The 72,089-nt window shown below is 42.6% G+C and overlaps 1 protein-coding gene across 1 annotated transcript; it reads left to right on the top strand.

Moving 5' to 3' along the window:
* Window positions 1-29,084: 29,084 nt before the first annotated feature.
* LOC139322852 (vomeronasal type-2 receptor 26-like) lies at window positions 29,085-53,404 on the top strand. Its single transcript, XM_070952101.1, has 3 exons — window positions 29,085-29,390; window positions 46,277-46,403; window positions 52,500-53,404. Exons 1-3 carry the CDS (start codon window positions 29,085-29,087, stop codon window positions 53,402-53,404), a joined length of 1,338 nt encoding a protein of 445 aa, XP_070808202.1.
* Window positions 53,405-72,089: the final 18,685 nt, after the last annotated feature.

Here is a 72,089-nt window from a genome sequence, read left to right as displayed (position 1 = left end):
CCTTGGAAACCCCTGGAAAATGACCTTGTTCGTCCTTGGGGTCTATGTATTCGTTGGCCTCTGCGTTTTTCTCCATCCGTGCAGGTAAGTTGCTCCTTGTCAAGGGAGTGGTGTCACCACAACCTGGAGAGCCCTGGGGCACTGAAGGCCCCCAAAATGTTGGTGGGACTAACAGATGAAAGGATAGAATCCCTCAGGGCTGGAAGGGACCTTGAAGGTCTTCTAGTCCAACCCCCAAGCTTTTCTTGGAAATCTCCAGTAATGGAGCCCCCATTAAGAATAAGCTTTGTTATCATTGTTAAGAAAAGAATGCACCAGTCAGTTATATTCTTTTTTTCTTCTTCAATCCCCAGAAAAAGGTGTCTGCAAGTGTCACCAGAGCAACCAAGCAAAGATGTTGAGGCTGCCATCATCATGGTGGAACCCTACATACCCAAATCCATCAACCCCAACATCACCATCATTGATGAACGAAGAAGGATGTCAGATGTTCTACCTTGCACGACAATGTGATGGTTGGTAAGTGTGTGAACTAATCTGGTTCTTTATTTTTCTATTTTAAAGATATAATGTTATTATTGTTGTTCTTTAATTCTTAGATGGATTCCAGAGACGGGGCAGAAATCCACGGGTGGCTGCAGTCAGGGAACCCTAATGAGCTGCTGCAGCCATCCAGTGACAGACCCCACAACTTCCTTGGAAACCCCTGGAAAATGACCTTGTTCGTCCTTGGGGTCTATGTATTTGTTGGCCTCTGCATTTTTCTCCACCAGTGCAGGTAAGTTGCTCCTGATCAAGGGAGTGGTGTCACCACAACCTGGGGAGCCCTGGGGCACTGAAAACGCCCCAAAATGTTGGTGGGATTAACAGAAGAACTTTGGTGGTTTCTCTCTGGATGGCCGGAGCAGTTCTGTATCCATTTATGTAAAGATCAATGTATTATACATATATATATAAAACAATGTAATACATCTTTTATTCTGTTTCTGTATTTGGGGCTCTAATAAATTAATTTTAAATTCAAGATTGCTCTCTAAAAGGATAGAATCCCTCAGGGCTGGAAGGGACCTTGGAGGTCTTCCAGTCCAACTCCCTGCCTAGCTGGGGTTGCCTGAGACCTCTCAGGATCTCTCTTTTAGTGCGTAACCCTCCATACTGAAAGATCCACAGTTGCTGGAGGAGGCAGCCCTGGCATCTCCCCATAGCTGGATCAAAGATTATGACATCACAGCACATGTCATAAAACCTTGACTCGGCTGTCCTGGCTCATTCGACATGGCTTTAAGGCAAAGATGGCAGGAAATTTCATCCAAAGAATGCCAAGGCAGCTAAAGCCAACAAATAGAGGGAGGAGACAATTAAAAATAAGAGACTTATTACCTACTTAACTTTAGCAGCAAGTGAGAAGAGTTTAGAGTTTAGCAGAAATATCAGATGGCACCAAATATTTGAGACTAAAGAACCCAGATAAAGCTATTGCTGTAAAAATGAAAGTCTGTGGAATAAAAAGAGGAAATTGGGGGGTGGGGGGGTTTAAAGTGTCCGTTTCCAAACCTTTCTTGAAAAGCTCCAGTAATGGAGCCTCCATTAAGAATAAGTACCACTCAAGTTATATTTTATTCTTTTTTTCTCCTTCAATCCCCAGAAAAAGGTGTCTGCAAGTCACCAGAGCAACCAAGTGAAGATGTTGAGGTGGCCACCATCACTGTGGAACCCTACATACCCGAACCCATCAACCCCAACATCACCATCATTGATGAACGAAGAAGGATGTCAGAGGTTTATTTATTTTATTTTATTTTATTGAATTTCTATACCGCCCTACTCCCGAAGGACTCAGCCATGAAATAAAACACATAATAAATAAAATCGAAAAAAATGAATTAAATAAGTTTGGCTGAATTGATATCCATAATTTAAAATACCCATACATACAAGGTTCTACCTTGCACGACAGTGTGATGGTTGGCAAGTGTGTGAACGAATTTGGTTGTCAGTTTTTCTTTATTTTTCTATTTTAAAGGTATTCTGTTATTATTATCGTTATTTAATTCTTAATTCCTTTTGTTGTTTTGCATTTCTTGCTTTGGGGTTTTGGGTGGGGGTGGTTGGACAATGGAAGCCAACAGGAAAGAAAACTAGGAGCCTTTAATCTTAATTTGGTTGCTCAGTTTTTTTAATTGTTTTGTTTCTTGCTTACTATTTCATTATTATTAAAATATTTAATCTGTCCTTCTTTTGCCCCAGGACAAACAGCGGCCACCTCCTCATCTTGAGCTGGTGGTTCTGGTGACGCCTGCAACACCTTGAACGCAGAGGCCAAACTAAACATAGACCCCAAAGAGGAACAATGTCACAAAACAACCTCACCATCAGTCAATTGCAAAAGGCCACTTTCCTTGGAACAGCTGACATCCAGTCTGAACATCTGGCTGACTGTGTGAAGAACCACAATCCCCCCGTGAGGCAGGACCTTGACGTGGTTATAGGCTTGTGTGCTCTGAGGAAGATGAGGGCTACACCTGAGGTTCAAGCATACTGGACAGGACTTATGAGAGGAATTGGATAACATACATTACAGAAACCCAGATTGGCTCTCTAGTTGCCCAGGTCAGAAAGGACCATGCCAGGGGTTCAAATTCCTGGACATCTGGTGGAAAATGACCTGCAGGACTCAGGACTGCTGGCTGAGCATCCAGCCAGCAGCTGCTGAACAACTGGAAGGAAAGTGTTTTTCCGATTCTCCCCAAGATGGCAGCCAGACTCAGCAGGGGGTTTTATTCCCTGCTCCTGGTTTCCTCACCAGAACTGGTTCTTTTCTTTTCTTTTCTTTTTCCTTTCTATGCACTTTTTAATGTAGTTTTATTTAGCTTTGGGGGCTTGCTTGTATTTTTTTTTTTTCATTTTTTGGAGGTTTTGAAAATAAAATAAAATTAAAAATTGATTTAAAAAAAGAAATATGAGAAAAAGTACAAATGAAATCTTAACATTGCACATTGCACTGCCATCCATTTGTTATTATATGAGAATAGTTTGTTAAGTCCTGCTAGAAATATATATATTTTTCTACTGGCTTTTACTTATGCACTCTTATTGGGAAATCATATTGTTCTAAAAGCTGAGTGGTATTTCTAAAACATCAAAGTAGCTTTGTCTAAGAGTTGATATAAATGTTGCATCACAAAATCCTATTTCTTCAACTCTCCTGCCTCTATTGATGACAATATAGAATAGATGAGCAAGAACCAATTGCTATTCATACCTCCTCAGATTTATGAGGCATTAATTGTCTTAATTAATTAATTATCAGGAAGTAATTTACTCTGCAGAATCAAGGTATATCACCAGCATTCCCACAAACTATTAAGGAAGTGTAATGATATGTGCAAATAAAGTATGGCACCAGGCTAGAAAAGTGGGAGATCCTGAGTTCAAGTTCTTCCTTAGTCATCAAAGCTAGCTGGGTGACTTTGGGTCAGTCACTATACCTACCTACCTCACAGGGTTGTTGTTGTGAAGGGAACTAGCTGGAGGAAGGTGTGTTTGATATGCTCACGGCCTTGAGTTATTTATAAAAATAATTAAGGCAGGAGAGAAACAAATAAATAAAAATCACTAAATGACCTTGGGGGAGAGAAGGCGAAGATGCTGTATAGGGAATAGTCAGATAAGGTGGGGGAGCCCCCAGCTGCATAATTGGCAGAGGAAGAACCTCAGAAAGGACCCTCCCTCGCTTTTCAGGCTTTCAAAAGCATTGGTGGGAGATTTGCACTTTCAGACATGCAAGATTCTCTTATGTACCCTTCCAATAAAGTAGAGTTTCCCATCTGGTGTACCTGGGCGAAGATGGGGGGGGGACTTGCTACCTTGTGTGCCAGGTGAGTCTGGCCACAGCCAGATCTGGGAGCTCAGATGTGGCTGCTGCAGACTTTTGAGGTGCTTCTTCTTGTTTCCCCTCATAGTCTGAAAAGGGTGACTTTCTCAGTTGGCTGGAGTGGCTTTTCTCGACATGGTAACTGTAGTCCATCTCAGCCAGTTCATGCTGCAGACTCTGAAGGTGCTTCTTAAGTTCTGGCAGAAGGTTCCTCACCTCTTCCAGGTCTTTCTCAAAGTCGGCCTTCTCTTGTTTAAGACGGACACTTGGCTCAGATAGTTCTTTGTGGAGTTCTTCACTGCATTTCACCAAAGATGTGTTCTCTACCTCTAACTGATGGCATGATCTTCTGCAGGTCTTCCGTTGTGGTCTTAAGTTGATGCACTTTCTCCTGGAGACAGCTGTGCTAATCTTTCACCCATTGATTGTCTTTCTGGAATTTCTGGGTCTGAAAGTCAAAGGAGTCTCTTGGTTCATCAACCTGGAGATTGGGACCATCAGTGGTTGCTGAGAGATCACCCAAGGATATTGACCGTATGACCATTTCTTCCTTCTTGCTGACCTGTTTGAAAAATGGAGAGACACAGTCACATCCTCTCTCAGTTCAGGGCTAATTTCGCTAATCTGCCTTCTCCACTCTGGCTTTATCCTAATGTTTTGGAGTCCATCATCTTCTGCTAGCATGAGATGCAGGAGTGGTGAAAAACCAACAATCTGCAGAGGAGTCTCCTGCCAAAGACTCCTTTAGATATAATCTACCTAGATCTGTTCTTAACTAAAAACCACCAGGCTCAAAATATGATATTTGAGGGCACATCAAGTGAAAACCAACTCTCTGGAGACATTCCTAATGCTGGGAAAGGTGGAAGGAAAGAGAAGGAGATGACAATTTGGGGTAAGGTTAGTAGATTTGATTACTGTGTGGATGGGTGAACTTTTGGGAGACCTGAAAATCCAGACTGGGGACCGGTCATCCATCTACCTCTGTAGTCACTCAGAGTCCACACAGTTTCAGTGCTGTCAATCAATGCAGACCAAACTCCCTGGAGAAGTCAATAATGCTGGCATGGGTGAAGGAAAGAGAAGAAGAGAACAAGCACCATAAGCAAATATAGTGGAGATGGGGGCAGGTTGGGATACCTGAAGGACCACGCTGGGGACAGATCTCCATGGAGGAGATCGATCTATGGGCTGCTAGGCGTCAACATTCAACTTGATGACATAGAATCAATCCATCAATCAGTCAATCAATCAGGCAGGCAGGCAGACAGTTGACTTACAAGGTCCCTTTCAGCTGTAGGCTCCTATTGTCTACTTCCTTTTCATTATCGCCTTAACCTACAAATAGGGAACAGATTAGAGTTAATACAATCAAATGGCAGTAGCCTAAAGCAGGGGTGTCAAACTCGATTTCATTGAGGGCTGCATCAGGGTTGTATTTGACCTCTGGGGGGGACGCTGGATGGGTGTGGCCAGAGTGGTGTGGCCAGCTCAACATCACTCATGTTCAAGGCACCCCTCCCAGGCTCCGTTTTCGGCAGTGACAGCCTCCTGCAGTGCTCTGCCAGTGAAAACAGAGCTCGGAAGAGCTGGTGTGCGGCCTCCTGAGCTTCATTTTCTCTGGCAGAGACACAACAGGCCAGTCCTTCGCTGTTTCCAAGGTGGCCCTGTGAGCCAGATCTAAGCACCCTGAAGGCCGGATCTGGCCTGTGGGTCTGAATTTGACATCCCTGGCCTAAAGCAGTCATTAAATTACAGTATAACAATTTTGTGTAAAAACCACAAACTTGGGCCCTTTAAGACATGGATGGTCTTCAACTCCCAGAATTCTGCATGCTGGCTGGCTGGAGAATTCTGGGAGTTGAAGTCCCCCCATACCTTAAAGGGGCCTAGTTTGATAAACACCAACATTTTTTTTTTAATTTGATTTATATGCCGCCCTTCTCCGGAGACTCAGGGCGGCTTACAATGTGTTAAGCAATAGCCTTCATACTTTTGTATATTTTATACAAAGTCAGCTTATTGCCCCCACAAACTGGGTCCTCATTTCACCTACCTTAGAAAGGATGGAAGGCTGAGTCAACCTTTAGCCTGGTGAGATTCGAACTTACAGTAATTGCAGACAGCTGGTGTTAATAACAGGGTGCTTAGACCACTGTGCTATCAAGCTCTTAATACTGATCCCTTAATACTGATCTCTCCTCAAACTATCCTGACTTCCCATTGCTTAATGCATTGTAAGCCATTGTAAGCCCTGAGTGTCCGGAAAAGGGCGGCATATAAATCGAACCAATAAATAAATAAATAAATAAATTTAATTCTGAGTCCAACTCAAGGTATATCATCACTCAGAACCTCCAAAGGAGTCAGTATTGTCTCTCCATCTATTTGGCCATCTTTGCACTGCTTTGGTGCTTCTGATAATAGGAAAAGGTGGTAACCAATTTGAATTAAGATAGACCCCCCCAAGTACTTACGAGTCCCATCTCAGCCACGAAAGCCAGGTGGGTGACCTCGAGCCCCTCCCTCTCTCAGCCTTCACAAGGTTGTTCTTGGGGGGATGAAGGAATCTTAGATATGTTCACTGCCTTGAGCTATTTAGAGAAATAATAAAGGTGGTGTGAAAATCCAAGTAATAAAAAATGAAAATAAATGAATACTCCAGTCACCAGGCCAAGTATGTTACTGGGAAATAATTATATCTGGCCAACGGAATTAGGTTCATTTCCCCAAATCATTAAGCAGGTCAATCTCTGGCTTTGTGGTTGCAGTGCCCATGCAACTGGGACATCCTGAAGCCAATTTTTGGGCCCCTAAACCTTGCAGGTTTTTCTAGTGCATTTTACCAGCCAGCCAGCCAGCCCCAGCCCCTTTCCGGAGACAAGAACCTTTGACATGGTGGATGAGGAGTTTGGTGACAGGTATGGAGGCTGCGGACATGGCAGGTATCAGCATGTCTGTCGTGGTTGGTTGAACCCCATTTTTCTAATCTCCCCCCCTTAATTCTGCCTTAAAAGGAAGGGTCTCTCCCTCCTGAGGAGCCCAGGTGAGGGAGACCCTGCGATGCCCCCAGTGCTGCCATCCAATCCAGCCACTTTCCAGGGATTTTGAGCAGAGCCTCCATTATGTGGTCCAGACTCCCCAAGGATGCTGGAGGTTGCCATGGAGAGCTCCAGCCAATGAGCTTAGGAGGAGCCTCTGACGTCACAAGCGAAGGCTCTGATTGGCCTGGACCTGAGATTTGAAAAATAACCACCAACGGCTGCCTTCACTTGGGGGCGTGGCTTGTCCATGGATGAACCGCCTCTGAAGGGGCTTCGAGCCCCTAATTCCCTTCAGCCAGAGCGGCTCCCTCTGAAGGGGGAACTGGAGAGGCTGGGGAGCCCCAGATTCTGTCCCTTCTATAGGGGTGAAATTAGAATTTTGTCCCTTGGATCTGGAGTCTGGTATTAGGGATCCAGAGAGTCCAGGTTTCCCTCTCCAGGGGAGATGAAAGGGAAACAGGCATAAAAGATCAGATATGGTTCATATTCAAAAGGCCTCGTGAGAGTAATTTGCCTAAAGAAACACATGGGCAGGTATGACTTCAAGGCCAGACCATAGACTGCCCACTACAGGCAACGAGAGGGACACCTAAAGCATGGAAAGGCCCAGTGAAGGAAGGACCCTGAGTGCTGGCTGTGGAATTCTGGGAGTTGAAGTCCACCCATCTTCAGGTTGCTAAGGTTGAGAAACATGCTCTAGTAGACCCTGCACTGGGCAGTTGGACAGATGACCTCTAAGGTCTCTTTCGACTCCATTTGTCCATTATTCTAACTGCTCACCTCTTTACGAAGGGAAAAAGAATCATCTCCAAAAAGGGACTTGGGCAACAAAATGGAGGACGCTGCGGGATCTTTGCCAGCTTTAGCTGTCCTTCTCACTGCCTGCGGAAGGCAGATATGACTTAAAGGCCAGACCATAGACTGCCCCCTACAGGCAGTGAGGGGGACAGCTAAAGCTGGCACAGGCCCCGCAGTGGCCTCCATTTTGTGGCGGGAATCTCTAGTAGAAAGAGGGAAAGCTGGCAAAAGAGGAAACTGGATGTAGTTTTTTTTTTCCATCCTTTTTTAACTGTGTTCTGTGTGTGGAAGCTGATCTCTTCTTTTGGCACTTTTAATGAAGTCCATCTTGGTTTAAGCCCCGGAGTTCCCTCAGGGCCTTCCTGCCCCTCCTCAGGACCGGCTGAGCCCCTGACTGCCAAAGCCAGGCTTGGATGGAGGAAGGTCTCCCCTCAGATCCTCTCCTGGGTCCCCACGGGGCTGGGGGTTTTTTTTTGGGGGGGGGAGAAAATGGGGGGGGGGGTGTCAGGAAGGAGAAAAAATGGACCAGTGGCTCTTTCCCCCCCCCACAGACGGGGGTCTCAGAAGTGAAGGGGCTCTGAGGAGTAAATTTTGGTTCTATTTCAGATCTGTGGCATGCTCTGGCATTAACTGGGCCCTGGAGTTTTGTCTTTCATCACTATGCAAACAAATATCCTATTTGTTTGTGTCTTCAGCCACAGGTGTCGTCTATTCCCTCCGGGGCCAGTTTCAAGCATGGAGCTCCCAAACCTCTCAATTCTAGATGAATGATTTAATTCGATCTCTGCCCCTGTTATTATGAATCACATGAGGATTAGTTCCATTTCATTTCCCTCCAGAGAATTTCTTGACAATCTCCAAGTCCAAGAACTAGTTGAATTATCCAGGGATCCCTCCTGACAGGTAGAATTATAATAAAAGTTTCAGCTCTGCTCTTTGGCTGAATCCTCCAGGGGAGACTTTGGGCAGAGAACTATGGAGTTTTGGGACAGGCAGGGTCTGTGCTCTTGAAAGTATGTCTCTGTTTCTCTGTGTTGAGAAAACAACTGGATGTTCCACCTTGTGAGAGTTCTTTGATTCTTCTAATTCTTTTTTAGAAACAGGAAGGGGATTGATTGATTCACACCATGAATTATGGACCTCCTGCTTTTGGTTCTGATGCTGCTTTTGTCTCATCCAGTCTCTGGGAAGTGAGAATGAAATGCCCAATTAATTCCAAGCACTAGGAGGGAAAACAACCTCAGAGCTTTTAAAAGGCCAGGAGACCATCTCATTGGTATAGTCATCACTATACCATCACTGGAAAGGAAATGTCGCATATAAAGTTGCTTTTCAACATGGCTCCTTCTCTTCAATTTGTATTCCATGATTTGTAAGTCATTCAGGGTGATGGAGTTGCACACCATCCAGTCTAATATTCTCCTCCTTTTCTGTTTTTTTCTCCATTTATTTCTATATTGGGGGATATGTCTAATTTAATGAATGATTTTGATTTCCATGGCTTCTCCCTTTTGTCTGATTTTGTGAAAGAGACTCAAAAAGGGGTCTGAAAAAAAGCTGAAAGGACTGCACTTTATTTTCTCTCAGTTCAATCCTTAATTTATCCCTTGAATAATGAATTTTATTTAAAGTAGTGGTTGAACCAGTTGTAGTTGCTGTATGAACCCGTTTCCATATTTGTGTAACAGATCATTGGTTTTGGATCAATGTTGGCTTAAGGCTCAGTAGGCTTGTGAAGGATTATATATTTTTAAAAAGTATTTGTTGTTGCTGTTGATTATAATAATTTTTTTTACAATAGGAATGTTTATGGTTTTTTACATGGTGCATGATTCATTTTCACCATTCAAATGGTAAACAAGAATTCCCAGCTCCTGCACAACCTCACACTGGGCTACAACATCCAATAACAACCATTTGAGCACTTTCCACACTTCTGATGCCTTGCTGGACATGCTCTCCACTGGAGAAGCCAATGTCCCCAACTACAGCTGTGGAAGGAAGGACAACCTTCTGGCTCTTCTTGATGGAGCTAGAAGGGGCATCTCCATCCAGATGTCAATGTTAGTAGGCACCTACAAAGTCCCACAGGTTTGTGTGTTTTTCTCTCTCCGGTAAAGCGAGTGGTGGGTGAGCAACATATGTCTTCTCCATGGAATTCAAGAGCTGCTTTTCTCCATAGTAACAAAAATGTCAATATTTTATCCCATTATGTTCATGTTGAAATTAATCATAAAAGGCATGAAATGCAAGCTATACATTCCCTGGAGAAGACATTCTACCAACTATTTAACTGATGAAAAAATATCCCTGGTTGTTGGGCCTCTTTTGACATTTTCATTTTCACAGATAAATAATGCCTGCCCTATCCACTCAGATTTAAGTTGGCAAGAGTAGTATTTTATCTATCTAAAAAGTGGAATAAAAAGGACTCTATGAATTATAGACCAAATAGACTACTAGATATTGTGACTAAAATATATGCCATTATCATCCTAGTTAAACTTGAGAAAAATGCATTCCTTGCAGAAGAACCAAAAAGTTTTAGATAAAGGCTATATAGATTTTATAATAAATAATGCATAAATTAATAATCTAATATTGGCAAAAAAAATGTCTTGAAATATCCAATCACAAAATATGTCAGTCAGTTAAACCACTGTTTGCTGGCTTTGTTGGTTTTAATGTGTCATTTGACCCAAGTAAATGGAGAAATATGATGGAGGAAATCGATTGCCCCCAAATGGAATTCAGCCTGTTGGCCCTGATCCAAGCCCTTGTTTGAGAGGGAGGTTTGGGCTCAATGGAGCCACGAGAAGAAGGAGTGATAGTTACCAAGGCGGAAGGGAAGGGGGCATATTTGAACCTTTGTTATTCAGTATAGATATGAATGACTTACTGGGACTAATGAAGGATTCAAAAAGAGATTATAAATAAATGTTATTGCATTCTTTGACAAAAATTACTAAATTAGTGGACCAGTGACATGCAATGCACATAGTCTACTTGGATTTCAGAAAGGCTTTGACAAAGTAAACCACAATCTACTTCTTGATAAGCTAAAATTTTAAGGGATAGACAGCATCACCCCCGATGGATTCAGAGTGTGGTCATCAATGGAACTACATATTCTTCTTCCTAGCATATTCCCACAGATGCAGGCTCCGCTTTTCAGATCATTGCCAGCTGCCTCTCTGGGGCACAGGCCCCTGGCTTGCGTTGTTACTTTGAGGAAACTCCAGGCCTCGGAGTTTTGATTGCATTGGGCTTGTTAATTGGAACCCTGACATGCATGTCTTTGTTGATGGTGCCTCGCCTATTCCGTCTCCAGAGGGAAATCTTCATTCCTCTTATATAATTATTTCTTGATTTCCTCTTTGCAGAAAGTGTTGAGCAGAACAGCTGTCTGGGGTTTCAGTTTGGGATTGTTTTTATTTTGGTATGTGCTTCACATCAGTGGTGAAATTCAAAATTTTTTACTACCAGTTCTGTGGGCGTGGCTTGGTGGGCGTAGCAGGGGAAGGATATTGCAAAATCTCCATTCCCACCCCACTTTGGGACCAGCCAGAGGTGGTATTTGCTGGTTCTCTGAACTGCTCAAAATTTCTGCTACCTGTTCTCCAGAACCTGTCAGAACTGGTTGGATTTCACCCCTGCTTCACACCAAAATTAAAAAGAATAAAGTGTGTCAAGAAATTTAGGAGATAAGAAAAGCTCTGGTGGATCAGACCAAGATCAGTCTAAGATTCACAGTGACCACACAAATATCTCTGGTTCTCCCACAGGCAGAAGGCAGAGACTTATGCCAACATGGAACCTGTGTTTCCCCACAATTTCACTTTCTTCCATCACAACACACAATATTGGACACTCGGCCATCTCACTTTCTAGGAATCCCCAATTCCGGTATCCCCCACATTAATCTGAGAAAATGTTTCCAAGTTTCACACCCCCAATCAAAGAGTACAAAGGCGGGACCGGAACTCAGGAGCCTCCTGGTGATTGGCCCAAAGTCCCCCAGGAAGTTTTCATGCCTATGGGAAGATTAGAACTCATCTCCTGATGATCATCTCAAAGTGGCCCATTTGGCTTTTATTTTAAAGCTGGTTTTAAAACTTTAGTGAACGGAGCAAAGTCCCCCAGCTGGTTTTGATCCCTGCACCAGGCACTCCTTGCCCCCCCCCCCCAGCACAAAAGGCTCCTGCTGCTGCTGCCCCTCCCTTCTCCTCTCCTCCCTCGCACGAACAGACAGCTGTCACTCAAACTCCTCGCCTGCCCCACTCCATCGTGCCTAGGTTGGGCAGTGCCATCGCCGGCAGGTGAACTGCCTGAGCGGTCTCCCGTCCAGGTGCCTCGTCCCCGCAGATGCCTCCTTGGGGCTGCACGGGAGCCTCGCCAGGGAGCCGGTCGGAACGGGGCGGCTGAGCGAGTGGATGGGCTGCGGGGATGGCTGGTGGGGGCTCCGGCTCCAGAGGCTGCGGGGGCCTGCTGAGCAGAGCGGCCGGAGGACCCACGGGGGCCCCGGATCCGAGAGGGGAGAAGCCCGAACTCTGCCAGGTGGCTGAGGTGGGTGGGAGCTGCTGAGGGGCCGGTGGGGAAGCCAGTCTTGGGAGGAGCGGATTGGCCGCTTCTGGGCTCCGGCGAGAGTTTCCTCTCTGCCCAAGGTTGCAGCCGTCGGGCGGGGGAGGAAAGGCGCCCGGATCCACGGAGAGCGCAGGAGAGGCGAGGAGCAGCATCAGCTGCAAAGTTGGAGGGGAGGGTGAAAGTCCTGGGGGATGGGAAAGTATTAAAATCCCCCTCCCCTTTTTTTTTTACCTGCGTCCAGTTAAGGGGGCGTCCTTTGTTCCTCCCGCCCTGCTTAGTTGCTTCTCCGCTCTTCATCCGACCCCGCTCTCCAACCGCGGCGGTTCTCCTGCCTGGCAGCTGCCTGCCGAAAAGCCCTGGAGGGGCAGCCGAGGGGCGCTTCTCCCCCCCCCAGGACTGAAAAGCCCCCTTTCTGCCTCTGTCAAGGGCTGCACTGAGCCCCCCCCAATACCCTCATCTTCTGTCCCTGGGGAGGCTGCGGGGGAGGGTGATGGGGAAACTCAGCCCGTCTTCGCTCCCCGAACAACAGGCGGCAACACCTGAGCCAGGTGAGGCTTCGTCCGCCTTGCGGGAGAGAGGGCAGCCCACCAGATACAGAGACCGGAGCCCTGATCGGAGGAGTTTGTGGTTGGATGAGGCGGTTAAAAGGAAGCCTGGCATTCTAGACCTCAAGGGAGGGGGGGCGTGGTGGGTCCTCTGCGTGCTCCGGCTCCTCTCCAAAGAGCGAGGAGGGTTTGGGCAACGCGGAGCAAATCCTTCCAAGTCAGCGGAGGTGTTGTGCGGCTGGTGTGTTTCTTGTTCCGACCTTCCTCGGGTGCAAAGGGAGCGGGACAGGCAAGGGGCGGGCATGATCCGTGTGTGTGTCTGAGACTAGGCTGAGTGTCCACTACTCTCCGCTAAATAAGTAAATAAAGAGCAGGTGGCGTTTCTCTTTAATCTCCTGTCCAACGGCCTCATCAAGGCAACCCTGGAGAATTAGGAATTTGCATGAAGTCTGTGTGAGTTGACTGAAAAGGGACCTGAAAGAGGGATTGAAAGAGGAGGGGGGAAGGGGATGGGAAGGGGAAGACACCCTGTCACCTTTCCTTGTCTTTGGATGATTTTGTAAGTACAAAGTAAAGAGCCCTGGTGGCGCAGCAGACTAAAGCACTGTGATTAACATCAGCTGCCTGCAATTACTTGCAAGTTCAAATCTCAACAGGCTCAAGGTTGACTCAGCCTTCCATCCTTTCTAAGGTGGGTAAAATGACCCGGATTGTGGGGGCAATAAGCTGACTTTGTATAAATATACAAAAGCATGAAGGCTACTGCTTAACGCACTGTAAGCCACCCTGAGTCTCTGGAGAAGGGCGGCATATAAATGAAATTTAAAAAAAAAAAAAAACTGAAGGAGAATCAGCCTGACCTGCTCAAAACTTCAGAGATCAAAGCAATCCGAAGGCTGCCCTCTTTAGAAGGGCCCCCGTGCAGTTCCATTGGCTTCTGGGCATTTGTTGATTTCCCTCCCTCTTCCCTTCTCCCCCTCCTCCCTCCTGTCTTTTCAGTCCATGGATTTTTCCTCCCTCATCACCTGCCACCAGGTGTCCTCAGCATATTTGTGATGTTCTCTTACACAGCAGAGCAAACCCCACCCAGCCAGTCTACCTCAAAACCAGCCCAAAATACCAAGCAGCTGTCAATCATCCCTGGCCAGATTGAAGTCTGAAGGTGCCGCAGTTGAAGAGGAAGGGATCCAGCGGGATGGCCAGTCTGAGACTTTGACTGATGAAGGGAGTGTCTCCTGGTACTGAAGGGCCCTCATGAAGAGGCGTTTGCAGATCCCCAGAGCTGGAAGGTCTGGAGGGGAGGAACCGGGTCCACCTCAATTCGAACAAAAGGAGGATTTCGCCTCCCCCCACCCTCGAATCTGGGCAGCTGCATCTTTTCTCTCCTCCCCCAAGGCAGAGGAAATTCTTCCTTGTCCAGATGTTGCTGTCTACAGCTGTGGGAGTGAAGAAGGGCCGAGTTGTCCCAATCACCCCTCCCCCCACCTGCAACTTCCCAATGAACCTGACCCCGAGATCGGGCTAGGAGGAGAGGTTCAGGAGCCACCAGGACTCAGCCCAGCCGCCGTTAACAAAGGCAGAGGGGGAAATCGGGGTTCTGGCCTTGGGCACAGCTCCCCTTGCCCCTCCCTCCATTCGCTTCTCAGCCAGCAGCTGTGTAAGTATGATAATATCACAGTGATAATATCACAGTGTAAATCAGCATGTTCCAATAGGTATTTAGCATGTGAAAGATATGTACCTAAAATAGAACTTATAACAAAATAAAAGGGCTGGAAAGGACCTTGGAGGTCATCTAGTCCAACCCCCTGCTCAAGCAGGAGAACCTATACTATTCCAGACAAGTGGCTGCCCAGTCTCTTCTTCAAAGCCTCCAGTGATGCAGCACCCACAATTTTTGAAGGGTAGACATTCCATTCCTCACCATTAGGACATTTCTTCTTATTTCTAGGTTGTTTCTCTCCTTCATTAGTTTCCATCCATTGTTTCTTGTCTTGCTTTCTAGTACTTTGGAAAATAGGTTGACCTCCTCTTCTTTGTGGCAGCCCCTCAAATATTGGTACACTGCTATGATGTCATCTACAAATTTGATGATTTCCCCATTTCTCCCCTCCTACAAATCATTGAAGATGTTGAAGAGTACTGGGCCTAAAATGGAGCCTTGGTGTCCCTCACTGCTTATTTCCCTCCATGCAGATTAGAGTTCCATTGAGGACCACAGGCTGACTCCATCTGGGGGTGATGCTGTCTCTCCCACATATTTTCAGCTTCCCGAGAAATAGGTTGTGGTTTACTTTGTCAAAGCCTTTCTGAAATCCAAGTACTATATACTACATGCACTGCATTTCACTGGTCCACTGATTTAGTACTTTTTGTGAAAAAAATAACATTTATTTATGATCTGTTTTTGATCCAGCATTGGTTCTAGTAAGTCATTCATATCTATACTGAATAACAAGGGTTCAAATATGCATCTTTCCCTTCCCCCTTGGTAAGCATAGATCCTTCTTCTCACGGCTCCATTGAGCCCAAACCTCCCTCTCAAACAAGGGCTTGTATCAAGGCCAACAGTCTGAGCTCCATTTTGAGGGCCATCCATTTTCTCCATCATATTTCTCTGTTTATTGAGTCAAATGCTGCACTAACATCTAAAAAGCCTGCAAACCTTGTTTTACCTCACTGATATAGGTTAGATATTTCAAGACAAATTTGTTGCCAATATTAGATTATTAACATGCATTATTTCTTATAAAATCTATATAGCTTTTAACTCTAACTAAAACATTCTGGTTCTTCTTCAAGGAATGAATATTTTTCAAGTTTAACTAAGAGGATCATGGCATAAATTTTAGCCACAATATCTGCTAGTCTATTTGGTCTATAATTGCTAGTGTTAGGTCTGGACACGAATAGATAGGCAGGACGATCGTAGTGAAGTAAAACAATTGTTTATTTCAGGCAACAGGAACAACAACAAAAATAACTACGAACTGAGAATTGCCCAAGGCTACAGCTCCTTTTACAGGGAGCTGTCCACTCTGTCAGCCACTGACACTTGTTCATTTTCCCGCCGAGGAAAATGAACCAATGAGTAAAGGCTGATGTAAGACTCCTACTTGCATATTCAACACCCCTCCCTTCTGGATGAGAGTTATCCAATCAAAATGTGTTATGAGAAACAGTCACGTAAGTCGGCAGGCCTTCTACGGGTGTGCCCTGATCTACGCAGCTCATTCACTTTGGCGGTGGTGGTCCGAGCAAACAAACCTTCTGTCGCTCCCACTCTGCCTGTGGAATCGCCTCAAACCTTTCCAGAGGCCTGACTGGTTCTGCGGTTTGGATTATTTCCATGACTCCTGGTCGGACTCCAGGTTCCTCAGAGACCCTTTGCTGGACTCCTGTTTCCTCAGCTAAGTTATTACATTCATCCTCCTGGCTTGAGTATAGAGTGGGGGAGTGAGTTAATTGTGTATTAGTATCTCTAGTTGTCAGGGCCTGGTCTGACTCTGTTTCTTTATGGGCACTTTGTGTCCTTCATCCCCGGAACTGGTCAATGTGCCTTCTCCAGACTTTACCATCCTCTAATTCTTCTTGGTAATATTGGAGACCTGTGATCTGGGTTACCCTTCCCAGTACCCACGTAGTACCCCCTGTGGGCATATACTGGGTCTCCCATGCTGAATGACCAGCATTTGCTGGTGGAGTCTATGGGTATTTCTGCACTGTATTGGGGGTGCAGTCTATCTAATTTTGACCTTTATTACCTACCCATCAGTAGTTCTGCCAGACTTCTGTGTGTCATTGCACTGGGGGTGATGTGCTGAATTAATAGTGAGGTGTCTATTTTTGTTTGCCAATCTTCCAGTCCCATCTGATTAATGTTTCTTTTGTGGATCTCATCATCCTTTCTGCTTGACCATTAGTGGCCAGGTGCCCTGGTGCAGAGAGGGTGTGGCCTGCTAGCAGCCTGCGGAGCTGGCAGTGGAGTTGGACAGTGAGGAGGCTGGGGAGGAACATGGGCCAGTTCTGGAGTCTGGGGAAGGCCCAGACAAGGGCTCTGCATCGGAGGCAGAGATGGGGCCAGGACTATCTGGAAGTGATGCACAGACTCCGGAGCTCCCAGAGTCAGACAGCAGAGAGGTAGAGGAACAGGAGGAGCCTGTTCCTAGTGCATAGATGTGCAGAGCTGCCGGAAGGCAAGAGAAGCTAAAGCAAAAGGAATGACTTAGGAGTAAGGCCAGGAGATGATTGGCCCCTCCCATAAGGCTTAAAAGAGAAACAAAGGACTTGGGCTTTTTTGCAGGAAAGCAACGTTGCTAACTCTGTTTCCAGTTGGCATCTCTTGTTTGTTTCTGAACTTCGTGGGGCTTTGCCAAGTAAGGCCTTTGGCAGGGTGTCAAAGAAGATAATAGTCCCATTAGTACCTTAATAACAGCTTCTGCTGTGGCTGTGGCCATGATTGTTACTTCCAGCCACTTGGAATAGTGTCTACTACGAGGAATGTTTTCCCTTGCACTGGTCCTGCGAGGTCTATGTGTAATCGGGACCAGGGTGCCCTGGGTGTGTCCCATTCTTGTGTGGGTGCGATGGGTGGTGCCGACCTGGTTTCCTGGCGACCAAAGCTTCTATCTCTCTATCCATCCCCGGCCACCACACATAGCTCCTAGCCAATGCTTTCATTCTCACAATTCCTGGGTGCCCCACATGCAATGCTTCCAACACAGCTTCCCTTAAGATTTGTGGTATAACAACTCTATCCCCCCATTAGAAACACTCCTTCATTGCTGACATTTCTGTCTGCTGGATGTTAAATGGTTTAAGTTCATCCCCCAATGTTCCATCTGGCCACCCCCTCCATGCCCAGTTTAAAATTTGTGCCAAAGTTCTTTCTTTTGCCGTTTGCCTTGCTATTTCGGCCACCATGATGGGGCCCTTCATGATTTCTTCTATTTTTTTTTTTTTAATTTGATTTATATGCCGCCCTTCTCCGAAGACTCAGGGCGGCTTACAATGTGCTCAGCAATAGCCTTCATCCTTTTGTATATTTTATACAAAGTCAGCTTATTGCCCCCACAACTGGGTCCTCATTTCACCTACCTTAGAAAGGATGGAAGGCTGAGTCAACCTTGAGCCTTGGCGAGATTCGAACCCTGCAGTAATTGCAGGCAGCTGGTCTTAATAAGCTTAATAACAGGGTGCTTTAAACCCCTGTACCACCAAGGCTCTTATTTGGAGGATTGATGATGCCGGTGCAGGGTCCTCCACCAGGTCCGGGAGTGGGCATCGGCTGAGGGCGTCTGCATGGTCGATGGTCTTTCCGGGTTGGTGTATCAGATGGTATTTGTATGCAACAAAAAAAAAACAGTTCCATCTTGTCATCCTGGATGACAATATGTTCAGGGTTGCTCGGTCTCCTCAAGGATACCTAGAAGTGGCTAATGGACCATGATGAGTTCAAATTCTCTTCCGTATAGTTATTTGTGAAGCCTTTTCACCCCAGCGACTGCAACCAACACTTCTTTATCTATTTGACTGTAATTCTATTCAGCTTTTGACAGCGTCTTGGAATAAAATGCAATTGGCGCTTCCTTGCTGTTTGGTAGTTGGTGGCTGAAGACAGTGCCAATGCCAAAGGGGGAGGTGTCGCAGGTCAGGATGAGGGATAAAATGTCATTGTATTGTACTAATACGCAGTTTGATATTAAAAGTCCTTTTATTTCTGTGAAGGCAGAAGCTTCTTTATGTCCCCAATCCCGGGCTGCCTTCTTATCCAATAGCCTATGGAGTGGTTCAGCAAAAGTTGCCTTCTGCGGCAAGAAGATACTATAAAAATTCAATAGTCCTAAGAATGCCTGCAGTTCTGTCTTATTTTTTGGTATAGGGGCTTCCTTAATTGCCTTCAGCTTGCTGTTGTGGGGTGAATGCATGGTTCGTCTATGGGATACCCCAGAAATTCGATCTGGGGTACGGCTATCTGGCATTTTTCCCTCTTTACTTTAAGCCCTGCTTCCTGGAAACGGCTCAGGGCTATTCTTAATCGGTGGAGAAAAGCAGCTCTTGAATCCCATGGAGAAGACATGATTGCATCTATTGCTCACCCACCACTCACTTTACCAGATGGAGAAAAATACACACAAACCTGTGGGACTTTGTAGGTTCCTCCTAATGTTGATATCTGGATGCAGGTCTCCCTGTCAGCTCCATCAAGAAGAGCCAGAAGGTTCTCCTTCCTCCCACAGCTGTAGTTGGGGACATTGGCTTCTCCAGTGGAGAGCATGTCCAGCAAGGCATCTGAAGTGTGGAAAGGGCTCAAATAGTTTTCATGGATGTTGTAGCCAAGTGTGAGATTGTGCAGGAACTGGGAATTCTTGTTGACCATTTGAATGTTGAAAATGAATAGTAAGCCATATGAAAAACCATAAATATCCCTATGGTTAAAAAAGTGTTATTATAATCAACAGCAACAACAAATACTTCTTTTAATATATAATCCTCCACAAGTCAACATTGATCCAAAACCAATGATCTGTTACACAAATATGGAAATTGGCTGAGGTACGGCAACTACAACTGGTTCAACCACTACTTTAAGTAAAATTCATTATTCAAGGGATAAATTAAGGATTGAACTGAGAGAAAATAAACTGCAGTCCTTTCAGCTTTTTATCAGACCCCTTTTTGAATCTCTTTCACAAAATCAGACAAAAGAGAGAAGTCATGGAAATCAAAATCATTCAGGAAATTAGACATATCCCCCAATATAGGAATAAAGGAAGAAGAAGAAAACAGAAAAGGAGAGTGTTAGAATGGAGGGAGTGCAACTCCATTACTCTGAATGACTTACAAATAATGAAAAACAAACTGAACAGAAGGAGCCATGTTGAAAAGCAACTTTGTATGCAATCTTTCTTTTCCAGTGATGACTATACCAATGAGATGGTCTCCTGGGCAGTAAAAGCTCTGTGGTCTTTTTCCATCCTGGTGTTCCAAACTCAGTGGGCATTTCACTCTAAGCTTCCCAGAGACTGGCTGGGACATAAGTAGCATCAGAAGCAGAAGCAGGAGGTCCATAATTCATGGCATGAATCAATCAATCCCCTTCCCGTTTCTAAAGAAGAATTAGAAGAATCAAAGGACTCTCAGAAGGTGGAATCTCCAGTGTCTTTCCTGATTCAAACACAGAGAAAGACTCAGGTTCACCTGGAAAGGAGAGAAATGTACATTCAAGAGCAAAGACCCTGCCTGTCCCAAAACTCCATATTTCTCTGCCCAAAGTCTCCCCTGGAGGATTCAGCCAAACAGCAAAGCTGAAACTTTTATCATAATTCTATCTGTCAGGAGAGATCCCTGGATAATTCAACTAGTTCTTGGACTTAAACATTGTTGAGCATTTCTCTGGAGGGAATTGAAGGAGAAATAATCCTCATGTGAGTCATAATAACAGGGGCAGAGATGAAATTAAATCAGTCATCTAGAATTGAGAGGTTTGGGAGCTCTATGCTTGAAACTGGCCCCGGAGGGAATAGACGACACCTGTGGCTGAAGAAACAAATAAATCTGAGATTTGTTTGCATAAAGACAAAACTCCGAGGCCCAGTTAATGCCAGAGCATATCACAGATCTGAAATAGTTGCCAGCTGAGTTGGAACTAAAAATTATTTTATTTTGAAAGCTAATGCTCAAGGGCATCACCACAAAAGTGCTGATGCAATAGTGCGGCCAGACTCCAAGAACAAAATCAACTTTAGTGAAAAACTAGTTACCAGAACTTTGCAAAGTTAAACAAAACACAGACAGAAACACAGAGAGAAGTGAGAAAAAAACCAAGTGAAAAGAGAGTGAAATCAAGGCTGCCTCTCACCCCATAGAAGGGAAAGAGGGAGGGAGGGAAGGGGACCTCAGGACCATCATGTTGGAGATGGAAAGCAGATCTTAGGCTGAGAGTGTGCGGTAATATAAATAGGCTAAATAAATACATATGTAAAAACATAGACTGAAAGCAGTTAATGGGGGTCATTTTTTGCCCATCTCAAAGTTTTTGTATAGATTTCAAACAGGTGTGTGCATGTATGACTCTGAATGTTTGCCAATACAGACCGTCCTTGCTTTACCACAATCGAGGAGGGCAACTCTTGTTGCTATGCAGCACAATTAAGCAAGCCATCCTATAAAGGCATCCCAACGATGCCTTGGAAGTGATGTCCCAGTGCCTGGAGGCCGCGCGGGTCTGGATGGGGAGAAACAGGCTTCGACTCAACCCTTCCAAGACCGAGTGGCTGTGGCTGTCGGCGTCCCGGTATAGCCAGCTGGCGCCATCGCTGGTTATTGGGGGCGAATCATTGGCCCCCACGGAACGGGCTCGCAACTTGGGCATCCTCCTGGATGCACGGCTGTCTTTAGAAGAGCATATGACGGCCGTGGCCAGGGGGGCTTTCTATCAGGTTCGCCTGATATGCCAGTTGCGCCCTTTTCTAGATTGGGACTCCCTACGCACAGTCACTCAAGCACTCGTCACTTCTTGTCTGGACTATTGTAACGCTCTCTACATGGGGCTCCCCTTGGGGTGCACCCGGAGACTCCAACTGGTGCAGAATGCGGCCACGCGGGGGATTATGGGAGCGACGGGGTGCTCCCATGTGACTCCTCTCCTGCGCAAGGTGCATTGGCTTCCGGTGGACTTCCGGGTGCGCTTCAAGATGTTGGTGATCACCTTTAAAGCGCTCCATGGCTTAGGGCCAGGGTATTTACGGGACCGCCTTCTGCCACCAATAGCCTCCCACCGGCCGGTTCGCTCCCACACAGAGGGCCTTCTCAGGGTGCCGTCAGCCAGACAATGTCGGCTGGCGACCCCCAGGGGGAGAGCCTTCTCTGTGGTGGCACCTACCCTCTGGAACAATCTACCCCCAGAGATACGAGTCATCTCAGACCTCCGGACTTTTCGTGGGGCCCTTAAAACCTACCTCTTTCAGTTAGCCGGGCTGTCCTGATTTTATGATGGGTTTTTAAAACTTGAAATTGGGTTTTAAATTGAAATGTTTTAAATTTATGGGCCAAATTATTCAATTATTTTAAATTATTTTTAACTTCTGTATATAAAGTGTTTTACTTGGCTGTTCACCGCCCTGAGTCCGAAAGGAGAAGAAATAGAAATAGAAATTTGAAAAATAAAATAAAATTTGAAATAATAAATAACCACACCTTCTTATTTCAGGCCAGCTTCTTCATTGACTCTGCTTGTTGGAAGTTAGCGGTGAAGCATGGAAATGGAAAACACATGACTGTGGGATGCGGCACTGTCATAAATTCAAAGATTGTCTGTAAAGTTACTTTTTCAGTGCTGTCAAAACTGCTAAATAATGGCTAAACAGGGCAGTTGTTAAGTGAGGACTACCTCTATGGTTGGGTTCAATTCAAATTAGGAAAAATGTCAGAGGCAACTTTCAAGAATGACCAGCTGCGTACATTAGCAGAAGGAATCACTTGTTCTCATTTCACCTGAGAGAAATGGATTGGGGGTGTCTGGGTTTTTCTACATCGCACAAAAGCAACCCAGTACAACTTGAGTGCCCAGGAAGGCTGTGAAACCAATTGGAAGCGATGAATCTCTTTACATGGTATCTTAAATGCACACTTCAAGCTATACTACACAATGACTGTCTTAAATATATACATTGAAAAAGCCTAATGTGTGCCATCCTTACATGAATGAAAGGAAATGTTTTCCCTGCATGTTTATAGATACCTACTTTTGAAAGAAGTGGGAGTGTAAATTGCTACTGATTTTTCACTTTTGTAAATGGATTCCTTCCTTCCTTCCTTCCTTCCTTCCTTCCTTCCTTCCTTCCTTCCTTCCTTCCTTCCTTCCTCCCTCCCTCCCCTCCCTCCCTCCCTCCCTCCCTCCCTCCCTTCCTTCCTTCCTTCCTTCCTTCTGCAAATGAATTCCTGATCTTGCCATTGTCAAAGTCCAGAAAACTCCTTTCCAATTTCTGTTGTGTCCCCTGCTCAGTGGGGCCTAAGCATCTGCTGGTTGTTAACGCTGTTGAAACTGTTTTCCACTGTTAAAAACATTTTTTTTTCACAGCCATCATTGTGTTAGATCTGCCTGCCACACTGAAGCAGGCTGAGCTGTAGGAGAGGATTACTGAAATTCAGCTTTGTGGACCTCAAAACTGTTTCAGTGACTTCCATTTTTGGTTCATCTTTTACTTCATCTTGATGTCCTCTTTGAAATACTGTGTATAATTTTATAAGATCCATCTGATTCCTGCAGACCTTCCGTGGGCTGCTTTTTCCCCTTTGCCTTAGATTTGTTTTTTAAAAACCAGTAATTTGTTTTGCTTGACAGGCAGTTTACCTGTACCATTTTGTTTCTGAATAATGTGAGTGTCTTTCAGACCAAAACAAATGGTTATTTTATATAATTTTATCACAAATTTGCTTTAATAAATCATTCTCATACCAGGTTGATACAAAGTTAATCTCTTTGAGGCTTCAGGTTGGGATAGGTAAATACACACCTATTTGAATTTATAGGAACAGATTTTCTATTTAAGGGAGGGAGGGAGGGAGGAAGGAAGGGAGGAAGGAATAATCCATAGCAAGCAAGAGAAGGATTGGAGAGTTGATGCTGCTGTGTCTTCCACCGTTCACTCATCCGATGCGAGTGAGCTTGGAGTAAACATCTTAGGGAGCTAAAACAGCCTCATCCTTATGGAAAAGGGGGAAAAAATAGAAACAAGCTAGACTGTTTTGCTCCTCCACAAAAAAAGGGATAAACCCCCCATGAGAACTTTGTTTGATATATAGAGGCACAACATTGCATATTGAGTGAAATAAAACAGGACAATTAAAGAATCTCGGCTAAAAATTTTTGGTAATCTTGAATAAGACTAATAATTTGGTTTTCAGGTTCCGTTGGGTGATCATCTTCGCCTTTTTCCTCCTTGATCTTCCCTTGAATTTCACAATTCCTCAATAGCTGCCTCCCTTCCCTTTTCTCCAGCAGGGGTTCAGGGCCTGTGTGAAAGGGAGCTGCAAGATCAGATCAGCTGAGAAAGTCCTGTTCTGCTGGGTCAGATCTGGGCATTTCATGGCCCTTTGACTCTCCCTGTCTGGCCAGCAGGAGGTCAGTGAGAAATTAGAAAAGAAAATGCCAACAGAAAGTGTGAGAGAAAAAACCTTTCAGCGTGTTTGCTGCAATTAATTGATTGATTGGTTTGAACATTTTCAACAACAACAAAAAAAAAACATTTTGAATGAGCCAATCAGAGCACAGCTTCCTGGCTCTGAGTTTCCCGCACTTTCCAACGGTCAGTTGGTCAGCATATAAGTAGCAGCAGAATTACAGCCACCTCAAATCTCCCCAGACCCTCGCAGAGATGCCGAGCAGAGCTGCCTCCAGAGCTGAAGTCACTACAAAGAGCTGAGTCACTGCCTTGCTCCTGAGAAGACTTGCAGAAGAAGATAAGAGCTAAATGGACTTTGCTGAGAGGAGAATCTTTTGGGCTGTTGATGCCTTCTTGTAGGTTTTGTTTTTATGTGTTTTATTAAAATAGTTTTTCTAGACTTCTCAGTCAACTTCCATGCTAGTGCATTTGTGTACGTATCGGGCCACGGTCTATTCGAACCCCCAAAACCTCTTTCCCTTCACAGAAAGTGAGCTGCAGAGGGTGGGAGAAACAGCCCAGAGACTCCCTTAGTGGGCTGGCAAGAGGAGCTTTTCTGCCCCGCAGCAGAAGAGCAGCAGCCGGGCTGAGCCAAAAGGGGTCAAGGCCCCCTCCTCCCTCAATGAAGTCCAGCCTCTTGGTTTGCTCCTCCATGACAGTCCCAGCTTCTCAGGCTGCTCCTTTGGAGAATGCATTGCCCACCCCTGTGCCAGGTGGAAAAGTCATCCAGGATGGGTAGAAGGGCCCCTCCTCCCCCACAGCACAAAAAAGTTGGCATCCCACACGCAAGCAGGGTTTCTCATCCCCCCCCTAAAGCTCCCCAAATGGGTCTAACTAAAGAAGACAGCGAGACAAAATTGTTGGTCTTCACGTGTGAGGCTTTTCTGCTGAACAGGCTCTGTGTGTATCAGAAAGGCCTTAATTTCCAGCTTTCATTATGATCTAATCATGACTTCCTCATTGTAAAGGGGAAATTCAATCAATGGTCCATGTGGGTGGAAAGTAGCTTTATAATTGAGAGAGCACCATTGAGACATACGGCATTCTTGCATGGTATGGGAGCAGCTCTGTAGTGGACAAAAAGGCTCTACAGAGAATCATTAAAACTGCCCAGAATATCATCAGACTCCAGCTACCAGCCCTGGACGACATCTTCGAATCTGGCTGTTTGAGGAAGTTGCGTAACATTCTCAGAGACTCTTCCCATCCTGCTTACAATCTTTTTGGACTGTTGCCTTCTGGCAGAAGATACAGAACAATTCAAACTCGGACCACACTTCTTCTGAATAGTTTTTATCCCAGAGCTATAATTGCACTCAACAATGAACTAAAGGGCCACCGTCAGTGAGCTGTTGGACAGCATTACTTGGTCTGCTGTGTGGATGTTTGGGTGGTTTAGGGGTGGGGAATTGCGGTGGGTGGGAGTGTGTTTGGGGATTGTTATGTGTGTTGGACCTGGTCTTTGGGTGTTAAGTGAATTTCGTTGTATGGGTATACTGTGTATACACGTACAATGACAATAAAGTTATTTATTTATTTATTTATTTATTTATTTATTTATTTATTTATTTATTTATTTATTTATTTATTTATTTATAAGTTTGTCAAATCGGCCTTCCGAGAGTTGCCAAGAGATCCGGTTTGATCTATGGGCCCTGCAGAGGCCTGAGATGGGGCTGATTTCCAAAACAGGGAGCATTTTTTGAGGGATGGTATGATGAGGGGCCCTTGAGGGCTCTTCAGAGTCCTGGTGAAAGTGCATTTTCTCTTGAGATGGCCTGGATTAGGAGGCAGGAAGCCCTTCTCTTAAGAAGACTTTGCAGAGAAAGCCCCAACATCTACACTTACGAAGGGCTCTTGAAAATATTTATGAGCAGCCAGTCCCCGCCATTTCCTCGGGTTAGGGTTAGGGAGACAGAGCTGGAAATCAGGTAAGATGGCAAGAGGATCCCTGTCTTGCTCCATGCACCCAAAATAATAAGATGTCAGACCTGGAAGCCATCTTTCTACCTTTGTGCTTTCAGGCTTCAGGCCTGCCACAAGTCCTACCGTGGGAAGTTGGGAGGGGGGATAGTATAAAGTGAAGAAGACATGTAGTCAAAACAAAATTCTTTATAGAAAGTCAAGGCCAAGGTGCCCTGCAGCTGTGCTGAGAAGAATGGGAAGATATCTTCTGTTCCCAACTGTACATGATTGGATGTGTGGTGGACATGTGGGTAAGGGGCAGGGACTTGAACTTTCTTTTGGGTTGGAAAACCCGGAAGCTCTCAGATTCGGAGTTTCCCAGATGTGCCAATATGACATCTCTAATAAAAGTTAGCTTTGAGGAATTTCAAGCTTCGGAATTTGATTTAATTGGGGGTGTTACTTGGAACCCTGACATAAGACCTCCCTGAAAATAAGGCCAAGCGCTTATTTTGGGGTTCAAAAAAATATAAGACAGGGTCTTATTTTCGGGGGGAAAGGTAATTGCCTCTCTAGTTGCCACCTCTACCTTTTGGGTGATGAAGTTGCACAGGAATCTATTTGATCTCCCATTTGTTGCAGAGTTTGTCGCCTAGTTGAGATCAGGGTAGTTGAAGTCCCCCATTACTATTGTGGTGTGTTTCTTACATATCTTGGTTAACTGATTAGCAAAAGGTTCATCTATGTCTTCTGCCTGGTTGGGTGGCCTGTAGTATATGCCTATGCAGTGGTGAAATCTAAAATGTGTTACTACCGGTTCTGTGGGCGTGGCTTGGTGGGGGGGGATAATGTGACATGGGTGGGCGTGGCCAATTTTTTTTTTACTTTTAAAACCATGCCCACCCATGTCACATTACCCCCCCCACCAAGCCACGCCCACAGAACCGGTAGTTGCCTTGATCGGCAGAGGGTTTTTTAAAAAAAGCCTCTGATGATCATGCGGCTCAGCTGGGCATGGGGGGGGGGCAGGGATTTTTGCTACCGGTTCTCCGAACCACCCGCCTCCATCGCTACCGGATCAGGCGATCTGGTCCGAACCGGGAGCATTTCACCCTGTGCCTATGGCCATGTCATTCTTTTTTTCTTTTATGTTGACCCATATGCGTTCTAGGAGGTTTTTGTCTTTGGTTCCGTGCATTTCTGTAGAGAAGAAGTGATCTCATATAATGCAGCCCCACCTCCTCTTTTGGTAGGTCTGTTTCTTTTTAATAGTTTGTATCCTTCTCTCAGTACATTCCAGATGTGAGTTTCATCCCACCAAGTTCCATAATAGCAACTATATGATATTTGTCCTCGTGTTCTAGTATATAGATTCCTGCTCAAGCAGAGGGTTGGACTAGAAGACCTCCAAGGTCCCTTCCGACTATGTTATTCTATGTTCTATTTCAAGTTCACCCTGTTTGCTCCCTAAACTTAGAGCATTAATGTATAGGAATTTAAGTTCTTTGTGGCTGATCCTGGGTATGCTTCCTGCATCTCTTACTTTGCATCTGAGATTTTCTTCTTTCTCTTTACTCCCTACCTTCTTATATGACTGAGTTATAGTTTTAATGACATTAGTATCTGGATATGAGATAGATAAGGTTGATGAGACTAGCGTTAAGTGTCATTAATCTAGAGCATCACCAAACTCCATAGCTCTGAGTGACCTTCCCCTGCAGTCTCTGGAGACAAGAGACCGAGTTGAAGGACAGCAGAAGTCAGTTCCCTTGTTATTGAACTGTCTTCCTCCAGCATCACTTTCAGGACATGTTCTGACAGGAAGGACCACAACCACTAGAGAACAGAATCCCAAGGGGTGTCTCTGTAATTTTTCACTCACCTGCTTTTCTCCAGCCTCTCCTCTGCATATGCAGAAAAAGCTCAGGAACCCAAGAGGAGAAGTTGCTTTTCACTGTATTTATGCCTATCTGGGCCTTTGATATCTGAAGCCATAAGCAAAGAATCTTGTATCAGAAAAGGATAAATTTCTTACGTCCAGCTCTGTGGGAACAAGTTTTGGGACAGGCAGGATCTGTGCTCTTGATTCTACATTTCTCTTCTTTCCAGATGAATGTCAGTTTGTCTCTGTCTGAATCAGAAAACGCATGGCATTTCCATCTTGTGAGAGTGCTTTAAATTCTTCCTCTTCTTCTTGTCCATTTTCAAAAAGAGGATGGGGGTTGATTCAGCCCTCAGAATTAAGGACCTCCTGCTTCTTCTTCTGATGCTGCTGGTGTCCCAGCCGGTCTTTGGGAAGCTTAGAATGAAATGCCCGCTGAGTTTGGAACACCAGGATGGAAAAAGACCATGGAGCTATTACGGGGCAGGAGACCATCTCATTAGTATAGTCAGCACTGCATCAAGAGTATTGCATATAATGTTGCCTTTCAACATGGCTCCTACTAGTTATTCTTATTTGTAAGTCATTCAGGGTAATTTATTTTTATTTGTTTGTCAAACATGTACAAGATAACAAGGATAGGTATGAAGATAAACATGAACAAAGGAAGTAAATGCAGATAAACGGGGACAGTAAGACAGGGACGGTAGGCACGGTAATGAAGTTGCATTCCCTCCATTTGCGGTTCTAACACTCTACTTCTTTTCTTCTTATTTCACTTATTTTTATACCACGGGAGCTGACTAATTCCCCAAATGATTTTGATTTCCATGGCTTCCCCCTTTTTTTTCTTTTTCTTTCTTTGAAAGCCCCATTACTGGAGTCTCATGAAGAGACTGGACAGCCATTTGTATGAAATCATATAGACTCTCCTGCTTGATCAGGGGAATGGACGAGATGACCTCCAAGATCCCTTCCAACTCTATTATTCTATGTTCTGTTCTTATTTTGTGGAAGAAAATAAAATGGGGCTGAAATTAAATTGAAGGAACTCCACATTACTTTCCACACCCAGTTCAATCCTGAATTCATGACTGAATACTGACTTTTGCTTAAGGTAGTGATGGAAGCAGTTATAGTGGCTTCAGCCCAGCCCATTTCCATATTTGTAAATAATTGATCCTTGGCTTTGGATCAATATTGGCTTAAAACTCAGTAGGGTTGTGGAGACAAAAGGTGATTAAATTTTAAATAAAGTATTTTGTTACTGCTGCTGCTGCTGTTAATATGAAGATTTTGTTTAGTAGGGATATTGATTTTTCAAGAATCCTATCCTTCATTTTCAACATTCAACTGATCAACAAGAGTCCCCAACTCCTGCACAATCTCACACTTGGCTACAACATCCATGACAACTCTTTGAGCACTTTCTGCACTTCAGAGGCCTTGCTGGACATGCTCTCCACCGGAGAAGCCAATATCCCCAACTATGGCTGTGGAAGGAAGGAGAACCTGTTGCTTCTTTTCGATGCAGCTGAGAGGGACATCTCCATCCAGATGTCAACATTAGCAGAACCTTACAAAGTCCCACAGGTTTGTGTGTGTGTCTTTTCTCCATCTGGTAAAGTGAGTGGTGGGTGTTGGTGGGTGAGCAATAGATCCAACCATATCTTCTCCATGGAATTAAGAGCTGCTTTTCTCCATATTAGCAAAAGTGTCAACTATGTTTTACTCTATTATGTTCAGGATGAAATTAACCATAAAAGGCCTGAAGAGCAATAAGGTCCCTGGAGAGGACTTTCTACTGGCTATTCAATTATTTTTTAAAAATATGTCTAGCTATGGAGTATTAGTATGTTTTTTCCACATGTTCTGCCCCAGGTATGGATCCCAAAGAACACAGCACACACAAACTCCGAACAAAACTCAGTTTACTTCAAAATGCAATCTTTTGCAAATGCAGGCTGTTAATAAAATGTTCTTAACAACCTGCCCAAAATTCCACAGATAAGATAGAGTCTTACAAGAGTTGGAGCAAAGTTTGCAGAGAAAATCGAAACTCAATGATCAGCGAACGAACAGACGAACACACATTGTTTCCTGCAGCTTTTTACAAGCTGTGTGCAAACTTAAATAGGCTAAGGGAGTGGCCAATTAGCCCCAAGCCTTACTCTTGAGGAGACCTCCTCCTGAGTAACCACTCCTGCTTTTTGGCAGCTCTGCATGCTCGTGCATTGAGAAGAGGCTCCTCCACTTCATCCTCTTCACTTAAAGGAGCCTCTGGAGGTTCTGAAGGCCCTGGCTGAATCCCTGCCTCTGTCACCACATCTTCTTCAGCCTCCTCGCTGTCCGACTCGAGCGCCGGCTGCACAGGCTGCTGGAATAACACCACACCAGCCTCCTCATCGTCGGGATCAGCAACAATCTGTGCAGGCTGCTGGCGGGCCACAACACCACATATAAATAATACTTGCTGTATTCAGTTGTATTCAAGTTGGAATAATAATGACAATGTATTAAAAAATAGAATAAAAAGGACTCTAGCAATCACAGGCCAGTTGGTGTAACAAATATTTTGTCTAAAATATATCCAGTATTCCTCTTACATAAATTTGAAACTGAGTAGAAAAAAACCTGCACTCCTTCCAGGAAAAAAAGGTTTAAGCTACAAGATTGCAATAGTGGAGAATATCTTTCGCTCAGGTGTAGGATTACCTCTCACAAGGCCCATTAGAAGACCTTCACCTTATATGACCCATACCTGACCCTTCACAAGACCCATCACAAAACCTTCTCCTGAGGTGACCCTCTCATCACACGACCTACTGACCACACAAAGCCCTTATAAGGAGAACACCAACACTGACATTGCCTAAATCCCACTGAAGTTGTTACCTAGTACATGGTTCGAAAACCAACCCAGAAGCCTGGAGAACAAGTTACAAGATATATGAATTTGCATAATAAATAATAAATTAATAGTCTAATATTGACAACAGATTTGTCTTGAAATATCTAATCATAAAGTGTCAGTTGAGTAAATTATAGTTTGCTGGCTTTATACTGTGTTTTCTCGAAAATATGATCTACCCTGAAAGTAAGTCCTAGCTTGATTTTTACATGTGTGCCAATATAAGCCCTACCCCCAAAATAAGCCCTAATTAAGACCGCACCCACTCCAGGGTGCACGGGTAAAAATTAAACTAGGGTGGGGATGAGGGGGTGGAGCTGCCCTACTACTTACCTTCGGACAGTTGCAGCCAGGCCTTGCATACCCCGACACCTGCCTTGCTGGCCCAATTCTTCTCCCTGCAAGGCTTTCCTGAAGGCCTCTGCAGCCGATAACAGAGCTCTGGATTAATCTGCTACAGAGGCCTTCAGGAAAGCGTTGCAGGCCTTGTTGGCAGCAGCAGAAGTTCCTGAAGACCTCTGACAGTGAAAAGGAGGCCAGGGGTGACACTCACAAATGAGGTGAGTCAGTGGACAACATCCCCCACTCAAAAATAAGACCTGGTGCCTTTTTTGGTGGCAAAAAAAAATATAAGACCCAGTCTTATTTTCAGGGAAACACTGTAGATGTTAGTGCAGCATTTGACACAATAAACAGAGAAATATTATGGAAGAAACTGATTGCTCTCAAAATGGCACTGTTGGCTCTGATCCAAGCCCTTTCTACAAACCTTCAGGCTCTTACTGATGGGAGCTTACAGGGAAATATCCATCCAGATGTCAACATTAAGAGGCACCTACAAAGTCTCACAGGTGTGGGTGGGTTGGCCCTGTTGGCCCTGATCCAAGCCCTTGTTTGAGAGGGAGGTTTGGGCTCTGTGGATCCATGAGAAGAAGGATTGATACTTACCAAGGGGGAAGGAAAGGATGTATATTTGAACTCTTGTTATTCAGTCTAGATATTAATGACTGTGGAAATCGGGATCGTAGAAAACACCCAGGAGCATAGAAGAGTCCAAAGGCAGATGCATGAGTAAATGTGATGAATGTATTTATTCATATAACAAAACATATTAACTATATACAAAGGCTGTCTTAATATCCATTAGGATAGGGGGCACACAGCGTGTGTGACTACCCCTATCAAAGATCATGTCTCATGGAGAACAAACGTAAAAAGAGAGCATGGTGGAAAGGTTAGAGGGGGTTTTATACTCAGTGTAAGCCCCTCCTCTCCACATAGGGGTGGGGGCACTTCCTGCCTCCACTAGTGTCTGAATGATATATGTGCCAATGGCTTGCAAATATTTGACAGTTCCCCTCCTTGCGAGCCAATGGCATGCAAACATACAAATGCAATGCACAACAGATTTTACCCTGTGAGACATAACTTTTTACACAGATCTTTGTGCCTATCTGCTGGTAGAGGTTTTGTGAAAATATCAGCTGTTTGATATTTGGTCTGACAATGTGATAAAGATATAAACCCCATCTCTACTAGTTGCCTAACATTTTGATAGCGGATATCGATATGTCTGGACCTTTTTCCCACCGCATAGGCTTTGGCAATGCCTATGGCCCCGGTGTTGTCTTCTATAATTTGGATGGGCAAAGTCGGTGGTGTCCAGATGCTAGAAATTAAGGCATCAAACCATATCAGATCGTTCCCTGCCTCTGATAAGCATGCATATTCGGCCTCAGCGGTGGAGCACGAAACAAATTTCTGTTGCCCCACATGCCAATGGATGGGTGCCTCATTTAATAGTACCAAGAAGCCCGAAGTACTCCTACGTGTCTTGGTATCTCCGGCCCAGTCCGCATCTGCGAAGCATTTTAATTGGGCCTTGTCTCTATTCTCAGGTTCCAAGCGAAGCACGTAATCTGCTGTGGTCTTGAGATACCTTAATAGCTTTTTAATGGCTAACCAGTGGAACTGGGTAGGATGTTCCACTTGTCTAGATAGCAGGTTTACGGCCAGGGCAATATCTGGACGGCTCCAGTTACTTATATATAGTAATGAGCCAATCACTGACCTAAATAGAGTATTATTTTGGAACTCTGGGCTATCCTTGTGTGCCAACCCATAATAGTCGGTCTGCATTGGGATAGCCGTTGGCTTGCTATCTTCCATTTTACATTTCACCAAGAGTTCCTCTATCTTTTCCTTTTGTGAGAGAGCAAAACCTTTTGGTGTAGTGATGATTTGTACGCCTAGGTACTTGTCCACATATCCTAAAGACTTTAGAGTGAACTTTTTTTGTAGGGTCCTGGCAAATATAATACTTCCCCCCTTGTCAGGCCCTATATATAAAAGATCATCGACATACACTAGGACTTTCTCCAGCCCCCCTTTGGTATCCCTTGTGAAGGTACATTTATCAGCTGGAGATGGATGGAAACCCAGTGATTTGAGAGTTTTAGTCAGGCATTTGTACCACAGTCTGCCTGATTGTTTGAGGCCGTACAAACTTTTCTTCAGAAGCCAGGTGTGGCCTTCCTGCTGTTGAAATCCGGGGGCACCTCTGACGTAAATTTCTTGTTTTAGATGTGCGTGTAAATAAGCAGTTTGCACATCAAATTGAAAAATGTGTTCCCCATGTGCTGCTGCGGTGACCAAAGCAGCCCTCACACTTTCCGCTCTCACGGTGGGGGAGTATGTTTCATCAAAGTCCTGCAAGTAGCGCTGTGCGTAGCCTTGTGCTACCAGCCGGGCCTTATAGAGGAGTTTGTTGTTGGGCATTGGCTTGACCTTGTAGACCCAACGGGTGCCAATTGCTTTCCTCTTTTTGGGGACTTCCATGGGGATGAAGACTTTCAATTTTTTGAGACTGTCCATTTCCCGCTCCATTGCCACCCTCCACCTGCGCTGTTCTTCCTCGGGAAGTTGGAGGACATCTGAGTACGTTTTAGGGGCCATGGTAACGCTGTTGACCGAGGCAACACAGCCAATGTCCAACCTTTTGGGTGGCACCCCTTTATTGGAGCGTTTTGACCGTCTGGGAAATTGCCACTCACCATCATCATTGTCATCCGGAGCATCAGTGTCAGAATTGGAGCTGCCGGAAGTATCTTTCCAATCAAAATGGGGCGGGCCTCTGTCCCAGGCGCTGCGAAGATATGGTCGTTTAGGTGAGGCAGGAGGTGTGAAGTCACCCAGGGATTCCTTGTCTGAATCGTCAGAGTCAGGTAGGGATTCATCACCATCTGGATCTTCGCTGGTCAGTTGCTTGGAGTTTGTTGGTTCATCCTCTTCGGGTGGTGCTGCTTGTTCAGTGTCGCTTCTAATAGGGGAATAACCGGGTTCATTGGAATGAATTTTTGACCAATTTGACCCCTCCTCAAAGGAAGCTGATCTAGAGACAATGACAAGGTTATTTTTGTCTACAAACCTAGAGGCCTTGCTGCCGGTTGCATAACCTATAAATCTGAGCCTCCTTGATGCCTTGCCCCCCTTTCTTCTGAGGTGCTTGGGAATATGGACCCAGGCATAGGAACCAAAAATTCTCAGGTGTGAGAGGCTAGGTTTCCTTCCATGGACCAGGAAGTATGGGGTTTGGTTAATGGCACTACTCCACGTCCTGTTGACTAGATAATTAGCCATTTTGACCGCTTCTGCCCAAAAAACTTGGCTCATGTCAGCATCTGCAAGTAGGCAGTTCATGACATTCTGCAGCACTCCATTTCTCCTTTCTGAAATACCATTCTCGGACAGAGTTCGAGGGGATGATTTAAAATGGAGGATGCCTCTCTCCTTCATCCACTTTTCAAAAATCTTGGATGTAAACTCAGTCCCCCTATCACTCTGCACCTGAGCGATGCACACCTTGTGTTGCGTTTGGATCTGGTTGTAAAGATATTTGAAGTTGGTAAAGACTTCAGTTTTGTCCTTTAAAATAAATACATGGCCATAACGAGAGTAATCATCTACTACTGTTAAAAAATAACGCCCCCTACCAAGGGAGGGTCTAAAAGGACCAACCAAATCCATGTGTACCAGCTGATAAGGGTACCTTGCACGACGGGAAGAGACCTTAGGTATAGCAGCAGTTTTAGATTTTGCTGCTTTACAGATGGCACATTCCAAATAGGTATTACAATTCTTTATCTTAAGCCCATCAGAAAAATCTTGCATTTTCTTAATAACCGGGAAGCTGGCATGGCCAAGCCTGCGGTGTAATATATGAGCACAATCCAAATGTAAAGGTTTACCCATGCATACTTTGTCAACCTTATGTATTTTACCATTACAAGCTTTGGTCGGTTCAGTAATGAGAGTAGGCACTGGATTAAAGGTCACCTTAGAGTTCCTCAGGGTTGGCTGAGGAGTTGTGACCTTAATGGGCTCAGCCTTAATGGCTTTGGATGTCCTGGGAGCTGGTTTAAAAGCTTCATTGGTTTTAGGTCCAGGGTCCTTGAGTTTGGACAACCTGGGGGCTGGCACAGAAGCTTTCTGCTCTATCTGGGCGTTAGCTCCCTGAGCCCTCTTGTTAGGTTTCTTGTGCCTTTTGACCTGTGCTTTTGGGGAAAAATAAGGCAAATTGTTGATTTTTACAATATCGCCAACAACACTCCCATTTTCGGAAACATAACCTCCACCCTTCTCAAAAACCAGTTTTACATTTTTATCCTCAGTCAATTTTAAGATGCTTAAAAGGTTGTTCTTGATTGAGGGAACATACAGTGCCTCTGTGACATCTCCTATACCAGGCACATTGATCACGCCTTCCCCAGTTACCTCTGCCTTGTCCCCAGTGGCAACTTTTACTGAGGACTTGAGTGGGTGTAAAACCTTAAATCGTTGCTTCGTGTTGGCTATATGCGTTGATGCACCTGAATCAAGAAGCCACAGCCCCTCAGCATCCTTTACCTGGGAGGTGTGATTGTCACTAGTGACACTACAGTATTGGTATCCTTTATGACCACCTCCCCCTCTTCCACGGCCTCTTTTATTTTTATTGTGCTTAAGTCCAGCCGTGTTGGCCCTAGAGCGAGGGCACTCCCTTTTAAAGTGACCTTGTATACCACAGTCAAAGCAGGTGGGAAGGGTATTAATCCTTTCACTTGTGTCCTGGCGCCTCCTCTGAGGCCTAGGCCTGTGATATGCCTCCTTCATTTCTTGTTGTTCCTCATCTCTGCGCCTTAAATCTTCCTCAATAAAGCGGCCAGAAAAGTATTCTATATTTCTTTGTTCCCTAGAAACCCCTTCTAGAGAAAAAATAAAGGGACTCCAGGATTTGTCTAGGGAGTTCAACATCACACTAATTAAAGTGGATTCAGAAACAGGCTCCCCCCTCTGTATAAGCTCATCCCTCATGGCTTTAAGCGTTGTCAAATGTTCCCCCATTTTGACACCAGGTCTGAGTTTATAGTTGTGGAACATTCTTGACAATCTGCTGGTTGCAGCCATATTGTCACTATGGAACAAATTATATAGGGCAGTCCAAACTTCCTGAGCTGTGAGGCCATCTGAAAGACTGGCATACAGAGCTGTGTCTATAGAACTTAACAGGGTTGTGTAAGCTCTTTTATGCAGGAACTCAATTTCAGGGCTCCAAGGTAAAGGGGGTGGTCTTTTGATCATGTCCAGAGTATTTTCTCTTAAGAGAATTATCTGAATCTCTTTACACCATTTTTTAAAATTCTGACCACTTAAATGTAATTTTTCAAAATTATTTGGCAAAGTTACAAAATTATTGCCATTAAACTGCATGGGGAGTTGTTCAAATGGCTGAAGAGATCCTGTTGTGAATGGCATTGGGATCCCTAAGCCTGGGATCGATTGCTTAGGTCTGGCTCCTTTTTGTAGTCCTTCTGTAGTTTGAAGCAACTGGGCACGTGCAGGAAATGGAGCATGCTCCAAAGCCTTTTCTTGTTGGAGCTCCGATCTCCCTCTCTGAGCTCTGAAGTCAGGTCTGGCTGGAGCTTCAATATAGGGCCGGACATCAGCGATGTGGCGGGGAAGCCTTGGAGGAGTGGGAAGAAGGCCTGGAGATCTTTCTGGAGACTGGAGGCCCATCAGACGAGGTCCATGGGCTGGATAGGCCTGGAAATGTCTCTGGATCTCCTCTTCTCCATCAGAGGAGCAGGATTGCAGCTCCGGATCATCCCAGCAGGGCCGGAAAGGTGCGGAGGCCTCAGCCTGGGCCTCCCTGGAGCATTCAGTGAATGGTGAGCGCCTCTGCAGTGGGGGGTGGGAGGCTGCAGGTCCATCTGGGTTCCTCCGGGGGTGGGAGGTTGGATTTGGGGCCCTCCTTGAGTGGGCAGCTGGGTCTGGGGCCTCGGGGGGGCCAGTGGGTGGTTGCTCCATTAGTTGCAGGGCAGCGACCAGGGCCTCTATGGCCTCTTTGATGTTTGCCATGGCAGGCGGGGCCTGGCAAGGGCCTTGTGGGCTCGGAGTGGTCTTCTGGGCCCCTGGAAGGCTGAACTGACTGGCTGGCGTTGTAGGCCTGGGCTGGGGAGCTGGGGAGGGCCTGGCTCGTGGTTCTGGCAAAGTGCCCAGGGGAGCAGCCATCTTGGAGGAAGTTGCCTCCGGAAGTGGCCTGGCGGCCATTTTGTTTGGCGGGAAACTGGGTGGGGGGGCAGTCTCTCTGGCGGCAGGCGCCATCTTGGAGAGATCAGGCAGGGGAGTCCTTACCGGGATGGCAGGCATCTCTGGTGCTGCCTCCTCAGGCCTCTTTCTGGCTGCTGCCCTTGTCCTCAGGAGGAAGGCGAGCGCTGCTCTGCACTCCTCTTCTGACATCTCAGCCACTTGCCTGTCCAGGCTTTCATCTGGTCCTTCTGCCCCCTCTTCGTCAGTGCTGAAGAAGCCTTCTCCAGCATCGCTTGGCTCGGCCCCTGGGATCTCTTGCTGCATCTGGGTGGCCTCTGGCTGCCAGGGTGTAGCAGGATGGAAACCCCCTTCAATGTTTTCCATCGTTGATTCAGACTGGGGCTGCTGTGAAGTTCTCCTCCGTTGAGGGCCTCTGGTCACAACAGGGGAGCTTCTCTCACAGGTTATTTTGGAGGGCATCTCGCCTTTTCAACAGCTCCTGGAGTGGAGTTCTGCAACCATCCTCTGCTACCATTCTGTGGAAATTGGGATCGTAGAAAACACCCAGGAGCATAGAAGAGTCCAAAGGCAGATGCATGAGTAAATGTGATGAATGTATTTATTCATATAACAAAACATATTAACTATATACAAAGGCTGTCTTAATATCCATTAGGATAGGGGGCACACAGCGTGTGTGACTACCCCTATCAAAGATCATGTCTCATGGAGAACAAACGTAAAAAGAGAGCATGGTGGAAAGGTTAGAGGGGGTTTTATACTCAGTGTAAGCCCCTCCTCTCCACATAGGGGTGGGGGCACTTCCTGCCTCCACTAGTGTCTGAATGATATATGTGCCAATGGCTTGCAAATATTTGACAATGACTTACCTGCACTAATAAAGGATCTTGAAGTACACATATCTAAGGAGTTAAATACATGTTGAAACACCCTGGTTTACTCTGAGGATACTATTAACATTCTTGTATGTTGGATTGTGCAGGCTGTTAAGAAGACATGTCTCCTACTGACATAATTATTGCATGATTATTGTCAAAGTTATGATCTTCAGAAAATAAAACCACAGCCATAGGTGCCTAATTTATTTTGAGCCAATAGAGCAAGTAGTGCCTTTGCTTACATAGGGGTAGTTTTCATGGAGACTGGATATTGCTTCCTCATCATCCAAGGAGCCACTTACAGAAAGGGCATGAGTGAATTTCCTACTGCACTTAACCTTAAAAAAAAAGTAGCTATCCATCTTTCTTCCGATTTATGAAAGTATGTAATGCTAAAGTTAGTCCCAAGCTCTTATATCAAACTGAAGTTTGGGGCTTTAATAGATGTCACCAGTGGAACAAACCCAACCACAGAATCTGTCGAGTATTTTGAGGGTAGACAAAATGACAAAAGGAGGGAGAATCCGGAAGCGGCGCGGTGTGACTGGCTGGGAAAATGCCAGGCTCCGACGAGCTTGGCAAAAACCAGCCATACAAACTGACACTGGGGGGTCTTCGGACTGAAGCTGTCCTGTAGGGACAGTGAAGAAAGAGAGGCAGCTCAGTGTCTAAAGAGGGACAGGCAAGTCCCTTGGATAGCCTGAGAAACTCTCTCCGAGCTGGTGTCGGGGAGCGGCGATCAGAGTGAATCGCCATGAAGCTGGAGCCTCTGGAGCAAGTGATGTGCAGAGTGGTGAGTGATTAGCTAACCCACAGACAATAAAAAGAAAACTCTAAATATTTTTAACTATTAAGCTATTACTAAAATTACCCCGGCGTGGAAATTGCAGCTAAATAGCGGCGGGGGGAGATGGCGGATGGAAAGAGAAAGTGAGAATGATAAGCGTGCCATAGAAGAACCCGAATAAAGAATAAAGAATAAAAAGTGATTGATAAATGGAAATGTAAATCTGGAACTTGGATTCAATTTGGATTGGATTATAAACTGATTGGTGATATATAAAGGTGAAGGAAGATGTGAAAACTGGCTTTTTTCTCTTTTATGACTCGGTAAAAACAGATGTGGATTACAAATAAAATGGCGATTTGTTAATTACTCAAGTGGAACTGTGGATTATAGAGAGACATTTGCAGGAGAAGGAAGAGCATGACATGGAATTGTTTACTTTGAGAAAACCTTTGAAGAAATGAGGGAAAAAAAATAAAACCTTGAACCTTTAAAGAGATAACTGGCGAGAACTAAGGAAGATATGTTTTGCCTAGACTTTGATGATTATAAAAGAGGGACCTCAATGCGACTTAAAACTGGAATAATTCAACCCGGAAAGAATAAAATGGAACAGGAACTTAATGAACTGATAAAGATGATGTGTTTGGAAATAAAGGAAATGATTATAAATTTGCATGGAAAATCGAAATCTGAGGAGGCAAAGACAGAGTTAGAATGCACTGAAGATGAAAAGGAAATGACTAATGAGAAACAAGAAAGAGAGATGGATAATGAAGAAGACAAAGACAAAGAGACTGACTATGGAAAATTAAACAATTGTAATATTAAGTATGGACAAAAAGAAAAGAAACAAAGAAGGAAAAGAGGGTGGAACAGGAAAAATATAAAAAACTTAAATGATTACACTGAGATTTACAGTGGAAAAATAAGAAAGATGGAAAAGAGATGGAAAATAATAAGAAATAAAGGACAAAATAAAAGATTTTATGATTTTAAAATACAAAATAAACATACTGGGATTAACAATGAAAAGATACAAAAAAGGAAAGCGAAAGGAGAAACAATGGGAAATATAGGGCAGAATAGGAGAGTGCAGAAATTTAAAATACAAAAGAAAGGAAGAAAAAGGGAAAACAAAAGGCAAAGAAGGAAAAGAGGCTGGAGGAGAAGAAAAAATATTAAAAACATAAAAGATTACACTGGGATTTACAGTGGAAATATAAGAAAGAGGGAAAAGGGATGGAAAACAATGGGAAATAAAGGGCAAAGATTTCACGATTTTAAGATACAAAATATTAATAATGAAAAGATACGAAAAAGGAAATGAAAAGTAGAAACAAAGGGAAAACTGTAATAAATGTCACATGCTCAATAATATTGGAGGTTTATAGAATGATAAGTTTTAACAATATGAATAAATTAGTTGGGGGAAAGGTAATATTTGGAATATTTCAAACTATATATTTGAAACACAATTAAAAAGAGAAAAGAAGACAAATTAAAAATATTTTAAGAACTAATCGGATTGGGTAAAATGAGAAAGGATTAAGATGCGCTTTATAAATATATATATTTGCATAAGTGGAAATATATTGTTAAGTTGTTTTGAGAAATATATTTAATGATTGAAATTGAATGTAAAACTGAATGAAATTAAAATGATAAAAATGATTTAAATGTTATACTTGCAAGAAGTAAAGCAGAAAAAATATATTGGTAAAGGTAAAAAAGATAAAGAGATTAGAAAATGGTTTGAGTAAAGATTTGAAGGAAAAAAGAGAATAAGATGAAATATATGGTTAATAATTAAAAAGATGAGGGATCGGGGTTTCCTGAATTCCACAATGGAAAACATTGAATTGAAAATGAATACAGCAATAGAGAGAGATGAAGGAATTGGAAGGGAGGAGGGAGAGGGATGGAAGAGTAGGGAGGAAGGAAGGGAAGGAAAAGCAGAGTAGGAGAGAAGGTAAGACAGGGGGGAAGAGAGGAGGAGAAGGAGAAGGGAAGGGGAAGTAGAGAAGAGAAGAAGAAGGTGGGGAAAGAAAGTTGGAAGGAGAAGAGGGAGAGATTAGATTTGAGGAGAAAGATTGCTGTATAATAATAATAAAAAATAAGATGAAGTGAAAGGAAGGCAGCTCTGATCAAACAAATATAAATATATTTTAAAAAACGACAAAAGGAGGCTGCTGCCCTCAGAGCTGAATTGGGAATTTCTTCTTTATCTAAAATCAGGATATATGCCAATAGTTATTGGTGTAAAATTAAAGCTATGAAAACTGACAAACTCCCAAAATTGTGTCTGTTAGAACAGACAAGATTTCAATCAAAGACCTTTTGGATTACATTAGGAGCTGTGATCTCTCTGTCTTTTGTACAATTGGACAATAAGGCAAAAAGATTGCTGCACAAAGAATAGAGTAGAATAGAATAGAATAGAATAGAATAGAATTCTTTATTGGCCAAGTGTGATTGGACACACAAGGAATTTGTCTTTGGTGTATACGCTCTCAGTGTACATAAAAAGAAAATATACATTTGTCAAGAATCATAAGGTAAACACTTAATGATAGTCATAGGGAACAAATAAGCAATCAGGAAACAATCGCTATCAATATCAATAGTAAGAATACAAGCAACAAAGTTACAGTCATAAGTGGAAGGAGATGGGTGATGTGAATGAAGAGAAAATTAATAGTAAGTGCAGACTTAGTAAATAGTTTGACAGTGTTGAGGGAATTATTTGTTTAGTAATGGCGTTCGGGAAAAAACTGTTCTTGTGTCTAGTTGTTCTGATGTGCAGTGCTCTATAGCATCGTTTTGAGGGTAGGAGTTGAAACAGTTTATGTCCAGGATGTGAGGGATCTGTAAATATTTTCACAGCCCTCTTTTTGACTCATGCAGTATACAGGTCCTCCATGGAAGGCAGGTTGGTAGCCATAGTTTTTTCTGCAGTTCTAATTATCCTCCGAAGTCTGTGTCTGTCTTGTTGGGTTGCAGAGCCAAACCAGGCAGTTACAGAGGTGCAGATGACAGTCTCAATAATTCCTCTGTAGAACTGGATCAGCAGCTCCTTGGGCAGTTTGAGCTTCCTGAGTTGGCGAAGAAAGAACATTCTTTGTTTTTTGATGACGTTTTTGATGTTACATGTCCATTTTAGATTTTGTGATATGGTAGAACCTAGAAATTTGAAGGTCTCTACTGTTGATACTGTGTTGTCTAGTATTGTGAGAGGTGAAAGTATGGAATCTAGCATATAGAGGCAGAGAAAGACATTGCAATAATCAGAAGTAACATATAATACAGCCCTTTATTGGAACAAAATATTTCAGTTGAAACTTGCATATGTTGATTCTAATTGCAGTAAGTTGTAGAGGTGATACAGAAATAAAATTTGCATTTTTGTTACTATTTGTTTCTTGTATTCTATTTTTATATATTGTTTTATCAACACTCTTTAATATTTTAAATAATGGCTAGTCAATAATAAATTATTTTAATATGTACATAAGAACCAGGGAGGATTTATTAAAAGCTAATATTTTGGACTTGATTTGATCCCAAGCATAACACAGAATTCCTCATTGCTTTTTCAGATCAGGATTGAAACTGCTTCAGAGGCTCTGAGTGATAAAAGCCAATTCCCCTTTTTCCACCAGATGCTCCCCAAAGAAGGATTCCACTACCCAGCAATTGTCCAACTGCTCCTCCATTTCAGATGGACCCTGATTGGCCTTTTTGCTTCAGACTCAGAAAAGGGAGAGAATTTCATGAGGACATTTACTCCTATGCTTGTCAGGAATGGAATTTGTGTTGTTATATCACAACTATTCACAATAACTGGTCATACAGCAACCCTCAGCGATGCCATCTTGAAATGGAGACAAGTCAATGTCTTTGTTCACTTCATAGAATTTGTTTCCATTTGGGACAGAATTCTTCCTTTCCATTTAACACTTAGGCGTTTGCCAGGACCTATTGAAGGGAAAGTCTGGATCCTCACAACTTTTGCAGTGTATACAATCACAAAACACAGACTTCTCAAATACATACATAGTATTTGGAGCTTTCGTTACCTGACAAAAGAAAGGCCAATAGATGATGCCTTTGAATGCAATTTATTTGTGGAAGATCAGTTTCAAGATCATTATTTTCACTGTTCTTTTTCAAAGACTGTCTTTTCTGTCAAAGGCTGCAGAAGATGCACCCAGAAAGCCCCACTGGAGACCCAGGAGAAAAGGAACAGAAAAAAGATCACAAATTACCATCATTACTACAGTATAATTAAGACTCTGGCCCACGCCTTGAATGCTGCATATCCCTCCAGATCGAGGAGAAGGAAGGAGGGTAAAAAGATCTTGGGGATTCCAAGGCTGCAGCAGTGGCAGGTATGGGATCCCAATATGGATCTATTAATCTTAATTCATTTGGAGAAGGAATCCAAAGGAGAAGGAAAGGGACCATCTCAACCTACTTATGCTACAAAAGGCCAATAGATTTGGCCAATCTAATTGTATGGCACACACTGTCAAAAGTTTGACTTTTCTTAACAGCAACCTCAATATTCTTAACCACACAAACATCTATGTTACAAACACTGAGAACTCGATTGGGTTTAGATTGCTGGGGACAGAAATGTTTTGTATCAATTAACTCTCTGTCTCCATTATTCAGTTCAAATGTTTCTCCAGAAAACCCCTGAATTTAGTACGAAGGAACTCAGTCCCTTTCGTTGATGGATGCAAGCCATCTCTTTTGTACAACTTTTGATCAGACCAACTGCAAACCTCATGACTAACATAAAACCTCCTGCTTTATACCACTGCTTTAGCCTCACATTGAACTCCATCATAAGTGAGAATGACTTTTCAAATAGAGAGAATTAATGCTGCTTAGGGAAGAATCAGATAAGAGGGGGGATGCGAAAGAAGAAGAGAAATTCCCTATTTTTTCAGTCTGCAAAAAAGAGTTGGTGGGAGACTTGTACTTTCAGACTTACAACATTCTGTTTATGGAGAATTACAATCAAGTAGAACAAGCTCATGTGGTCACGTTTCCCATCTGCATTGACAGGGAGAAGATTAGCCTGAGAACTTTCTTCTTGACAAATTGATGCTTCCTGGGAATCAACCTCTTGTTTTTAAGTTCATAAACTCTTTTTTTCTGTTGTTCAGTTCATTTGTCACCTGCACTAGAATGTTCCCTATAATTGACCAATTATATTTGGTCAATATACATTTTGTCAATATATGATTGACAAATTTTTCCCAGCCTTTTTTGTTCACCTATGGTGGTAACACATGTTCTCATAAATAAGGATATTTGCAAGATAGAACAATTGAAGAAAGATAAGAAACAGAGTTTTCTGCTTTTAAAATTCCTGAACACTAGTTTCACCTCTTTCTGGAGAAGAATGAATTTTGCAATATTTCCAACTTTAACCTCTATTTGGACCAAAATGAAGATATAGTAGGAGATCTGATCATCTGGTGCTTGTTGGTTCTCCCCACGAAGGATGCCATCCAAGGGCAACTGGGGACTTTTCAAAGACAGAGAGTTTCAATCAGACAAGATGCTCTTTCACGGCTAAAGTTGCTCAACAAGGTGGGAGAAAGTTTGGTGTCTTTTCTCTGTTTTCCAAAGCTTGAGGACCCATTTCAAGTGGGCAAAACCTAGAGTCTCCAGGGTGGTTGGCCTTCACTAAGAATTGAATTTGGGAATTAGAAACCTGTTTTCTTAGACTTAGGATTGGAGTCTGAGGATTGGGCCCATTGGGAAATAAGCTTCATCATGTCCTGCTTGGGAAAAAGTGTCCCCTGAATGGGCAGGTTCATAATCTGGGATGTTCTTAAGGAGAAGTTATCCCTGGTCAGAGTTATCCCTGTCTCTCTTTCACCCCCTTGGGATAGAGCAATGGGCCTCCTGCTCCTAGGAAGGAGGTCCAAGGCTATCATTTCACATGAAATCACAATGGCTCTTAGCTGACCCAGACAGCTAAAGCACTGAAACAAGATTTTGGTCCAAAGAAAAGTCCTTCCTCATATTGGAAATAACAAGGGAGAATTTGAAGGGAAACAACTACTTGGATTTGGCCTTTGGCTATTAGGAGGGTTCTTCATCCAGAAACTCCCTGAATGCCATTGTTTATCTTGAGTGTTAGCTACCTTAATGTCAGGCTTGTCCTGACTTGAGCACTTAAGAAAGAAAGACCCTCGACTCCATTCCTGAAGTGAAAGGTTTACTTGTACTAAAGTCAAGCGGTTACTGCATAAGCAAAGCTGGATCTGAATATTCCTGCGCAAAGACTGCATTTTTTCTCTTCCCTGCCCCGCCCTTGACCAATCCATCAGTGTCCAATGATATTCAAATTAGATGTTTTGGGAACGGCTTTGCCGTTTGGGGTTTCTTTGGTGGAGTTCTGCATTCCGTTTTCACAGCTTCGTCCTTGATTGGGTGGTTTGTTCTGGATTGACACCTCTGGGTCCAGTCACCCTGTCGTTCCCTCCCTCCCCCCAAACTTCCCTCCTTCCCTGCATTTTATGGCAGGATGCCAGCGAAGCAGAAAATGCTGAAGATGGCAGACCTTACAGTTAAAGCTCCTTGACTCTTGGGTCTCTCTTTCCATGCCAGTTGGTGTCACCTAATTGTAGTTCTTCAGCAGACAGGACCTTGTCTTGGATAACTAGATGGACCTTCAAAATGCCCCTTCATTCTCATGTCCCATCTGCTCCAGCAAAAGATGCCTGTTGGAGGGACCCATTCTTATGACCTCCATCTCATCTCACTAAGTTCTAGAAATTAGACAGTTTTAGTCTCATTTCAGCAGCATGGCAGCCATAGGAATTGAAGAAAAAAAAATAGAAAAAAACCATCTTTTTTTAATGCTGACAGCCTTAATCTATAAGGAAATTTATATTTTATCTTAACTAGGAGACTGTTTTGGATAACTTTCAAAGCTTGGCAATGTTTTATGTAGTCCAGTTAAAGATCAAGATTTTCTCTTTATTCTTTACTCTTAACTCTTTACTCTTAAAGAGAAATCTTTAATTTTTTTCTCAATTCCATCCCTCCAGTTTTTATTAAGTAGAAAGGTTCTTTATTGCAATTGGATATGCAAGAAGCAAAAAGGAGGAACTAAATCAAGAATCTGCCACTGTTATGTCTCCTACATCTGTTAGGAACTAGTCTGAGATTTCATACTTACCTAAGTGATGACCAGAGGCTACTTCTCAAATGTCTGTTTCTACCTCCCTTTTCCATGGATGGAGAGTCCTAACATCTTTTCTTTGCCATTCCTTGTTTTTCTGCTCAGTCTCTGCCTCAGTCCAAATGTGTGGAAAGTTGTCATCCTGGATTTGTCATGAGGGCTCGAGAAGGAGAGCCAGTTTGCTGCTACGACTGTGTTCCTTGTCCGGAGGGGACCTTCTCCACTCAGGAAGGTGGGTCACACTGAGGAAAATGTGAAACTGGATTCAACCAGAGTATATTCATGAAAGTGGAAATTGGAAAAAAAAAAGAGTGAAGGTCAATTGTTTTCTTGTTAATTCAAAATACACAGTTTCTCAGGATATCTCTCGATTAAATAGACTTTACAGGTTTTAGAAAACAATATTCTCATTGTTGCAATATTTTCAGGATCAGACTCAATAAAGATAATAGAAGTTAGAGATTTAAATATATTTCTCTTTAATCATAATAGGCATTCTATATTCGCTGAATATTCAAGATAGAAGCAAGGAAAATGGGGAGGATGGCTCCTTATATATACAAGGGGTGGAGCCAGGAATGGGAGTGGTAAATTATGAATACATTAAAGTCCAAAGAATAAGTTAACCCCTGATGTTCCATATATACATTATTTACACATTAGAGAATAAGGCATTTACATCTGACAAATCCCCCTCTAAATGCCGGTTCGTTATACAACACCAGTTACATTCAGATTCAGGACAATATAATACATATAATTTAGAAGTTAAATATTTGTGTTGTTTAGAAGGTAAGGGTTTTGTTAATATATCAGCTAATTGTTCAGAAGTATCACAATGTATTGCTTTGATGAATCCGTCTTGAGATAGTTGTCTCACGTGCTTAAATTTTATATCAATATGCCTGGACCTTTGTCCAATTGCATCGGATCTAGATATTTCAATGGCCGCTTTATTGTCTTCATGCATAATAAATGGTAAAGTAGGTTTCTTCCAAACATCTGTGATCAAATCATTGAACCATACAAGGTTATTTGCAGCTTTAGACAAGCAAACATATTCCGCTTCTGTGGTAGAAGTGGCTACCAGTTCTTGTTTACCAGTATACCAGTAAACTGGACAATCGTTCAATAGAAAAACATAACCAGAGGTACTCTTTCTGCATGATGTATCACCAGCCCAATCTGCATCAGCATAACAAGTAATTTTTGGTTCTTTGTCATTATTTGGTTCCAATATTAAACAAAAATCTAATGTACTTTTCAGATATCTTAAAATTCTTTTGACAGCTTCCCAATGATACAAGGTTGGTTTGCTAACATATCTTGACAATAAATTGAGAGGTAATGCAATATCTGGCCTAGTCCAATTAGATATATAAAGAAGTGAACCTATAACTGATCTGTAAAATGTGTTGTCTTTAAACTCAGGGGAAGATTCATCAGCGTTTCTAAGAAAATCGGTTTGCATAGGTGTGTCACATGTTTTGGCATTATTTAAGTTACATTTGTTTAGGAGTTCAATGATTTTATCTTTCTGAGTAAGTTTGAATCCCCTTTTAGTTTTGTTAATTTGTACACCAAGGTATTTATTCACTCTACCTAGTGATTTCAATGAGAAATGTTCGTTTAACTTATTTACAAAGATTTCCCTGCTCTCTTTATGCTTTCCAATATATAAAATATCATCCACATAAATTAATACAAATTCAATATGATCATTACTCTTTTTTACAAAGAAACAGTTATCAGCAGTGGTGGCGTTGAAATCCATGGTCTTAAGTACTTTTACCAAACAATCGTACCATCTTTTGCCAGATTGCTTCAATCCGTACAGACTCTTATTTAATAACCAAATTTCGTTCTTATTAGTGTATTGACTGTGTGGTGCTCTTACATATATTTCCTTATCTAATTTTGCGTGTAAGTATGCAGTCTGTATGTCATATTGAAACACGTCCAGATTGAGTGCAGATGCTACTACAAGAGCTGTTTTGACACTCTCTGTTCTCACTGTTGGTGAATAAGTGTCAGTATAGTCTTCTGGATATTTTTGTGCATAACCTTGTGCAACTAGTCTGGCCTTGTATAAGTTATTACCTCCTTCCAAATTCTTAATTTTATAAATCCACCTGGTACCTATAATTGTTTTATCCTTAGGTGCGATCGCAGGTGTGAATACATTTAATCCTTGTAAACTTTCCATCTCTTTTTCCATAGCTAGTTCCCATTTTTCTCTTTCTTCACGGGGAAGTTTCAATACTTCCTCATATGTATTAGGTGTTATTTGTTCTCCATCCATATGCATTATGTAATCTTTGTATTTATTTGGTATTTGGTTTCTATTGTTTCTAATATTTCTTTCAGGTTTGCTATGGTTGTCATGCAAATATCTGGCTTCCTTTTTTGTTAATGTGTCTGTCTTTATTTTATGCTGACTATTTGTCCAAGTTTTGGTTTTGTTCTTACTTTTGTTAATATTTTGATTTTCTGTTGTTCCTTCCTCGCAAGATATATTATCTTTGCTTTTATTAGGAAATATTTCATTAAGGTGCAATTTAGACCAATTGGCCTGCTCATGGAACACAGCTGTTCTGGATACTATAAATTTGTTATTATTATCAATGAATCTGTACCCTTTGGTTCCAGTTTCGTATCCCATGAATCTTAATCTCCTGGATACGTTTTCTCCCTTTCTCCTCAATTGTTTAGGTATGTGTACGTCTGCAGTAACTCCAAATATGTGCATGTGTGCTAATTTGGGTTTTCTATTGTACATCACCTCATATGGTGTCTTATTCACAATACTGGACCATGTTCTATTTTGAGTGTAATTTGAATAATGTAAGGCTTCTGACCAAAATTGTTTGCCTAAACCAGCATCCTCTAATGTGCATCTAATCATGGTTTGTAGTGTGGAATTCTTTCTCTCTGCAATCCCATTTTGAAATGCAGAAAATGGATTGGACGTGAAATGTAGCATCCCTCTATCCTTTAACCATTGGGAGAATTCTTTAGACATGAATTCACATCCCCTATCTGTCATAATTTGTTTTATTCTGATATTATGCTGTGTTTCTATGCGTTTGTAGAATTCCTTAAATTTCTGAAAGGTTTCATCCTTGTGCTTTAATGTGTAAACAAAACCATAGCGACTGTAATCATCCACTATTGTTAGGAAGTAACGTTTTCTATAGGTAATTGATGGAGTTAATGGACCAACTAAGTCCATATGTACCAAATCAAAAATATTGTTAGTTGATCTGTTAGATTTTTTTGGTCTGGGACTGGTTTTTAGTTTGGTGGATTTACATACTGAGCATTCCAAATAATTTTCACAATTTTTTATTTTGACACCTTCTGCGTGTTCAGTCATTTTTTGTACTACGGGAAAGCTTGCATGTCCTAACTTCCTATGTAAGATGTGAGCACACTCATCATGAATTGGTTTACCTATTTTTGGTTTCTTCTCATTGTGTGTATTTTTGTTATCATGAGTTATTTTACATTCATCATTGTCACTGTTACTGACATTTTCATCATCTGCTTCAATACAATCTTCCATATTTGAATCAATGTTATGTAACCATCTTTCTTTGGTTATCAGATAGGGTAGACCCCCTTTTATCATCACAGTACCTACATTTGTTTTGTTCTTTTCTATAGTTGCTTTCCCCTTTGAGAAAACTATATTGATGTCAGATTCTCTGCTTAGTTTTATAGCACTCAGTATGTTGTGAGGTATTTCTGGGATTAATAATACCCCCTCTATTTTCCCTAAACCAGGCAAGGTCACATTTCCTCTGCCTAATACTTGAACCTTTTCTTGATTAGCTACCTTTATCACAAACTTATCTTCTGTAAATGAAGTTAATATACTTTTGTTGTTAGTGGTGTGATTTGTTGCACCAGAATCAATAAGCCAATTATTGTTCTCATCTTGTTGTGTTCTGGTGCTGTCTTGTTTATTTAGCCCATTTAGTGACCCAGATTTTCTCTCTTTTGAATTTTCTCTACCCCCTCTACTTTCTCTGTAATTTGGTGGACTTCTATATTTGTGTCTATCTGTGGAAGATTGTCTGTAATTGTATTTGCTCCTATATTCTGGCCTATGTCTCTCCCTTGGGACTTTGGGACAGTCTCTTCTACTGTGTTCCCTGGATCCACAATTGTGGCATCTAAAGGCCTCATTATATTTATCTTGAAAGACTACTTTCCTAAAAGATTTGTGTTCTGTTTGGTTACTGGAACGATTTTTTCTTGAATTGTCTTCTGCTATCAATTTGTTAGATAGACTTTCTATTGATAAATATCCCAAATTAATGGTATCTAAGTGTGACATAAAGCTATCCCATGATGGATCAAGTGAATTGATAATAACACTTTTCATTGTTTGATCTGAAATCACTTCCCCCCTCAATTGCAGTTCAGCTCTTATTTTGTTTAGATTTATCAAATGCTCACTTATAGAAACCCCTGGTTTCACTCTAGAAGAAAAGAAATCCTTAGACATTCTTGTGGTTGTGGCTACGCTATCGCTGTGAAATAGATTAAACATGCATTGAATTATTTCTGATACAGTTAGGTTTGGTTTGATGCTATGATACATTGCAGGAGACACGCTAGAAATTATTATGAAAAATGCTCTATGATGTAAACAATCTATTTTTAAAGTCCAAGGTCTTCTTGGAGGACTAGTTATAAAGAATAGTAAATTTTCTTTCATGAAAATAACCTGAAGCTGTTGGTACCACTCTTGTAAATTAATGCCATCAACTCTAAGCTTTGGGAAGTCACTGGGTAAGTTCCCCACATTATTTTGTCCATTACTTACAACCTGAGGCAGTCCGTGGTCTCTCAAGTGCAGGAAATTACAGAACGGCATTGGGATGCTTGTAACGAGTCTGCGCGGTTCTCTGGCCAATTCAAGTCTTTCGGGGCCGTCTACGTAGTTTTGCACATGCGCGTTGCTCATTTCTTCTTTGGCGCCGTTGTGGAAGGTTCTCTCCATTTCAGCTCTCTCGATCCGCTCCTCTTCAGATGAGTCGGTCTCTGGCTCGGTTTTTGGGGCTTTGGTGATGGCGACGGTTCTTCTCTTTCTCTTGTGTGCGCTGGCACTCGATTCTGTCTGCGGTGTAGGACGGAATCGGCATGGCTCTCTGGGCTCGGGTGTCGTCGTTTTCGAAGTCAGGATGGGAGCGTGCAGGTCTTGAGTTGTCGGTTTGATTTCTTGCTTCTTCGTTGATGTCTTGGAGATTTTCAATCTTGGCCCAAAAGCAGCAAAAAGCGTTTTCATTGCTGACTTTACTTGAGACTTTGTTAAATCGTCTTCACTTTCTGATTTTGGTTCATCTGAAGAGTTTGAGACTTCTTTTTCACTTTCTTCGTCTGATAGCGTTTTTCGCGCCAGAAATTTTGAACTGAGCGTTTTGATTGGCTCTGCTTCACTCTCTTTTGAAGTTCGTTGAAACCAAGATGGCTGCCATTCAAAATTTCGCGCGAGGTCACATCTTTTCTTTTTTACAACTATTTTCTCAGTAGTCATTTCACTCACAGTTTTTTGATCTTTGGGTTTTTCTTTAATGACGTTTTTCTCTCTCGCTGCTCCGCTGTTCCTCAGCATCTCCTGGAGGTCCGCGATGAGGCTTTCATCATTCTTTTGGCTTTTTAGTATCTTTAATATCTCTGACCTGAGTTCGTTATTTTCTATCTCAATTTCTTCCTGGTCGTTGTTTTCACTCATCAGTTCTTCTTCTTCAGTGGTGTATTCTTCGGATTCTCTCGAAATCGCATTAGTGGATTCGTTGATCATCTCTTGATCAGTTTCTATTTCTTTGCTGTAGGCCCTGGTGTTGGGCCTATCTTTCTTGGACATTTTTAATTACTTATTGAGTCAATTAACCATCCTCTGCTACCAGCTTGTTGCAATATTTTCAGGATCAGACTCAATAAAGATAATAGAAGTTAGAGATTTAAATATATTTCTCTTTAATCATAATAGGCATTCTATATTCGCTGAATATTCAAGATAGAAGCAAGGAAAATGGGGAGGATGGCTCCTTATATATACAAGGGGTGGAGCCAGGAATGGGAGTGGTAAATTATGAATACATTAAAGTCCAAAGAATAAGTTAACCCCTGATGTTCCATATATACATTATTTACACATTAGAGAATAAGGCATTTACATCTGACACTCATTTTACTCTGTTAAGCTATGCATATTGAAAAATGTTCCACTTACCACCTGTTGTCCCAAGAAGTTATTTTTTGAAATGTAAAAGATAGAATATTAAAGAAACATTCTTTAAAATTTTGATTTTCTCAGATACAGAAAAATGCACCAAATGTCCAGATGATAAATATCCAAATGAGGCCAGAGTCCAATGTATCACCAAAGTTTTAACCTTCCTGTCTTATGAAGAACATCTGGGCATCATCCTGGTCTCTTTTGCCCTACTCTTCCTCCTAACCACAGGCCTTGTTTTAATCATCTTCATTAAATACCGAGAAACTCCTATTGTCAAAGCCAACAACCGGGATCTCTCCTACATCCTCCTGGTCTCCCTCCTTCTTTGCTTCTTGTCTCCTTTTCTCTTCATTGGTCAACCAAGGAAACCCACCTGCCTTCTCCAACAAACAGTTTTCAGCATCATTTTCTCAGTTGCCATTTCTTCTCTCTTGGCCAAAACCATCACGGTGGTTCTAGCTTTCCTGGCCACAAAACCAGGAAACCGAGTGAAGAGATGGTTGGGGAAGAGCTTGGCCAACTCCATCATCCTTTCTTCTTCTGTAGTCCAAATTATCATCTGCTTCATCTGGCTGGGAGTTTCTCCCCCATTCCCTGACTCTGACCTCCACTCCCAGCCTGGAGAGATCATCCTGCAATGCAATGAAGGGGCTATTGTCATGTTCTACGTCAGCCTCAGCTACATGGGCTTCCTGGCTGCCATCTGCTTCACGGTGGCTTTCCTGGCCAGGAATCTGCCTGGGGCCTTCAACGAAGCCAAGCTGATCACCTTCAGCATGCTGGTCTTCTGCAGTGTCTGGGTGACTTTTGTGCCCACCTACCTGAGCACCAAAGGGAAATACATGGTGGCTGTGCAGGTCTTCTCCATCCTGGCCTCCAGTGCTGGTCTGCTGGGCTGCATCTTCATCCCCAAGTGCTACATTATCCTTCTGAGACCAGACCTGAACACAAAGGAGCAGCTGACAACTAGAATAAAAATATGAGACAGAAGAATTTCAACTTTTAACATGTTCCACCATTCAAATGTAGAAAATGCTCCAAGATGTTCTGCATGCATGAGTGGGCCAACTATTTTTCTTGAAATAAATAAAGGGTGTATGGAAGATTGTGGGGAGACAAATTTCTTGGAGAAATGGGAGCATGTTAGCAAGACAGAAATATAGAAGGAATGTATGGAGCAATGTTGACGCCCTCATTTCTCAGTACATTTCACCCAAACTGCTGTGGCAACGCAACTGAGATGTTTCTTTTTATTTACACAATAACTCTTTCTTGAGGGTAGCAACAATACAAGGGTGGGGAGATAACTTGAGTCTTTCTTGCTAATTATGAATATTCATGCTTACATCATCTATTAAATGAAAAATGCACCTGTATGATTATCATTTTCTCCTCTTTTCATGCAATGTATAAATATAAGTGCATCCTTCTGTCTGTAAGATTTCCTCTCACTATATTCGGGAGGGAAATTCCTCCAGTGGATCCTGAATAAATAATAACTGCAGTGAATCTGGGTTATTGGGTTATTGTTTTTTTTGGGGGGGGACCTGTGTTTCTTTCCACAGAAACTGGTGTCAGAAGTGGGATTCACAATCTTTGATCTGCCACCAAGGATAACAGATGGGGCACCCCAATAGAATGACTGTTTGGAGATTGATCCCATAACCCTTCCCACTGCCACATAAAAGCACCATTTAGGAGTGTGTGAGAGGCCACAGTCTGTGTCTAAGAGTCTCTTGTGTCTGGGAGGTTGTGGAGTGTATGTGGTCCCTTCCATCCCAAGTCTCAGCCACCCTGGCCCTGCTGTGACCTCAGCTGAGTGATGGCCAGAGGTGTCCAGGAAGCCAGGGGGAATTTGGCTTTGCGGAGTGAGTGTGACCCTCTGTGTGGAAGAATGGAGACTGACTCGGAGGCTTAATTCAAACACCCTTTTTCCTATTGTCTGGATGGAGGAATTGCCTGAGCTGATCCTAGGCAGGGAGGGAAGTGCAAGGCTCTAATCCGAAGCCATCAAGGCTGATGAGAACCGGACAAAGACCATCAGGCCATTAGGAATATCAGTAATAGAAAACAGTTTTTTTTTTTAAATTGATCTGCCTCCCCATCAATTGGATTCCACACAAGCCGTTTCTTTCTCCCAGCTGAGAAGCAAAGAGGAGGACATCCGGGGTCTCTGCAGAGTTGTGATAAAAGTCCCTGCAGACACAACCAGGGAGGTGTGGCTGTTGCTTTGTTAATGCAAAGGCATGATGGGTTTTATGATTTATTCTGGTCTCTGTGGGTTTTGTGCGAATGTTGTGATAAGTCAAGAAAGTGGAGATAAAATTTTCTGTTTTTTTCTCTCTTTTCTTTCTTTTTTAAAATTTTTTAATTTTTTTAAACAAACAAACATTTAATACATCAGTCATTCCTACCGTGTGACATCTCAGTGTTGTCTCCAATCGTTCTTCTTTCTGTTATTTCTTCTGTCTTTGTTCTCATTGAATCAATTACAACAATTCATCACTAACAAAATGTTCTGATTATGACATTTTTATACATAACTATTAATTTACTTATTTGTATCTCTTTTCTAACCAATAGTAAAATTGATTCCATATCTTAAAAGTATTCTGAATCTTCTCTTTCTTTAATCATCAAAGTCAATCTATTCATTTCTGCACAGTGAAATTTTTTTAATTACTTCTCCTTCCAAAGGTATTTTTTCTGCTTTCCAGTGTTGTGCATAAACAATCCTTGCAGCTGTTATTACATGTATAATCAAATATTTTCTTTGCTAAGTTTCTGGCAAGATACCCAATAGGAACAGTTCTGGTTTTAAATCAATACGTTGTTGTATCATTTCTTCCAGCCATATCTTAATTGTATTCCAATAATTTTTTGCTTCTGGACATGTCCACCACATATGGAAGTAAGAACCTGGTAACTGGTGACATTTCCAACATTTAGCTGATTTATCTTTAAACATTTTTGCCAGTTTCTCAGGGGACATATGCCATCTATAAAACATTTTATATTGATTTTCCTTATATGCAGTGGACATTGTTAATTTATAATTCCTTTCTCATAACTGTTGGCACTTATCTAGATCTATTGAATGTCCAAAATTCTTTGCCCAGACTCTTTCTCTCTTTTCTATTTGCTTTCGCCCTCCCCAGCCTCCAAGCCCCCTCCTCTGGATTTTACAAGATTCCCTATAACAGGTAGTCCTCGATTTATGACCACAATTGACTCCAAAAGTTCTGTTGCTAAGCGAGACAGTTGTTAAGTGAATCACTGCAGTTAAGTTAGTAACAGAGTTGTTAAGTGAATCTGGCTTCCCCATCGACTTTGCTTCCCAGAAGATCCCAAAAAGGGATCACGTGAACCAGGGACACCCCGGGACACTGCTTCATAAATAGGAACCAAGCATCCAAATTTTGCCCATATGACCATGGGGATGCTGCAATGGCCACAAGTGTGAAAAATGATCATAATTCACTTTTTTCAGTGACATTATAACTTTGAATGGTCACTAAATGAACTGTTGTAAGTGGAGGACCACCTGTACTGTCTCTGTCTCTGGTCTGTTTGATGAAAGTCACAAAGAGGAAGAGGAAGAGGCAGAAAAGATGAGATGCAAGGCTTCCACAGAGACCTCCAGGGGCTGCTGACCCTCCTCAAGTCCCTGAGTTCCCTCAGGATGGGTCCCAGCACGAGTCCGAAAGCTCGGAAGGCTCATCCTCTGGTCCCGATTGCAGGATCTAATCTGAAACCTTTTAGGGGGAAAATAGGACAATAACAAAGCAGAATAATGTGGCTGTAGAAGTATTCAGATATAGCTCAAGTCCATGAAAATTGACCGATTTCTCACTTTTCTAATATACCCAATAAATGGCTGAAGCATTGTTTCCTATAAGGAGAAACTACTGATTGTTATAGCAGAAAGAGAAAAACTGAATTTTTATACACACAGACACACAAAATATACAAAGTTATGTTTAATATTTTTTAATGTAAGAAAAGGTTTCATGTTTCGAGTTAAAAAAAAGTAAGGTGGGCAGATTTCTCTCTGTTCTTCATAATTTACAGGAAGACCATGGAAATTTCAAGGCTGTTGTCAAAAAAGGAGGAACTCCAATTGAAGAACAAGGAGCTTATGGTGGAAAATATCCAGCTAATTGCAGAAAAGGAGGAGCTCTGCAAAGATTTGGGAGAGAAACTGAGCAGGTGAGCAATGTTTAGATAGCAATCCTGACTTTTCTTCCAGAATTTCATCTTAAATTCTTTGTAGCTCTCTCTCCCGTAATGGACGTATATTACCATTAGTTGTAGGTTGAATTACATTGCCTGGAACAAGGTTGGGGGAAAATAAGACCTGACTCTTTTCAATTTTTCAAAACAGAAAATTATATATACAATAGCCTTACATTAAATTATAAGTGTTAGATAGGGGGGTGAATGAGGACACAGGAGCCAGGTCAAAGTGAACAACAAGTCTTTAATGTACAGTGAGATACCAGCAGCTTTGCGGTCTAAGAGCTCTCCTTATATAGCTACTGGCCAAGTGTCTTAGCCAATGATCTGTTCTGTCCCCAACCACACGCACACACACCAACAGACGTTCAAGAGTTAAAGACCAAACCAGCCAGCAAAATCCTTTTCCTTATGATAACGGAACTTGGCAACAACCTAGTGGCTGCCTGCCAAGAGTTTATTATTTACAAAGAGGAGAGATAACTTCTCCCCACTTCTGATACATCAAAAGAAACAGCTCAATAATTACGGAGTCAATCAAGTCCAGAGATAATCCAGCAAAGTCTATAGCCAAAAGTCCGGCAATGCAGAATGGCGTGGAAGCTTTCAGCTTTGTTCGTCACAAGGTTTGACTGGCCACCACGCTTTCTTTTACATCCTGTGGGGTGTGGTCCAGTGACTCAGCCTAATCTCGGGCACGCCTTTTCTTCTGTTGCGCGCGCTTATCTCTGCGACGCTGGCGTGGATCCAGCCAAGACTCATTACCCTCATCACTGTCCATCTGTGGCTGCGTGGACGTGCTTGGCCCCGGCCCTATCTCTTGCTTTTCGGCGGACACTGAAGGCATTGCCAGAGAGGAGGGTCCTGGAGAGGGAGGCCTTGCCAACTCCTCTCCTTCACTCTCGGAGTCCTCTCCTGCCGATGACACAGGCTCAGATAACGGAGCCACAACATGATCATTGAGCCTTTTCCCGCTCTAATTTCCCTCCAAAATTAGATACATAACACTCCTCCCTTCCCAGAAGACATTTTACCAACTATTTACATACGTAATAACGTAAATGACTAGGGCGTTCCCTGATTCTAGTTGACCTGCGCAACTCAGTCTGGGGCGAGGGTTTGGGCTGGTCGGAGGGACCTGTTGTCTCTCCCAGCCCGGCCAATGGAACCTCCTGGAATTTGTTATGGGTGTCGCTCATCCCGGTTGGCCCTGGCTTCTTGTGGAGGCGGCGCTGGACACTGAAGTCATCAGGTAAGTCTTCCAGCCACTTTGGGTTTGAGTTAGCTGTTAGATTAATGATTGGTGAGTCAGGGACTGGATTGTATTTGTTGTATTCTGGTTCGTCGAGCTCTGCCTGGGCAATATGCTGTCTTAACTGATCAATATGCCTCCGCCATACCCTTCCATTACTAACTTCCACAACATATGACCGGGGGTCAGTGATTTCACTTATATGCCCAGCCACCCAGAGGGGACACTCCACATAATTTCTTGCGAATACAGCGGACCCTATGGGGAAACTTCTGGTCCTATTTTCTGCTTCCATATACCCTTCAGGGGAATAATTGGGATGGACCCTATCTAGGGTGCAGCGGAGCCTTTAACCCATTAGCAGCTCTGCCAGACTTCTCCCCGTTGCCATGCACAGGGTGATGTGCTGGGCCGCTAGAAAAGTGTCAATCCTAGCCTGCCAATCCCCCAGACCTAGTCTGGCCAAAGCCTCTTTGGCTGATCTGACCATCCTTTCAGCTTGACCATAACTGGCCAGATGGAAAGGTGTCATGAGTGTGTGTCGGACCCCCATTTTGGTCAAGTACCCCTCAAATTGTGTCACCATGAGTTGAGGCCCATTGTCAGAGACCAGGGTGTCTGGTAGGCCATGCGTGGCGAATAGCCTCCAGAGTGCCTTAACTACAGCCTCCGAAGTGGTGGAGTGCATCAGGATGACCTCCAGCCAATTAGAATATGCGTCCACCATGATCAGAAATGTTTAGCCATGGAATGGCCCTGCAAAATCGATGTGAATGCGGGACCAGGATGCTCGGGGCCTTTCCCACTCTTTGGTCTGAGCTACCATGGGAGCTGGGTGAGACTCTTGACAGGGAGAACACTTAGCTACCCATTCAGCAATGCAATTGTCCATGTTAGGCCACGATACATAGCTCCTCGCCAATCCCTTCATTCTAACAATGCCTGGATGGCCAATATGTAATGTAGCCAATACTGTTTCTCTTAGGCTAGGCGGAATTACGACCTGGTCCCCCCATAGTAAACAGCTCCCTTGCGTAGACAGTTCGTGTTGTTTACAGACAAATGGTTTAAATTCCCTGCCAACAGGGCGGTTAGGCCATCCCCTATGCACCCAGCTAATAACAGTTTATTGACTCGCTGTCCCTTTGGAGTCTTTGCCAGAACTCATAGCGCTGAACGAATTTGGATGGCACCGGGGCATAGTGCGTCCGCAACATGGTCTGCAGGACCTGCCAGGGTAGAGACTGTACCGGTGTTGGCTCTGACAGCGATTCAATTGTGCCAAACACCTTGTGGCCTCAGTGACTCAAGAAGAGAGCTCTCTTTCAATTGTCTGACAGCCTTTGGAGGTCATTTGCTTCGAGGAAGCATTCAAACCGCATCATGTACGATCCCCATTTTTCTTTCACGGGATCGAACGGTGTTGGCAGTGCGAAGGCGGACATTTCTCTGCTGTGTTCAGCTCATGCAGATTTTCCCGCCTGGCTGGATTTAGTTGTCAGCTCTTATTTTGCGCAACCTGTCTACCTCAATCCCACCCTCATCGTCAGTGTTAGATGGGGGGGGGGAATGAGGAGCCAGGAGGCAGGTCGAAGTGAACAACAACTCTTTAATGTACAGTGAGATACCAGCAGCTTTGCAGTCTAACAGCTTTCCTTATATAGCTACTGGCCAAGTGTCTTAGCCAATGATCATTGAGCTTTTTCCCGCTCTAATTTCCCTCCAAAATTAGATACCTAACAGTAAGGCTGTGTATAACAAACAAAATGCCAGATATTTTAATTAGTTTTAATTTTAAACAACTCTGATGACTCAAGTAACAAACCCAAGGAAGCTATTTTTACTCTGGTTTTAATATTTTACAGAGGAAATATTTCAGATGATTCTATGCAGACAGACCAGCTCAGAAAAGAGATTCAAGATCTGAGTTCCAGGGTTCAAAAACAAGATGGGGAGGAGGCAGAACTCCTCAGAGAAAATAATGAATACAGAATAAATATTTTAGAAGAACAATCGGCTCAGATTAAGAAAGAATATTGTGGAGATATAGATAGGATCTGCTGATTGTCAATTTTATTGAGCATTTCTAAAGTACCCAATAAATCAAATAAATCATTCCTGCCTTGGTTCCTGTGAGAAGAGCTTGCTCGCTGTGGTAAGAGAAATGGCAAAACTGAATTAATTAAAAGTTAAGGCTAAGTAAAACAAAGAACGTGCCAGGTATTTTTAGGTAGTTTTAATTTTAAACAAGTTTGAGAGTTCGAGTGAAAACCTTAAGGGGCTAATTTCGCTCGTCTTCCTCTTTTACAGAATCAAAGCTTTGGAGGAAGAGGTAGAACGAGAAAGAAGGGAATATCAAAGCATCCTCTGCAGGGTTCTGCAACAAACTGGGGAGAAACAGGAGCTCCTCACAGAAAACAAAAGACCGAAGGAACAACTGGACAGGTGAGAAATATTTAGAAGGGAATCCTGACTTCTTCTTTCAAGTTCAGTTTTATTTGCCAGAATCCTGAGGCCAGATATAGACAATATACAGAATAAAAGAAATAGGACTTCTTTCATATATCTATATCTATGTATGCCTATTTATATCTATCTATATATTTCTGTCTGTCTGTCTGTCTGTCTGTCTGTCTGTCTGTTTATCTATATCATGAGATGGCTAATTTCTGTCAGCTCTTCATAATTTACAGAAATCCAATGTTATTTGAATCGATAGTCGAGGAAAGAGTGGACTTGAAAGGAGAAATAAAGGAACTGAAAATGGAAACGATCAGGCTGACGGAGGAGAAAGCGACCATCCTCAAGAACTTCAGGGAAAGGCTGAGGAGGTGAGAAACATTTGGACAGCAGCCCTGACTAAGGGAGGTAGATGACAATTATTTCTTTAAACAGCTTAGAACCTGACTTTCTAACAAATGCGATCTCGTCCAGCCACTCCTCACTCCTGAAATGGACGCAGAGATACCATCCATGACAAATGCACTCATTTCCTCCTCTCTATTTGAACTTATTTCAAATTCTAATTTATTTACTACAACCTCTCTCTCTCCTTCCCTCCTTCCCTCCCTCCCTCTCTCTCTCCCCCCTCTCTCTCCCTCTCTCTTTTCTATCTATCTACACACACTGTATATGTGTGTGTGTGTGACTATGCATATGTTTGTAAAATAAAAGCAAAAGTGTAAAAAAATGTAAGAACTTAATTATGCTTGGTGATCAAAGTAAAAAAAAAAATACTGGCTAATTTCTCTCTGGTCTTCATAATTTACAGAAAAACAATAATAATTTTGAAGATGATTAAAGAAAAAGAACAACTGAAAGGGAACATCAAGAAATTGAGAAATAAGAACCTGGACTTAATAATTAAAAAAGAGGACCTCATTAATGAATTCCAAGAACAATTGAGCAGGTGAGAAACGTTTAGACAGCAACCTGACTTTCTCTTCCAGAATTTGATCCAAATTTCTCCTTAGCTCCCTCCCTGCGGAGCTTCGCAAAGGATCAGCATAGCCACAAAATCTCTACTTAGGAGATCTGTGGTTATACCTCCGCCCTCCCAAAGCAGGGTAGAAATCCCATTGGGGAATTGACGGATTTCAGGTGGGGAAAGAAGGTCTCCCATATTTTGAATTTGCCTCACCCACCTGCTTTCCTAAATCATAAATCACCCATGTCACTTATAGGATGTTGAAAAGTATCTTAGGATTCCTGAGGTGCTATCAGCCACAAAACAAATACCAAATATTTAAATAAAATAAAAGAAAGCAAAAACTTGTGAACAGGAATGGGCAATCTGGTGCTGTCCAGAAACATTGGACTCTCTTTTTCATTGTTTATTAAGTGAGGTAGTTGAAAATTATTTCTTTTAACAGCTTAAAACTTTAAGGGGCTAATTTCACACTTGTCTTCATATTTTAGAGAATAAATGTTTTGGAAGAAGAACTGGTGGAGGTGAAACAAGAAAATCAACGTCTCCACTGCAGAGTTCTGGAACAAGTTGGGGAGAACCCGGAGCTCCTCGGTGAAAACAATATGCTGAAGGAACAACTGGACAGGGGAGAAATATTTAGATAGCAATCCTGACTTTTTCTTCCAAATTCAAAATTATTTCCTAGAACCCTGAGTCTGAATGTAAACAAGGTAGTGAATAAAAGAAGTATCCCATTCCCTTATATATATATATATATATATATACACCTGTGCATGAGAGAAAAACAATAACAATGGAATGTAAAAAATAATTAAGAATGCAGTTAGGGTACATACAGTAACTACTTTGCCAAAAGTGCAAAATGAATTGAATCAAAATTTCAAGTAAAAAAACGAAGGGGCTAATTTCTCTCTTGTTATTTTCACCCAACTCGTTCAAGAGAAAGAAGAACCCTGCAAAGAGTTGGAGGAGAAACTAAGCAGATGAGACATTTTCAGATAGCAACCCAGACTTCCTCTTCCAGAATGTCATATTCAATTCTCTTCAGCTCCTCCCATGGACATGTATGTACATGTATGTGTATGTATTTTGTTTATAAGACAAAAGGAAATGCAGTGTAAAAATAATTAAGAACTTAGCTATGCTTGGTGATTGAAGTAAAAAAATTAGAGGGCTAATTTCTTTCTGATGTTCATAATTTACAGAAAAACAATAATAATGTTGTCGAATGTATCTGAAGGAGAAGATCTTGAAAAAAACTGAGTACCTCAGATACAGAAATATTGATTTGATGGAAGGAAAAGAGGTCCTCATCAAAGAATTCAGAGAAAGGCTGAGCAGGTGAAAAACTTTTCAGACAGCATCCCTGACTTTTTCTTCCAGAATTTGATCTTAATTTCTTCTTCGCTCCCACACTGAAAGGGCTTCTCCTCTTGCCCGTTTGGCTGCTTTTCCTCCGGCCTTTGAGGTCCCAATGGAGTTGGATATGACTCTCCTTCCAGGTCACGTCCAATTCCTTGCAGTCACATCAGATTTGGCTCTGAATAATTCTCATCAACTCCCTGGTAAAAATAAAGAAAATCCCATTAAAAAACAAGAATGAGAGATCCGTCTATGTCCATTGTGTATTTATGGCATTGGTTTCCTGCACTAGAGAGAGGATTGGACTAGATGGGGGTGAAATCCAGCAGATTCTGACAGGTTCTGAAGCACCGGTAGTGGAAATTTTGAGCAGTTTGGAGAACTGGCAAATTCCACCTCTGGCTGGCCCCAGAGTGGGGAGGGAATGGAGATTTTGCAGTATCCTTCCCCTGCTATGCCTACCAAGCCACACCATGCCCACCAAGCCACAGAACCGGTAGTAAAAAAATTTGGATTTGACCACTGGACTAGATGATCATGAAGGTGCCTTTCGCAGCTTCCATTCTATGATTCTCTGAATGTCTGCAATACAGGCAGTCCTTGACTTATGACCATTCATTTAACAATGGTTGAACATTATGACAAAGCTGAGAAACACAACTTAGAAGCAGATTGTTACACTGTCCCTGCAGTCATGTGATTGCAATCCAGGCGCTTGGCAACTGGATCACATCGACAATAGATGCAGCATCCGAGGGTTACATGGTGACCATTTGCTATCTTCTCAGGGGCTTCCAACAGGCAAAGTCAATGGGGAAACCAATGGGGAAGGTTGCAAGTCATGGTCAGGTGAGGTCTCACTCTATGACGAATTTCTCTGTCCCAATTGTGGTTGAAAGTCAAGGACTTCCTGTATTGTGTCCTTCTACAAGGAGAAATCAGTTCCCCAGAATATCATTAATTCATACTAAAACTGCTATGGTTGGCTGTCTTTGACAGTCAGTGAGACCCCCAGGTTGAAACCCCCCTTCAACCCCCACCCCCCACCCCACCCCCAGAAATGGCTCCCCGGTTTCCCAGAGAAGCCGGAGGGAGATTTGGGTCCAGGTGAAGCAGGAGGGAGTTTCAAGGATTCCTTGTTCCTGCCTGAACCGGATCAGAATGAGCTCATGATTTGCATAATGACCTCCATGAAAACGGTCATGAATTGGCTCTGCTTTGACTTGATGACTGCAACGACTAATGGCAGAAATAACAGTCCCCTCTGTGGTCATAAGTCAAGGACTGCCTGTGAATGGAATTGAGGGGGGATTGGCCTGAATTTTGAACCAGGCGATAAGGGTGCCAAGTGCTTTTCGGCCTTTGGTTGCCCAATGCAGGCCTTCATCTGGGGAAGGTCTTCTCCATCTGGGCCTCCAGGGCAGGGCTGCTGGGCTGCATCTTCCTCCCCAAATGTTACAGGATTTTACGAAGACGGGACCTGAACACAATGGACAATCTAATAATTGAAGTGAAATAGAAAACCCAAAGCCTCTGGATTATTTTTAAGGAATGTAAATTCATGTAATTCATTTAATGGGTTTCAAGGAATCTAAAATGTCTTTGATATTCCATAGTTTCAGGTGAAATATACAAGCTATCTGCAGAGGGAAGATTTTATGAGTCTATTTGGAATCAGAATAGAGCTGGAAGGGACCCTGGAGGTCTTCTAGTCCAACCCCTGCTCAAGCAGGAGACTCTATATCATTTCAGACAAGTGACTGTCCAGTCTTTTCTTGAAAACCCCCAGGGAATTAAACATTAGAATTTTAGAAAAAATAAAAAATGTTAGAAAAATTCATCTGACAGTGTACTGAGGAGTCCTAACCAACCTTTCCCTGACCTCCTGAGAGCAATGGGGAAAGTGAGGCACAGAGACAGTGAAATCGGAACACCATCTTTGGATTCAAAGATGACATTCAGACATTCCCAGAAGCTGCAGAAGGAGAGAATCAGAGTCTGTCCTGGTCTCCTCCTTCATGATTGCCCTGGAGATGCTCTGAGGGCCTTCCTGACCCCTTTTCTCTGGGATCCCTTCCTGGGGATCACGAAGAGCCTCCGATCCCTCCCAGCCACCATGGGATCGAGTGGGAAAGGAGCCCCAGAGGAAAGAGATCCCTGAGTTGGCTGAGATGGGGGCTTGGAGGGGACAGGAGACCCACATTCTGGACAGGGAAGATGGAGGGTTGGAGAAAGGAGGGAAGGGGTCCATTTGTGCCAAAGCGGAGGCCCCTCCCCTCAATGGAGGCCTCAGGCACAAGCAACCCCCCCCCCCATTTTCTGGGCTGCTCCCTCATCAGCCCCTCCCCAGGATGGTCCAGAATGACCCCTGAGGATTTCAGGAGTTGGTACATTCCAACAACTCTCTGCCCACCCAGAATCACCCTGTCCAAGTGGATCAGACCGAAGAAGAAGCAGCAAAAACTCCCAGCTAATAAAAAATAAACCCCGTTGCCATGACTACGTTCCCTGGCATCCATCTTTTTTTTTTTTTTTTTTTGGCCGTTGTAACTTTGAAGCATTATTAAAGATAATAAGTTGAGGGCTGCCTGTAACTGACCTGGGTGGAGAAAATAAAACCTTTTAAGGCTCCTGCCTTTGTCAAAGTTTTGGCTATAAGGAGCTCATTGATTTGCTCAATTTATATATGATTCTCAGCATCATCAAAACCATAAATGCAATTCCCAGCCTTTGCGCAATCTAATCAAAGGTTAATAAAATTTCAAACCGGGGTGCCAATCTAAGGCGACTTTCAAGGCCTCTGATTTAGTTTTAATAGTTACGCTTCATATTTATTTATTTATTTATTTATTTATTTATTTATTTATTTATTTTATTTTATTTTATTTTATTTTATTTTATTTTATTTTATTTTATTTTATTTTATTTTATTTTATTTTATTTTATTTTATTTTTATACCGCCCTTCTCCCGAAGGACTCAGGGCAGTGTACAGCCAAAAATAAAACCCACAACTATATGAGAGTTAAAAGACAATTTAAAAATATTGAATAATTTGGCCGAAATACGTTATCTGATTTGAGTTTCTGCAGGAAATTAGACAAAACTTATAGAAATAAATAAAATGCTTTTGGGTATCGCTACGTCTTTCCTATCCCCCATTTTCTTTTTCTATTCCACAGATCTCTATTCTGGCTTGCAACCCCTTCCTACTGAAAGGTCCAGAGCTGCCAAAGGGGCACCCCTGGCATCTCTCCACAGCTGGAACAAAGGTTGTGACATCGTAGCCCGTGTCATAGAAGGTTTCCTGGGCTGCTCTGGGTCATCCAAGGGGTCTCATCCTGAGTCCTGAGTGCTGAAGGCACCCACTGAAAGAGCATTTCCTTCATGACCATGGCAGGCAATTTCCTGAGACGAATGAAAATCAAGTCCTCAAATAGAGGTAGGAAAAAAATTAAAAAGAAGAGACATTATAATCCTTCACTTTAGCAGGTAGAATAGTAGAATAGTAATTACTCAACTCTGGGTCATCAAACAGTTGAGAAGAGGATTAATACGGCCTCATTATCATCATCATCATTATTATTATTATTATTATTATTATTATTATTATTATTATTATTATTATTATTTAATCTTTAGTGAGATTCACAGCCTTTGAGGCTGGTTAATAGATCAGCAGCTCGAGTCCTAACCAAGGACCTAGGAACTGTTAAGGTATCGTCGGAGGATGTAAGCTGTTCCGAGTAAGGTGGTTTTTTATTTATTTATTTATTATTATTATTATTATTATTATTATTATTATTATTATTATTATTATTATTATTATTATTATTATTTAATCTTTAGTGAGATTCACAGCCTTTGAGGCTGGTTAATAGCTCAGCAGCTCGAGTCCTAACCAAGGGCCTAGGAACTGTTAAGGTATTGTCGGAGGATGTAAGCTGTTCCGAGTAAGGTGGTTTTTTGTAAAGTCAAAATGTTCAAGTCCAGCAAATTTAGAATTTCTAAATAGTGGGGTAGCCCTTTGGGTATTGCTCCAAGGGCTCCAATTACAATCGGGACAACACACGATTTCTTTTTCCACAGTCGCTCAACTTCAATTTGCAAGTCCCGGTACTTTGTGATTTTTTCTTTTTTTATTATTTTTATTTTATTTTATTTTATTTTATTTATTTTAATTTTTATTATTATTATTATTATTATTATTATTATTATTATTATTATTATTATTATTATTATTTATTGGTTAATCTTTAGTGAGATTCACAGCCTTTGAGGCTGGTTAATAGCTCAGCAGCTCGAGTCCTAACCAAGGACCTAGGAACTGTTAAGGTATCGTCGGAGGATGTAAGCTGTTCCGAGTAAGGTGGTTTTTTGTAGAGTCAAAATGTTCAAGTCCGGCAAATTTAGAATTTCTAAATAGCGGGGTAGCCCTTTGGGTATTGCTCCGAGGGCTCCAATTACAATCGGGACAACACACGATTTCTTTTTCCACAGTCGCTCAATTTCAATTTGTAAGTCCCGGTACTTTGTGATTTTTTCTTGCTGCTTATCTTCAATTCGTGCATCACCAGGTATTGCAATGTCAATGAACCATACTTTTTTCTTTTCAACTATTGTTATGTCAGGTGTGTTGTGGACCAAGTGCCTGTCAGTCTGAATCCTAAAGTCCCACAAGATCTTGAGTTTCTCATTCTCTAAAACTTTCTCAACCTGATGTTCCCAGTGGTTTTTGCTGTACTCAAATCCAAACTTCTGGCACAATTTCCAGTGAATGATTTTAGCAACACGGTCATGGCGTTGTAGGTAGTCAGTTTGTGAAATTTTGCTGCACCCACTGATCAGGTGGTCGACTGTCTCTTCTTTTTCATTGCAGAGGCGGCATTTGCTGTTGGTGGTAACATGTTGAATTTTTGCCTTCATACAGTTTGTGGCTAGGGCTTGTTCTTGAGCTGCCAAAATAAAGCTTTCTGTTTCTTTTTTCAGTACTCCTGATCTTAACCAGTTCCAAGTTAGTTTCTGGTCAGCTTTGCCTTCAATACTTTTCAAGTATTGGCCATGCAGAGCTTGGTTGTTACTATTATTATTATTATTATTATTATTATTATTATTATTATTATTATTATTATTATTATTATTATTTATTGAATTTCTACACCGCCCTTCTCTCGAAGGACTCAGGGCGGTGAACAGAATAAGATTTCATATACATATAATAATTTTTTTTTATATAGCAATTGACCATGATATGATAGCATTTTAGATATATGGTAAATATGTGTGCAAACCCCACCTTTTTACTTACTTTTTACTACATCCTGACTCCCTAGCCATCCTGGGTGTATGTTATTTATATCCTTATATATCAGAATTCTTACCCATTGTTCAATTTTTTTTTTTAATGGATGTTTCATTTCACAATTAGTCCAGTCTCCAAGTTGGAGCTGGTTGAACCTTGGTGCATCTTAATATTGCAAATGAACTTGCCACGAATAAGAGTTTCTCCCTTCTAATTCTGTTCTGGGAGAAAATGGCTGTAATGGAAAACAAGAATTATTTAAGGTGAAAATAACTTTATTGAGAGGACTAAAATGTCATAAAACAGTTAGCAGGCTGTTCAATACTCCCATCTGTCAGGCCCTGAAAAGTGGGGTTGAAAAGGGGAAAGACAATTATGCCAGCAGAGACTGCAGTTAGATCTTTTTCTGTTAAATGCTGGTTTCAGGACAGAGAGACAGAGGAATATCAACAGAAACCTCCTTTTATTTAATAGTCTGAACTTCCAGGCAAGTGTGAAGAGTTGAGATGCCAGAAATATCAGTTGGCATCTAATATTTGAGAATGAAGAACCCAGATGTAGCTCTTGTTATAAAAATCGATGTCTTTAATTGTAGCCAGTAAGTTTGACTTTTTACAGAAGTCTATTTTTTTTCCCAGTGGTACCAGAGGAGAAGCTTCCTGAAATAACCCGAAAGGTAACAGGACGGACTGAGGTATGTAATCCCTATCTAGGAGGTTTAGTGAGTTCCTTATCCCCCTTGTAGAGCTACTTTGAAATGGTTGCAAAATACTTTATTTTTATCTAATGTTATTTATAAACTACTCAAGTTAGTTTTCTTTTATTAGAAGTAGCAAATTTAGGTTTTTAGACATAGGGTTTAGGTTTTAGATTGTGAGTTCCGGAATGTATCAGCATCTATTGATCCTATGGGAGTCTGTTTTAAAATCTCTTAAACCACCTAAGGATGCAGAAACAAAAGCTAAGAGCAAAAGCAAAAAGGGCCTTGAAAAGAACATTTAAAAGGAGGCATAAATTGGAAAGACATTCAGGAGGAAACCCTAAACACAACATGGTGGCAACGACTTCCAAACAACCAACGATAAAGATAATGGACGTGGCAAGTAAGTCTTCTTCCTTTCTGGGCTCTTCCCCCCTCATAACCTCCGTAAATAAGCCCTGCTCCTTGCTGGAGTGAAAGGAGGATGACTGTCTTTCTCTGGAAACGGAGGCTCCATTAGGAGACAGAGGGGAGAAGAAGGATAATACTAAGAGCAATCTTAAAGGAGACTTGGATTTGGTGGCCAAGATTTGCCTCCTGACAGCACAAGCAGCTAGTTCGATATCTGACCACCTTTGGAAGCAAACAAAAAGATTGAAGTATTAAAGTCTCTAATCTTTAAATTAGACAAGCAAGTCAATAGCAAAGCCCATGCCTGAAAAAGCACCCTTGATTCTCTGATGGCTCACGTGGACCTGGGACTCCAGGATGGAGAAGACGCAGAGGAGAGCATCATTCTACAGAGACAGGATAGGATTCTGCTCCAAGGGGCTGATACTCCTTTGAACATGGCAGGTGGCATAACAGAGGAGTAACACTGAACTCTCTTTCCCAACTTTTACATTGCAAGCATATTCTAACGAATTAAGAGAGATTGCTTGGCTCCCCAGCAGATATGGTTGTAAAAGAATATTGTTAACCTTTGGGCAGATTGTTCTTCCTTTGATGTTATTTAGGCTTGAAACTGTTTTAAGGAAATATTCTATTCAGCCAACACGGCTGTTTTATACCACCAAAATTCAGCCTCTGTTGAAGTCTGGGCAAAGAGCCAAGACAGCGAGGGAGACTGACTTCAACTCAGAAAATTCCCAAATATTAACGACTAAGCCAAGACCCCCTCTATTAAAAAGGATAGAACAAGATAAGGATAATAAAAAAAGAGAACTCAGATCCACTTAATGGACAGTTACAGTTTATGGATGATGAGGAAGAATTAATCCATCAGTTGGCCACCCTTTGCCCAGGAGACCAACAGCTGATCCTAAAGAAAATTGGAGCAATTAGTTCAATGCTGAAAGCGGCAACTAATGCAACCGAAAGCCTGAACCCGCTGCTTCCTTCTTGCTCCTCCTCTGAGGAATTGCTACCGAGCTCAGTTTCTGAATGCATTAAATCCCCAAGGAATGAAGAGAGAAGGCATGTCAGCCCACAGCAGAAAGGAAAGGAAAAGGATACACAGCAGGAGATAACAGTAGGAGTCCGAATGAAGCAACCAGGAGAACCGTTAGATGAGGAGAAGGAGGGTCAGAGTCAGAGCCTCCGTTCATCAGCCAAAAGGCCAACATCAGATCAAGATCAGGGCAAGACTAACGGTCCAGATACAGAAGAGCAACAACAGCAACTACAACTGATGAAGAGGAATATTGGACTTTATAAGAATTGGGTTTATACAGGAAGCAGAGTCAACATCGATCCAGCTCCCAAAACAAGTTGACATTTGGTACCCTTATTCCCCAGTCAACCGACCCAGTCAGAATATCTTCCTCATGGGAGTCCTATACAAATGGTGACTTGGAACATAGCTGGCTGGAAAGAAGTGGTTGGCAGTGAACTAATGAGTTTCTTATCTAAATTTGACGAAATAGCCATCCAGGAAACTTGGCTAACTGAAGAGGACAAATTAGTACAACTGCCGAGCTTTCAAGGATGGGCTTCTCCCACCCAAAAATCAAAGAATATGGGGAGACCCTCTGGTGGACTATGTGTCTTTATTAAGCCAGAAGGGAAATGGCAAGGGGAGAAACTATATAAGGAAGATAAGTTTTCATATTTTCTAGTTGTGATATTTAGAGATGAGGAGTTTGAATTAATATTGATAAATGGATATATCCCTCCAAACACATCCCTGTATTATAACCCTGACTATTGGACATGTTAAGAAGTCATATTAGATGATATATCCACACTGTACCCTCAAGCCATAATTATACTGTGTTTCCCAGAAAATAAAACCCTGTCTTATATTTTTTTGAACCCTGAAAGAATTGCTTGGCCTAATTTTTGGGGAGGTCTTATTATTTTGGGGCACGTGGAGCAAGACGGGACTCCTTTTACCATCTTACCTGATTTCCAGCTCTGTCTCCCTAACCCTAACCAGAGGAAATGGTGGGGACCGGCTGTGCATGCGTTTAAATATTTTTGGGAAGGCTTATTTTCGGGGAAACACGGTATTGCCTGGAGAGTTTAATGCTAAATTAGGCCCATCTTTGCATGAGTTTGCTCAAATGAAAGGATTCCCAAGGGAATTCCTTGATAATCATCCTCAATGGTTTTCTAGGGATAACAAGAGTAATGCTGCTGGTTGGCTTTTAGTCTCTCTAATTTTTAAAGGTAATTTTAGGAGGTCAGGATAATAATTACATATATCCTTTCCTTACACATACCACTCAGCCCACTCAAGTAGCCTGCTGGGTCTCTTCTGTGTACCAAGAGATAAAGTTGACCTCTTCTCAGAGGTCACCATACATTTAGGTGTGGAAAGTGACCATCATCCTGTGAGTGTGACATTGCGGAGTCACTCAGATGTAAGACCATACGGTGTGGCCAAGAGATGGCTCCCGAGAAACTTGGAGGTGACCCAAGGTAGGAGATGGATCTAGGCTGGAGTTGATACAGGGGCCATGGTAGACAGTCTTCACATGGAAAATGCCATTAACTGGGCCAGAACAATCCAGTCCTCTACTACCGACTGGCTGTCAGTCTCCAAAGCATTCCTTAATCTTGGTGAGATGTTGAAGAAACATCTAATAACCAAATCCCCTACTAAAGGTTTTCCAGCAGGTAGATCTCGCTGGTTTGATTTTGAATGCCGGCCACTGAAAGAGAAGTTGAAGGCAGCCATGGGACTCGCTCAGAGGAGTCCTACCGCTCCTAGACAAGCTGAGGTGCTGCCTATAAGAAGAAAATACAAAGAACTCATAAAATTAAAGGAAAAAAGTTTTGCCGTTTCAATCTGGTCAGAACTCGAACTGGCTGCCCAAAGCCATAACTCAGTCATATTCTGGCACTCTGTAGCAGGAGTCCTAAAGGAAGAGAGATTTGCATCTG

Source organism: Pituophis catenifer, unplaced genomic scaffold (assembly GCF_029215685.1).
Source record: "Pituophis catenifer annectens isolate HBS135680 unplaced genomic scaffold, rPitCat1.0.hap2 SCAF_11, whole genome shotgun sequence".
In the NCBI taxonomy this organism is placed as follows: domain Eukaryota; kingdom Metazoa; phylum Chordata; class Lepidosauria; order Squamata; family Colubridae; genus Pituophis; species Pituophis catenifer.
The sequence above is the reverse complement of the archived record's forward strand: the minus strand, read 5'-3'. Positions and strand labels throughout refer to the sequence as shown.

Coding starts and splice junctions, on each gene's coding strand:
- LOC139322852 (XM_070952101.1), top strand. CDS start 29,085: ATGAAGATTTTGTTTAGTAGGGATATTGATTTTTCAAGAATCCTATCC. Junction 29,391..46,276: donor AACCTTACAAAGTCCCACAG/GTTTGTGTGTGT, acceptor TTTTCTGCTCAG/TCTCTGCCTCAGTCCAAATG. Junction 46,404..52,499: donor GACCTTCTCCACTCAGGAAG/GTGGGTCACACT, acceptor TGATTTTCTCAG/ATACAGAAAAATGCACCAAA.